Here is a 72,089-nt window from a genome sequence, read left to right as displayed (position 1 = left end):
AGCAAAATAAAAATTAAAAAAACCTTGTAGCCAGAGGCCTCTGGCCACTCACCACCTCTCCTCCTCTTCATCCTACTCTTCCTCCTTTGTTCCCCCCCTCCTCCTCCTCCTCCTCCTCCTCCTCTCCTCTTCCTCCTCCTCCTTCTGTCCCCCTCCTCCTCCCCCCCTCCTCCATGCCCCGGCCGGACTGGGGCGGGACGGAGGAGGGCAGAGGGAGGCGGGGAGGCCTGGGGGGGCAAGCGTTTCTAGCGGCCCAGAGCCTCTCCCGCTCTGGGAAGGCCAAGGCCGCCCACAGGGCCGGGAGGAGAAGAGGCCGCCGGCATCGCGCCGATTGGCTGATTGCGGCGGCCCCCAGGGGGGGGCAATTGGCGGCAGGCTGGGTGGGGCCGTCCCATGGTCTCCACGGGCTGGATCCGGCCCGCAGGCCATACATTGCTGACCCCTAAGCTATTTCATGACTTTGGCTGAGCGACGACAAGAGGAAGAGAAATGTGTTGCTCTGTGTTTTTCTGCAAAATTCAGCCCTCTATTCACCGAAAATAGGCTTGCGCTAGATAGAAACCAGAGTAGGAGAAAACCTGACACTTGTCACTCCCGCAACATTCAGTGGCATCTTAATATGGGAGAAGCAGGGCTTAAAATATGCTATCTACAAGTTTTCACTTTTTAAATTCAGAGGGGTGAAAGAAACACTTTACGCTCTTCTCAAAGATGTTTATTTTTATCCCTTATAGTGAGATGAAGTCTTACTTTTGCTTGTTAATCTGTAGACTCACTTTCCCCCTTCAAGCCACATGCTTGAAACAGGTAAAACTCCCTCACTGCAAACCCTGTATATTATTATTATTAACTTATTATGAAGTGCTGTAATTACACAGCACTGTACATACAATCTTTTAGTTAGACGACTTCCTGCCCTCGGGCTTACAATCTAAAGGACTCGCCCCGAAAACCTCCATTTTCATCTGCAGTCACTCTCAGAAGGGACAGGAGTGGGATTTTGAGAAGGATTTTCGAAGAGAAAGCAGTATTGGATTTGCCAGGGGTGGGGGAGGTTGGACCCTGGACCTTTATTATTATTATTTGTTTGTTTTGTTTATATGCGCTTTCTCCCTGAAGGGACCCAAGGGCTCCGATGTAAAAACATTACAGTCAGCCTCTTTTACACACTGATTTTTTATACATGGATTCAAGCATACATAGTTTGAAATGTTCCAAAAAAGTATAAATTTCAAATATCAACCTTGATTTCCATTTTTATAAGGGACACCATTTTGCTATGTCATTATTAATGGGACCTGAGCAAACGATTTGTTATCCACGGGGATCTGGAACCAACCCCAGCGTATAACAAGGGTCCTGTACTATAATTTAAAACAGTTAATTATCTAAAAATGATTAAATTACATTAAAATTATAACAGTGTTAAAGTATGACAAATATAAATACATGCTCAATATAAAAACCATCATGGCATGCTGTTTTAAACACTTGTTAATTAAAATGTCTTAGCTGTCATCAAAAGGCAAAGAGGGAGGGGCAGTCTAGCATCCCACAGAAGAGATTCCAAAGGGCGGGAGCAGCCACCAAGCGCCTTTCACGTTGTGTCCTCACTAAGCAAGCCTGCGATGGAGGGGGATTGAGAGACAGCCTTCCTGACTATCTTAGGAGATAATGGCATACCAAAAAAAGCATCCATCCCTGATGGGATAAGATCATGCTATGAGTTGCTATCAGATTTTATCGCATGCGAACACCGCTGACGCTGCCGGGTGACTACACCCATCTCCCAGCTGCGTTTAGCTCATCAGTTTTCAGAACAGGAAGCTTCCATACTTGACAAAACCTGAGTTACTTACTGTGGGGAAAGCTAGCAAGGAGACAACCTTCACTTGTTGGACCTACTCTTTCCAAATCAACTTCTTTCAAAAAAGACTTAAAGAAATTCACTTCCCATCATTTTAATTGTATTTGCTTGCCTAATAGAATGCGTTCTTGTGAGTGCCCATTAACTAATATGCCCAGCACATCACCTTATTCATTTGCATCATGACATCATCCTTCATGACTCTATGTATAGCTATACACAGTGGAAGGGCATTGGAAATGATTTAAATGATGGAGAGATTTTACTGAGTAATTTTTGCATAACTCACAGTTACAGCATGCACCAAACTATTCGTCCTGTCATCATGTGGGTATTACAATACTGAATGTTGGCCAGGGGCAATCAGAGAGCTTCCATAAGACACTCAACTAAATGGGACTCAAGGCAGGAGACTCAGGCAATTTCCAAGATCATAGACATAGGCAGAGCTGGAGAAAGTTATTTTTTTGGATACAGCATCACTCAGCCAGCATAGCCAGTGGCTTGGAAGGAGACTCTCCAGTACAACTTCGTACAACTTTTCACATCACCTTCAGTGATCTACTTCTCAGGAAGCTGTGTGCCCCCTACTCTTTCTGCATACTTGACATGACCCACATGATAATACTCCCAAGATTCACAATGAAATGGGAGACTTTGGCCAAGTAACAAGTGATCATGGTAGCAATATTTATATGAGGAAGAGAGAAAGCTGGAGGGGAGGCTGCAACAATTTACTTTCACCAGAGTTTTAGAAGGAGGGCAGATTCTGCCCTCTCTTGGGACAATATCACTTACATTTTATAGTGTATATTCCACTTAATTCTATGGCGCCTCCTGTGTAATCCTGGGATTGTAGTTTAGGAAGGAACATTAGAATTCTAGCCAGATATCTCTTAAGCCTTACAAAACAAATCTACGGAAGGCGCCAAGTTAAAGAGAGCCAGATGTTCTATTTCAGGGGTAGGCAACCTTTTTGAGCTGGGGGCCGGGTTGCTGTCCCTCAGACAACTGGGGGGCCGAAGCCGGGGGGTGGAGCTTCCACCCTCCGGAGGCGGAGCCGCATGCCGGGGCGGAGCTTCCACCGAAGCCCCGTGGGGAGGAGGAGGCGTATGCCCTCCCTCTCTTCCTCGGTCCCTTCCTTTGGCCAAACGGGCTCCAAGGGGCCCTTTCAGCCGAAGGGGAGGGAGGCCGAAGGGAAGGGCTTGGGCACCCATCCCAGGTCCTTCCCTTCAGCTCTTCCCTTCAGCCGAAAGGGCTCCAAGGGCCGTGGAGGAGCCCAGGAGGCGGCAGGCCGCTTCCATGGGCCCCTTCGCAGCCCATGAGGCCCCAGGCCTCCCTCTGGAGGGAGAGGCCTGGGGCCGCAAGGGCCCTAGGGGGAGCCCGCGGCGGTGGCAGGCCACTTCCGCAGGCTCCAATTCGGCTCTTGCGGCCCCAGGCCTTCCTCCCTCCCTCATATCATCATCATCATCATCATCATCATCATCATCATCATCATCATCATCATCATCATCCTCATCATCACCACCACCACCACCACCACCACACTATCATTATCAAAACAAGGGAGACTTGTTAGCATTAAAAGCACCCAAAACACACTTTGGAAGGTGACACTCTCTCGGCTTCTGAAACAGTGCCTGCATGCCTCTGAAGCTGACTCATATTATCATCATCATCATCACCACACTATCATTGTCAAAACAAGGGAGACTTGTTAGCATTAAAAGCACCCAAAACACACTTTGGAAGGTCACACTCTCTCGGCTTCTGAAACAGTGCCTACATGCCTCTGAAGCTGACTCATATCATCTTCATCATCATCACCACCACCACACTATCATTGTCAAAACAAAGGAGAGTTGTTAGCATTAAAAGCAGCAAAAATTAAAATTAAAAAAAAACCCTTGTAGCCAGAGGCCTCTGGCCACTCACCACCTCCTCCTCCTCTTCATCCTACTCTTCCTCCTTCTGTTCCCCCCTCCTCCTCCTCCTCTTCCTCCTCCTCCTCCTCCTCCCCCCTCCTCCATGCCCCGCACCGGACTGGGGACGGGACGGAGGAGGCAGAGGAGGCGGAAGAGGCCTGGGAGGGCAGCGTTTTCTAGCGGCCCCAGAGCCTCTCCCCGCCCTGTGGGAAGGCCGAGGCCGCCTCACAGGGCCGGGAGGAGAAGAGGCCGATTGGCGTGATTGCCGGCAGCCCCCAGGGGGGTGGCAATTGGTGGCAGGGCTGGGCTGGGGCCAGTCCCATGGTCTCCACGGGCTGGATCCGGCCCGCGGGCCATACATTGCTGACCCCTAAGCTATTTCATTGACTTTGGCTGAGCGACTGACAAGAGGAAGAGAAATGTGTTGCTCTGTGTTTTTCTGCAAAAATTCAGCCCCTTCTATCACCATGAAAATAGGCTTGCTGCTAGATAGAAACCAGAAGTAGGAAGAAAACCTGACACTTGTCACTCCCGCAACATTCAGTGGCATCTTAATTATGGGAGAAGCAGGGCTTAAAATATAGCTATTCTACAAATGTTTTCATCTTTTAAATTCAGAGGGGTGAAAGAACACACTTTACGCTCTTCTCAAAGATGTTTATTTTTATCCCTTATAGTGAGATGAAAAGTCTTACTTTTGCTTGTTAAATCTGTAGACTCACTTTCCCCCTTCAAGCCCACATGCTTGAAAACAGGTAAAAACTCCCTCACTGCAAAACCCTGTATTATTATTATTATTAACCTTTATTTATGAAGCGCTGTAAATTTACACAGCACTGTACATACAATCTTTTAGTTAGACGATTCCCTGCCCTCGGGCTTACAATCTAAAAAGACCTCCGCCCCCGAAAACCTCCATTTTCATCTGCAGTCACTCTCAGAATGGTGACAGGAAGTGGGATTTTGAGAAGGATTTCAGAAGAAAGCAGGTATTTGGATTTGCCAGGGGTGGGGGAGGTTGGACCCTGGACCCTTTATTTATTTATTTATTTATTTATTTATTTATTTAATATGCTGCCTTTCTCCCTGAAGGGACCCAAGGCTGCTCACAGATGTAAAAAACATTACAGTCAGCCCTTCTTATACACTGATTTTTTATACATGGATTCAAGCATACATAGTTTGAAAATGTTCCAAAAAAAGTATAAATTTCAAATATCAAACCTTGATTTTCCATTTTTATAAGGGACACCATTTTGCTATGTCATTATATTTAATGGGACCTGAGCATAAACAGATTTTGTTATCCACGGGGGATCTTGGAACCAAACCCCAGCGTATAACAGATGTTAAAAGGTATGACAAATATACAATACATGCTCAATATAAAAACCATCATGGCATGCTTATGTTTTAAGCACTTGCTTAATTAAAAATGTCTTAGCCTGTCATCAAAAGGCAAAGAGGGAGGGGCCAGTCTAGCATCCCACAGAAGAGAGTTCCAAAGGGCGGGAGCAGCCACCAAGAAGCCTTTCACTTGTGTCCTCACTAAGCAAGCCTGCGATGGAGGTGGGATTGAGAGACAGCCTTTCCCTGACTATCTTAGGAGATAATTGCATACCAAAATAAAGCATCCTATCCCTGATGGGATAAGATCATGCTATGAGTTGCTATCAGATTTTATCGCATGCCAGAACACCGCTGATGCTGCCGGGTGACTACAACCCATCTCCCAGCTGCGTTTAGCTCATCAATTTTCAAGAACAGGAAGCTTCCATACTTGAACAAAAACCTGAGTTACTTTACTGTGAGGGAAAGCTAGCAAAGGAGACAACCTTCACTTTGTTGGACCTACTCTTTCCAAATCAAACTTCTTTCAAAAAAAGACATTAAAGAAATTCACTTCCCATCATTATTAATTATATTTTGCCTTGCTAATAGAAATGCAGTTCTTGTGAGTGCCCATTAACTAAATATGCCCAGCACATCACCTTTATCTCATTTTGCATCATGACATCATCCTTTCATAGACTACTTATGTATAGCTATACAAAGTGGAAGGGCATTGGAAATGATTTAAATGCATGAGAGATTTTACTGAGTAATTTTTGCATAACTCACAGATTACAGCATGACTCACAAACTATTCGTCCTGTCATCAATTGCTGGTGTATTACAATATCTGAATTAATTGGCCCAGAGGGCAATCAGAGAGCTTCCATAAGACACTCAACTAAATGGGACTCAAGGCAAGGAGACTCAAGGCAAATTTCCAAAGATCATAGACATAGGCAGAGCTGGAGAAAGTTATTTTTTGGACTACAGCATCACTCAGCCAGCATAGCCAGTGGCTTGTGAAGGAGACTCTCCAGTTACAACCTTCTGTACAACTTTTCACATCACCTTCAGTGATCTACTTCTCCAGGAAGCTGTGTGCCCCCTAATCTTCTCTGCATACTTTGACACTGACCAACCATGATAATACTCCCAAGATTTCACAAATGAAAACTGGGAGACTTGTGGCCAAGTAACAAGTGATCATGGTAGCAATATTTATTAATGAGGAAGAGCATGAAAGCTAGGAGAGGCTGCAACAATTTACTTTCACCAGAGTTTAGAAGGAAGGGCAAGATTCTGCCCCTTCTCTTGGACAATATCACATTACACTTTTATAGTGCTAATATTCCACTTTAATTCCTATGGCTGCCTCCTGTGTAATCCTGGGATTTGTAGTTTAGGAAGGAACATTTAGAATTCTCAGCCAGATATCTCTTAAGCCTTACCAAACTACAAATCTACGGAAGGCAGCCATAACAGTTAAAGAGAGCCAGCATGTTGTAGTAGTTTGAACTCTGGACTATGACTTTGGAGAACAGGGATTGTATCTCTACTTGGCCATAGCAAGTACATCTCCATACCGCTTATCAGTGCACATAAGCACTCCCTAAGTGGTTTACAATGTGTAAGCTAATTGCCCCCAACAAGCTGGGGACTCATTTCAGTGACCTCGGAAGGATGCAAGCCTGAGTCAAGCTTGTGCCCTTGGCTGGTACTGGACTCTCAACATTGCAATTTGTGAGTGAGTAGCTACAGCAGAGGCATTTAGCCACTGCACCACCAGGGCCATGAAGTCCACTCAGTGATCCTAGGCAAGTCACAGTCTCTAAGAAGATTTTCATATCAGTGCTTTACTGCAGGTAAAACGCCAGTAAAACATTTAGGAAGTGTGTGTGCCTGAAAGCCTGACACACTTCTTAAATGTCAGGGAATCATCCCATTGCCTCCAGCATCCCTGAATCATTTGGGGAACAGTCAGTTCCCATGAATGCAAAGTTTCCATTCATGGGAAATGACTGCTCCCTGAATGATTCAGGGATCCTAGAGGTGAGGTGGCGATTTTCTGATGTTTAGGAAGCATGTCAGGCTTTCAGACACACATACTTCCTAAATGTTTTACTAGCGTTTTACCAGCGCTTTACTACACGGTAAGCACTGTTATGAAAAGCTTCTAAGTCTCAGAGGAAGACAATGTTAAAGCACCTCTGAAGAAACTCACAAAGAAAACACTGTGATAGGTTTCCCTTAGGATCACCATAAGTGAGAAACGACATGGAAACACAACAATAAAAACAGTGTAGTGTGATAATGTCCTTCCTGTCTCCTTTGCGGAATTAATTGAGTACGAATTACTTTTGTACCTTCAACTCAGTTTACAGCAACTGAAGCAAACTGAAGACAAAGGGGGAAAGTAGGAGAAAGATGGAGAAACTGGGACATCTTTAATGCAGCTGAAAAAGCGGGATGACAGATGATGATGATGATGATATTTATTTCTACCCCGTCTCTCCAACAAGATCGAGGCAGCTTACATCAGTAAAATCCATACAATAAAACAGAATAAAATCCCACAATCCCCCTCCCTCCTTAACCTCAAATCAACAACAATAAGTACAGCATACCAATAACTATTAATTGGAACACTCAGTAATCACAAACTACACAAATTTCTAGTGCAATTGTAGGGGAACTAAACTGAATAATAAAATACGCTTATGAATGTAATGGAGCACTATTCATTCCTTAAAGTTGCTTATGTTAATCAGAATGTAGTTTTCCATGTTCAAAGAAACTTGCCTCCCTCCACCTTCCACTGGGACTTACACTACTGTGAAATAGAACTGCCTTGGGTAATAACATTATATAGATTAGGGACAGGCACATGGTCAAGCTGGATTTGATTTAGCATAATAATCCTGAGAGATTTGGAGTAGACCAAAAAGGTTTCTGACACACTGCTTTTTTTGAATAATTACAATTGTTTTTAAAACAAATTATTCCTTCTCCCACTTCTCAGTTAGGCCACTGAAACCCTAAAAAACTTGGCATAAAACTAAGTGATATACTTAGCATGTATTTAAAAGAGTTGCTCCTGCAAGTGGTGAAAGATATATGCAGTAGTGGGCAGTTGTCCTCCTCAGCTGCTTTTTTGGCATTTAACATGCTCTGTTTTGTGACAGATCATTGGAAAGTAAACATGGACGTAATTTGCAAGTCTGATTACTGAAGAATGTATCTCTGATGAAGCCTTATTGTGAGAAGGGAAATATGCTAATCACAGATAATATGCATTATCCTTAAGTGTTCTCCTCAATTCTGGGGGGTCTTCATGTTTGCTGGTATCTAGTGATGTACTTCCACTGAATGCAAGTAGAATCAAGGGGGAAGTTTGATCGTCCTCTTCCTGCAAAATTCTAAATGCCTACTCCTTACTATATACATTGATGGATGTGTAGAAGATGAAAATTCTGCAGGCATTGTTATCACAGAAACAGGTAACAAGCCCACCTGCTGATATCTCCTCTTCTAAAAAAATCAGTAGAAGTATAAGAGTCCTCTCCAGGTTTCAATCTGGCAACCCTCCTATTATTTGGACTGACTTGCAAGATGTGGCTAGTTGACCTTGACTGGACTATTGACCCAGAATCCCCCCATCTGGACTATCTATATATGTGTTGCTCCCCTAATATTGACCTGGTGATTGTTTCCTGTTTCTGTGATAACAATGCCTGCAGAATTTCCCTCCTTTACACAACCATTAAAGGTAGATGAGCTATTCATATTTTTCATTCTGGCAACTCAAGTTGATAGCAGGGCAAGGTCATGAATGCCTAAGGCAAAGAAGGAGAAGGCAAAGAAAATAAAAAACAAAGAGTTCCACAATGAAAACAAAACACAGTGCCAGATCTAGCATTTACAAGGTTCAAGGTCAAGTGCTAGATAAGCAATCAAAACAGGAGGCATGATTTGCAAAGACTACAGCTGACATGGTCCAGCTGCAGATATTGTCCTCAACAGTGGTGGCCAATGGCTTTCAGGTCAATGGGGCAGTGAATCCATGGGCCCAGACAGACAGGTCAAAATAAAGCTGTTTTGGGTCACTTTGGAGGTATGTTGTTTAAATGACACATGCATCTTAAGAGGCCAGAAGCTGTGTCAAAGCAGTTATTAAGACTGGAGTATGACTTTGGCGTGGCTTCTGGCCCCTTAGGATGCATGCATCGTTTAAACAGCATACCTCCAAAGTGACCCAAAGCAGCTTTATTTTGGTCTTTCTGTATGGGCCCCATGCTAGGTTTTCGTTTAAACTTTACCAAAGGTGCTGAACCTTCAGCACTTTGGATAGATGAAACATAGAACATATTCACCACCAAACTGACATGATAACCATCAAACATCACTGAACCAGAACTGAAATTTGTATGGTGGAGCAATACCCAGAACTCTGCTGCAAGCCCTCCGGCTTAAAGTTTCCCTGAGGTAGGGATCTTTCACTTGAGGAGACCTTTCTTACTGCAGAAGTTTTGAGAAGACTTCTCCTGGAACCAACCACTCCTCTCCATATCCTGGCTGAGACCATGCCTTCAACCTGGAGCAATGGATGCAAGCTACAGGAAAAGAGATTCCACCGCAACATTAGGAAGAACGTCCTGACAGTAAGGGCTGTTCAACAGTGGAACACACTCCTCGAAGTGTAGTGGAGTCTCCTTCTTTGGAGGTCTTTAACAGAGGCTGGATGGCCATCTGTCAGGGATGCTTTGATTTAGATTTCTTGCATGGCAGGGGGTTGGACTGGATCCCAACTCTATGATTCTATGATTCATCATCAATCTCTCAACATGAGAGGAGGTCCTGTCTCTTTAGCCGATGTTGGGACTATTCAGGGATGTATCCCAAAGGGGCTGGGACTACACAGACAGTGAGCTTCACTCTTTCCTCATGCTTGGCGTGCTTGAGCTTGTCTTTTCTGGAAGAGTCCTCTAACAGGGGCATGACAAAGAACGAAGGTAGGCAATGAAGATGGGAGTTGCACCAGTGGTGGTGGCTGAGATACAAGAAATGTGTGTGTGTTGGGGGGGTTATTTGGGGGGGTGCCACTAATAGTTGTTTTTAGCACCATTCTGAACAAAGACATCATCACTTTTGCCATCTAAGACATCTCTTGCCATTCATGTTTTATAGCCAGATTTTCATCCACACCTCTGTGAGTTCTCTTTGTTGCTCACAGTTGCAGTTCAACATAAGAAACATAATAAGGAGTGTTTCAATTAAATGTTTTGCAAAGAAAGATGCTTTTCCTTCTTTTCTGTATGAGGTGCCTGCATGTAAATGCTGTAGCAGTGAACCGACATTCATAGTTCTCTTTGTGTATCTCAGAGAAGAAAAGAATGTTATGACTTCATAGATTTTAATTAGTTTTCTAAAAAAAATCCAGGGAACACTCATTTAATGTTCTAAGCAACCTTGACAAGACTTCCAAAAAGCTAATCAATCAAAATGCTGTCCTCCTATGAATATGGATAATTTTTTGAGAGCAAAGCAGGTGCTTTGAATGTTAAGGAGAAGGAGGTCCAACTACAGATGTTATCACCATCCGTGCAAGGAGTTTGGAGGATCTAGGTTGGGTAGATGCGATAATTCTTAGGGGAGACCTGCATTGGAGAAGGAGAACTAGGACCTAAATCCAATGTCATGTCTGCAGTCAAGAATTTTGGTCCCATCAACCTGAAGAGCCTATCAGGCATTTGACAATGGAAAGACTCCCCGAAGCTAGGAGAAGGAGGGGTTGGACACTTCTTCTTTGGAGTTTGAATGGACATCTTTCAGGAATGCTTTAGTTATATATTCCTACAGTGCAGGGATTGGACTACATGGCCCTTATGGTTCCTTTCAACTATAAGATTCCTAAGAAGAAGAGCCCTCCCTCCAGTCCATCTGCCTTGGTCCAGACCTCAGAGAGAGAGAAGAACTGCTGGACCTGATCCCCTTCCTCACCACCATTCCCTTCTCCTTTTGTGTCGTGTCTTTTTAGATTGTAAGCTTGAGGGCAGGGAACCGTCTAATTAAAAATAATAATTGTAAGCCGCTCTGATAGCTTTTAGGGCTGAAGGGCAGGGTATAAGTACTCTAATAAATAAATAAATAAATAAATAAGATTCCATGATTCTATGAATCTACAAATAAGAAAGGCCTCTTGCATACAAGTAAGCAGGCTGCTGAAACAGAATGTTTTGTTTTATTGTGCTTTACTGTGATCATAATGGTGACCATAAGCATGATGATGATGTAACACAAAAAAGATTATGAACATTTTCATGTGTTTCATTTCTTTCAACCAGGTAAAAATGGGACGTGTGACAACTTTGCAAGAAATTCATAAAAAAGCAATTTACAAGAACTTTCCATAGATCAGCCTTCCTGAACAGAAAGGGAATAAAGAGCCTCAGACTCTTCAAAGAAAAAGCTAATGTCTTTTATGACTGTTCCTAAGCAAAACACATTCAAGGCCTCTGGCAAAATCTGATTTCATGCATCATTGGCTAGAAGAACCTGTTGATTTTAGCCATCAAGTTGCATCCAAAGAGGAATTATTTTGACACTTGATTATGAGATTGCTATTTTTTGCCTAAGGGAGTATGAATAACCTTAGGCAAAAGATATCTTTGATCTATAGCTGACAATTTTCTTCTAAAATTATCTTATATTGAAAAATCTCTTCTTTAAGAGTAGAGGTAGTTCTTCTGTTTTTCTGTGTAGAACTCCTGGTTGTTATGACGTCACCTGCTTTTCATTTCTCTCCAACTCCTATTACACTGAAGGATATATGCCAAGTTCACCTAAAAACTGGAGCTGCTATGCCTAGCTATTCTTTCAAATTTGTGAAGTATTTGAAGATTTATCCTTGCCAGTCAATACTAGTTTTGGATGGTGCCACCTTACTGGCCAATCATACCAACAGATCTAGGGTGGGTGGGTGGTGGAAACTTTGGTGCTCTGAGTGTATTTGTATGGCTACTCAAGTCTATCCTATGTTTCCCATGGCAAGTGTAGAACTGAAGGAGGGAAGAGTGGGGGAGAAAGAAGAAGATTAACAGATTGCAGAATAAGGGGGGAAATGATGTAAAGAGCAGAATAAGGAGAATAAGGAGGGAAAGGATGTAAAGAGCACCTCAGGAGACATAGCTGCTCTTAAAACAGATGAGGTGCAGAGAACATTCAGCTATAGTAGATGAGTGGATTAACTGTTAGGTCAGAGAAAATTCACAGAGCCCAGCTAGCCAATGCTAAAGCTCTCTGGCCCATTCTGATGATATACAGAACTTAACCTTTTAGTAGGAAGTTGCAGAATGTGCCACAAAAGTCTCACACCACACATCAGGGAATCTGAGCTCCCAACCTTTATGACTGGGGCTCCCAGACCTTATGACTGATATTCTATGCAGATGATACCTGCCTGATGAAAGCTCAGATGCCAGCAGAATGAGTAAATGATTTCATCAGGTAAGAGTTCCTTCCCCTACAATGCTCCTTACAAGGCCCTTTGCCCTGCCCCATGAGAAGCAGAAAAGAAATAAACTTTGTAAAAGCATGAGCTATGCAAAAGATAATAACGGTGGAATCCTATGCATGTAGAGTCAAACTAGATATTTTCATTCCAATATTGTCATTTCCTCAAAGATTTGTGACTCACTAATCAGATGTGCCAATTAAGTCCATGGAATTTATCACATAAGCCCTGTTTTCACCTCAGTCACGTTGGAGAAAGAAACTGGATACATACTGGTTTGGGAGCATTCCTTATCACACCATCTTTCCATTAACACTACCAAGGCTGTGGCATAAATTCTCTTTTCCAGACTCCTCCTGAACCCTGCCTCCTTCCCAGCATGCCTTTAATCAGCATGCCTTTCAGGTTTTGTTGTTGTTCGGGGTTTTTTAAAACTAAATTTAGCCATTATGGCACAGCATGGTGTAGTGGTTTGAGTGTTGGACTGTGACTTTGGAGGCCAGGGTTTGATTCCCAACTTGGCACTGAGCCCCCATAACTGCCCAATGCTGGGTCTGCAGCTGGAGACTTTGGGCCCGAACAGACAGGCCAAAATATAGCTGCTTCAGGTCACTTTGGAGATATGCTGTGTAAATGACACACACATCTTAAGAGGCCAGAAGCTGTACTCTAGTCCTTAGGACTGGAGCGTGACTTTGGTGTGGCTTCTGGCCTCTTAGGATGCATGCAGTATTTAAACAGCATACCTCCAAAGTGACCCGATGCAGCTTTATTTTGGCCTGTATGTTCAAGCCCATTGGTCCAAAACACACTGCAGAAATAATCCTTATCACACAGCAGGGCTAATGGAATGCATGAGCAACTGAGAGTCTATTCCCAGGACTTCCCCATGAATGAAGAAGGACACCTGAACTATGCTTCAGAGAAGCAGCCGCACACTTTGAGGTGATATCATGTGATAAGTATTGACAAAGATGTTTCTTTTCCCTGCTTTAATCATGGTTTAAAAGTTGTGTGTGATAAAGTCCCATGTTTACTTTCTAATAACCAATCACAAAATAATATCCTAAAAATAAAGTATATAGATGAGGAATATCACATATAATAATATAATAATAATAACATTTTATTTGTATCCCACCCCTGAGAACAATCGGGGCAGCTAACAAAGTTAAAAAAACAGCACATATAAAATCCCTGGTGCTCTCCCCTCCTTAAAAAAGTATTAAATCCAATGCAGAATTTAAAAACAAACAAAAACAAAAAAAAAGTACAAGTTAAAAACTGACCAGAAGGTCAACAACATCACTCAGCAAACAATCAATGGGAGCGGCAGTATCTTATTCCCAGACGTTTTTCTAAGGTCGGGTTCTCTATTCTGGGAAGGCCTGCCGGAAGAGATTCGTCTTAACAGCATTTTTAAAGCTGTCTAAGGATGTAAGTAGACGGATCTCATCCGGCAGGCCATTCCACAGTCTGGGCGCAACGATGGAAAATGCCCTTTTGGAGATAGCCGAGAGCCTAGATTTTTGTGGCTGAAGTAGGCCTCTCCCAGAGAAGCGGAGTGTGCGGGGAAGGATTGTAGGGGAGAAGGTGGTCCTGAAGATAGTTTGGACCCAAGCCATACAGTAGGCGCTTGATATAGGAGTATATCACACAGAGCTTTTGGGTGGCTTTTGTCCGGGATTGCTGCCAGCAATCTCTGACTTATGCTGATAACCAAGCCTGCAGCCAACACGTGTAGGCAAAACAAACCTTGTGGAGAAGCAGTCTAAGAGCAAGCCGAGGAAACAAGCCGATGTCGTGGTTGCAGAAAGTCAAGCGTGCCGAAAGACGAGCCGAAGTCAGGAAGCCAGAAAGCAGTGTGGTCAAAACAGTCCGAGGTCACAATAGCCAAGAGATAACAAAGGTCCAGTCCGAGGTCAAGATAACAAAGTAGCAAGGTAACAAGATGTCAGGAGCTAGAGCAACAGCAATCACACCAAGGGCTCATGCAATAAACTCTAGCAACAAACTCAAGCCTCTCTCCCACTTAAATCAGGGAAACTCTCCCTCTAGCCTTTCTGCAATCCTCCTGGATCTGTGCCTGCAAGCACTCTCGGCCCTTCTCTCTAGATAAGAAGGCACCTGCAGGCACGCCTCGTCTCCAGAGTCACCACTAGGCTGTGGCACCATAGGAGGCTTTTCCTCAGCACTAGGACCTGGTTGGACCTCCTGCTCTGGGGCTGGGGAAGCACAGCTGGGACCTGGCAGAGCAGAACTAACACCTGGCGTAGCCTCAATCAGCCCTTGCTCTGGAGGAGACTCATCCTCCTCCTCATCCTCCGAGAGCTCATCTTGGCTGGCCATGACAGTTTTCTGGGTCAGTTCAGGGTCATTTCCGACGTGAGTGCACTTCCAACGATACGGTTTCAGGTCATAAAATGACTGTTTTATCAGACGCCATTGATTTCTATGGGAGCCCCTTGAGCCCCTTGAGAAGTGCTTCAGCAGTGTTTCTAAAGTCACCCCTGATTTTGGTAAAAACGGGAAAAAAGTGACTTCAGAAAATTCGCTTCCAGGCTCCCTTCGATTGCACTGCAGATTGGTCTGGTCTGGAATGCAACTTTCCTACTGCTCTGGTACTCCACCGCAAGCGCCCCGGGAAGAGGAGGAGGAGGAGGCAGCCCCCGTCCCTTCCTTCCCGCGGGTGTCTGGCACCCATGAGAAGGGAGGAGGAGGAGGAGGAGGCAGCCCCCATTCCCTTCCTTCCTGGGGATGATGCCCATCATCCCCAGGAAGGGAGGGAGGGGGAGGGGGCAGCCCCCCCACTCCCTTCCTTCCAGGGATCCCTGTCACCTGCGGGAAAGGAGGATGGAGGAGGGAGCCCCACCCCATCCTCTTTTCCCCACAGGGTGACAATTCGAATAGTTGAGCCAAGGACATAGCCAAGGGGGGGGGTTCTTGGGGTCCGGACCCCCCTTCCATTAGAAAAATAAATGGTGTGTGCTGCTGCGCCACCGCACCCAAGCCCCATTATAATGGTGGCACTTAGTCTGGACTCCCCCCCCCTTCCTAAACTCCTGGCTACGTCCCTGGTTGAGCCCTCCGGTGTGGTAATACAATGTGCTCTCACTCCCCTTTGTTTGAGTCCACATCATGTGACTTGCTTGGAATCGAACTGACTTCGCTTGCCCCTCACTTCAGAAGGACAACAGAAAGGCAGCCAGGTATGGTAAAACATCATGTTTTTACCTCAGTTCGCATTGCTAGACAGGAGTGACTCTGGATCTGGTGTGAAAAAACATCACTCTTTGCATTACTAGAACAGGAGTGACTGCGGATCTCAGCCGCGAACCCCCTCACGTGTGATAAGGTCCATACACTGTGGTTTGGTTCCAGGAGCCACAGTGGATGTCAGAATTCATGGATGCTCAAGTCCCATTAATCCATGGTATAGTAAAATTGCATCCTTATATAAAATGGCAAAAATCAAGGTTTGTTTTTTGGAATTTATATATTTTAAAAATATTTTTCAAGCTGTGGATGGTTGAATCTATGGATAAGGATGCTGTGGATAAAAAGAGATCTAACTGTACTATTACAAACAAAAATATTTCACATTTGAGGGAACACCTCTCCAGGAAATATGCTAAATATATTGTCTTGTTTTATCCTTACTTGCAGGTAAGTGCACAGAATTCCAGACTATATGCTTAGGTTATATAATGAGTATAATCTTCTGAATTTGGCATTTCTTTTTGCATAATTACAATAGCTTTGCCTGTGAGTCATTATGTTAGGAAGGATCGAATTAGGGGAATTATACGAGAGACATGTCCTAACAATGCTCACAGCGGGATCGTGTCCCTATGTGCATACCAGAGGTCGTCTAGTCCAACCCCAAAGAGAAAGAGACTCGGATGCCAAGGAGGTGCAATTAAAATGTGAACATTTATTAAAGCTACACAACAAAAGGGATCACACACACACACACATTCAATGCTAAAGCAAGGGAGGGGTGAGTTCGGGAGTAAAGGAAAAGGATAGAGGCACTGTTGGGAATATTTACCTTAGACGTGTTCTCCAAGGAACTGGATGAGAGGTAGGATGGATAGTGAGACACAGCCGCAGGAACGGGAAAGAATTGCGGCGGCCGCGGTGGCTTAGGAGCCGAGTTCTGGTGGGCAAAGCTAACTAGAGGCCCGAAAAGACAGTGAGCTTGGCTTTGCTCAAGTGATTTCAGCAGAGCACAAGGCTCCAGGAATGCAAGCTCGGAGCGAAGTGTTCTACAAGCAAGGAACTCAGGCTCAGAACTTCTGCTCTATAAGCCCAAGGAAGGGCTGAAAACGAGGTCCTTATATACCCCTAAACATAAACTCAGGCTATGGCAGCCTGGCGGACAAAAGGCTTGATGACTTATCTTTGTCTAAGCTGAAACTTACACAATGGATACACAAAGCATAGGTCTGGCACCTTTTCAGGGGGAGCAAATACCTTGATGGTCGAGCCGTTAATTTAATCACTGGCTCATTAACGAGGAAGCTATAGCTATTGTCTTCCTGCTTCAGGTAACTTGCGAATCTGGTCTAGCAACTCCCAAACTGCTGCTGAAAGGTTTAAATCTACCTTTTTTCCTGTGACCATGCCTAGCAAGAGCTGCTGGCTACGTGGTCTGCTTGCTTTGGGGATAATGGCGGCTAGCGATGGGGTCAGTCAGGGGTCATGGCTTCAGACTGCATGGCACCCAAAATTTATATAAAACCATACTTGATAATACTTATTTCATATAATTATTTGATTCTTATAGATACAGGACCAGAATTACACACATCTTCAAAATTCAGCGCCACATATAACAGAAATCTGCTTCATCTTTAAAAAAGGTGTGTGTGTGGGGGGGGGAATAGAAGTATCTTTGTGTACATTTGTTAATTCATCATTTTAGTGAACAAAACTGTATCCAGTAAAATCTATTTTCATACTGTAAGCAATGGTATTATAAAGATTTTTTAAGATATGATGAAAGCCAAGATTAACACACATAAAGGAAAACATATTTTCCCTATCAACAGGATTTTCAGATTAATGTATGGCTATAAACTGGCAATAAACTAGCATTGTCTATGTTCCATGCCCTTTAAATTGGTACTCCTTTTGAGATGCAGATAAAATGTATTGGTTGCTGTACGTATGTAATGGTTGCCATGCCTTTCAGAGCTGAATTGCACTTGATGTGTCCTCCTACAGGATACTACAAATGACATACATAATTAATAAAGCATAAGAATAGTTCTTCACATTTTATTGCTTCCGCTGGGCACAGGTAATCTGCAGGAGGCTGGTGCTCTGAAAATAAATATTGTTCATTACCTCAGTTCTTTTCATAGTAAATTTGCCTTCATTAAAATCAAGAAATTGGTTATTGATGGGTTTCAAGGGCCTCTTCTGATGAAGACAAGCAGCCACTATAAGGAAGCCTACCTAAAAAACAGAAAGAATCTTTTCCAGCTTCAAAAGAAGAAGTTATTAAACAGCAGCTCACTACATTGCTGGTTGTAGTCTTCCAAAAAGTAATGCTTCCATGCTCTCAGCTAGTTTCTCTACACTAGATCAGACAGACTGGAAGGCACACCCAGAGAGATGCTAAAACCTGGGAATTTTACAGTGTAAACTAACAAAGAAGGGAGGGAAATAATAAGGTAAACTATAAATCCTCAATGCTAAATGAAATAATTACACTAAAGACATAATGTTTTCTTGCAAAAAATACATGTGTGTATGTATAGCAAATAATAAATCTCAACAGTGAAAACAAGTCCTAAATAAACTATAAACATTAAGCCAGCTGTAGGAAGTGACTCCTTTTACTGACAATTAATAGTTCCAATGATAAGAGTGAAGTCTTCAAAATATCAGCAGTGGTAATATCCTGCGGTTGTAGAAACAATCAAATCCAGAACATGTAAGAATAATTGTTTGTAGCATAGCAAAGATAGTATTTCATAGATGGCAATATCCTTCAATAGTTGAATACTTTCAACAATAGAACCATGGTAGGAATCTTTCAGACGGCTACCTTCAGAGTAATGTGTGGCCGTTTCGATTCATAATAGTCTTCATCAGCATTGCATAAATATCAATTCCGGATAAGAATATCTCTCTGCCATTCCATGCTTCCAAATCATAGGACAGCTTGAATTAACAATAGTAGAATCCCTGGTGCAATCATCTTATCATCTTTCAAAGACATTGTTGACAGGGCCCAGAGAATGTGGTCCCTCTAAACCTAAGCAGGTGCATATCTAATGAGCAGTCAAGATGAGAGACAACTAGAATCTCCAGGTAAGAATAGAATCAACATATAATAATAATAATAATAATAATAATAATAATAGGTTTTATTTATATACCGCCCAATCACTGGGAATCCGAGCGGTTTACAATAGAGGGGATAACAGACAGTTCCCTGCCCACAGGCTTACAATCTAAAAGACATGACACAAAAGGAGAAGGGAATGGTGAGGGGGGGAGGGAATCAGGTCCAGCATTCTTCTCTCCCTCTGAGGCCTGGACCAAGGCAGATGGACCGGAGGGAGGGCTCTTCTTCTTCAGGCTAGCCCCTGATGGAACTGGGCCAGCCTACTCTCTCCCTATATATATATAGCCCAGAAGACCAAGGACCACTAGAAGTTTGCTTTCCATAAGTTGTTCCTATCCTCTGACAGGGAGCTTACTTTACCTGGTTTCTGATGGACATGTTATTTAAATAAAACTACTAACACTGACTTGAATCTTGCAGTCTGGTAGATCTGGCAGGGGCTGGCACTCCAAGCCTTAGAAACAAGTGGGGAAAATATTGTAGGGTTTTCTATCACAGATTTAATAATTCCAATAAGCCAGGCTCCTGGTTTGAAAATCTTCTTCAGAATTCTCTTACACCTTCCAGATGCTGCACTGCAATGCCCATTAGCCCCAGTCAGAATAGCCAATGATTATTATTATTATTATTAACCTTTATTTATGAAGCGCTGTAAATTTACACAGCGCTGTACATGCAATCTTTTTAGTTAGACGGTTCCCTGCCCTCAGGCTTACAATCTAAAAAGACATGACAGAGAAGGAGAAGGGAGTGGTGATGGGAAAGGGTAAGAGGTCCAGCAGTTCCTCTCAACCTCCGAGGCCTGGACCAAGGCAGATGGACTGAAGGGAGGGCTTGGCTTCAAAATGGAAGGTTAATCATTATCCAGGGAAAATACATACTCACAAGTAGGATAATACATATACAGTACATAGCAATACAGGAAATGGATCGATAAACAGCCAACAACAGAACATCAGATAGTAAGCGACAATTATGCGATGCCTGGGAAGGCTTCTCTGAATAGGATGGTTTTCAACTCCGTTTTGAAGCTGGTTAAAGAAGTGATGGCTCTTGCTTGTGGAGGAAGAAGGTTCCAGGAGTGAGGGGCAGCAAGTGAAAAGGGGCGAATCCGGGATGGGGCAGAGGAAATCCTGGGCTGGGACAGAAACCCTTGACTACCAGAACGGAGGGCCCTGGTGGGAAGGTGAGGAGAAAGAAGGTCTGATAAGTAAGGAGGGGCCAGTCCATGGAGGGCTTTCAATGTTGACAGCAGGAGCTTATACTGAATGCGGAAAGGGAGAGGGAGCCAGTGAAGGGATGCCAACACAGGAGAGATGTGGTCAGAGCGGTGGGTGGAAGTGATAACGCGTGCAGCTGAATGCTGGACAGAGAATAAAGGACGGAGGTGAGAAAGAGGAAGCCCAGCCAGGAGGACATTACAGTAATCAAGTCGTGAGATCACTAGGGCATGGACCAGGATCTTGGCAGTAGAGGCGGAGAGATATGGTCGGATTTTGGCAATATTGTACAAAAAGAATCTACAAGCCTTGGCTGTGGTCTGGATCTGAGGGATACACGACAGAGAAGAGTCAAAGATAAAGCCAAGACTGCGGGCTTGCTGGACTGGTTGAATGGAAATGTTGTCCACAGAGACAGAAAAGGAGTGTTGAAGGTTGGGCTTAGGAGACAGATAATGGGAGCTGCAGTCCAGAAATATAGTATCATAGATTAATAGCACATGTTTTTCTCTGATACAAAAGAAGCTTTCATTTAGGGCAGTGGCTCTCAGTCTTTCCTCCTCCAGATGGTTTGGGCATGTGCTCCTAGATACTCTGACCACTAGCCAAGCTGATTGTATTTTATGGGAGCAGGAACGTAGCCAGGATTTTGGGAAGGGGGGGTTCAGACTAAGTGCCACCATTATAATGGGACTTGGGTGTGGCGGCGTGGCAGCACACACCATTCATTTTATCTAACGGAAAGGGGGGGGGTCCGGACCCCAAGATCCCCCCCCCTTGGCTACGTCCCTGATGGGAGGTGAAGTAAAAGCCAACTGGAGGACCCAGGTTTGAGAACCACTGAATTATGGACCTGTCCTGTGTAAAACTGGACACACAGCTCCCCTCGCCTAATTCAAGATAATTGCTGATAGTGTTGCAGTCTAAGAGTACAATCCTTGCTAGGTTTACCCCTGCCAAGACTGAAATAATAACTGGAGAGTTATCAAGCATGTGGTAGGTCATAATACAGTGAGTCACATGGGTCTGGCAGACATCCATTCATTTCTATAATCAGCCAATTGACCCCTTTGGCCTTTTGAAACTCTTATTCTTATTGTTATTATTCTTGTCCCTCTGTATCAGTTTGCAATATCTGAGACAATTGAAACAATAAAAGTGGAAAACCACAATAAAGCTTCAATAAATCAGAACAGCATGTGAAATCTGCCGCTTAAGCAATTTCATCAGATGTTAAGAGGCCTAAGAAAATATAAAAGGCTTTTGTATGGCATCAAAATAAGATGCTAAGTAACCCTCACTGGTTGGAATATTATATTTTATGACCTAAATTTGAATGTGGGCAAACCATTGCTTATGTAAATTCTATTGATTCAACACACCTACTCTAGTGCTGTTCAAAAGCTGGATTTAGTATGATGTCAACTGGTTTGATCAGTCCCCAAAAGGAATAAAAAAACAAATATATTCTTTATGATTGTGCTGCCTCAGTTTTTGCAGGGAAGTCATATGCTAGCAGGTGGAAAATTAGCCTCTGTATGTTGTGTCTAAATTCAAATTGCCTGTCGACTTACAACAACCCCCTAAATTCTATCAAGTTATTTTAGGCAAGGAATACTCCGAGGTGGTTTTACTAGGTCCTTCCTCTGAAATATAGCCTACACCACTTGGTATTCATTGATGGTCTCCAATCCAAGTACTAACTAAAACTGACCCTGCTTAGCTTTCAAGATCAGAGAGGATCCGGTTCCTTTAGGTACCGTACTCAAGTACAAATAATTAACTATGGCCTGCCCTCAGCCTTCAGAATTATCTCACCTTGGCCTGGGAGAAGACCAACTGCAGGCCTGTGTTAATATTCCTAGCAGGAACTATAGAATAACCTGCAATATTAAAATAACCAAGATATGATTGATGCTTGAAATCTGTAGTCAAAGTTCAACTGACAACTCCCACATCAGATCTTGCCACTTTATTGACAGTGGATTAAGCTTATCCCTAAAACTAATAATGAAAAGAGATAATACTCTAGGATTACATGCAAGATGTTGGTTGTGGATGGCAGAATTCACTGAGACCAGAGGAGAAAAATGTTGGAATGAAACATGGTTTATGGAACTGCTTGTGTTAAACAAAGCAATAAATCTCCAGGTGATATATATCAGAGGTTTTCTATAGTGCAACCTTGCTATAGATCCATCTAATGCATAACTAAATTTAGAATCAGCAATAGTTAAGATTCTGCTTAGGAAACTACTTAGCTAATGATTCTTCTTTTGAGGCTGGCTAGCCATGGAGCACAGAAGCAATTTTGTAATAAGCTTAATGGCAAGACTAAGAGCTCTTTGTTTGATTCATCTCTGACATGTTTTCTACAAAGAGAGTCCTGATAGAAGTATAGATATTATACTTAACAGAATTATGCACATCTATTACTTACAAGCATCACTCTCTTAGTTCTTGGCACTGGAAGAATTAGTGACATGCAGCTTACTTTTGTCCCTTGCTCATTCACCCATCATCCACTTGCTACCCACCACCTACCAATCATCCACTGCTTTGCCCTCTGGAAGAATAGGATGCCTTTTTTCTTTTCACCACACCAGTAATCCATATTGTTTGCCTGAAGGTTGCAAGTGGCTTGCACACATTAAGAGAACTGGGGCTTTGTGGAAACATTAAGCTGTGTCCAAAACAACAGTGCATAGAAACTGCATGTGAAAACTCAAAGACAGTGTTGGAACAGAAGCATGTGTGCGTAACTCTAGTCTGTGAGGCCAATAGCTTAGAAAAAGCAAAATCTGAAACAAGATATTGCAGTGATCTCACATGCTAGCAGCAGTAGCCTGGTTCTGGATTCCTACTAACCAGTCAAGCACTCCTCCAAGATACTATAAACCAGCCTTCCCCAAGCCAGCACCGTCCATATGTATTGGATTACATCTCCCATCATCCCTAATCAGCACAAGCTTCATTCAGGATGGCCTTGTGTGTGCCAGCTGAGGGTGATGAGAGTTGTAGTCTAATTCAGAGGATGCCCCAGTCTGGGAACTAGAGAATCTTCATAGCTCAGCAATCCTGATTGTGGAATGCCCTCCCCTTGAAGACCCAACTGGCATCTATGTTGGATTTTTAAATGGTTTCATGGTTTTAATCTATGTAGTTGTTGTTTCCATGCCAAGTTAAAACATCTATCTGTCTATCTATCTATCTATCTATCTATCTATCTATCTATCTATCCAAGTTAAAACATGAATTAAAAGCAATTTTAAAAATACATTTAAACCATAATAAATTAGAAACACAACACAACACCTCTGTTAAATGCTTGACCTGTAGTTACTTTTCTGGATTACAGTTCCTAGAATTGTAATCCCTGCATGGCCAGCAGTCATGTTGTTTGGAGGATTATGGCAGTTCTGTTTGTTTGTTTGTTTTTCTTATCTTGTATTTGCTCAGACAAGCTCAAGGTGGCAGAGGAGTGTTCTCATTTCCTCCCTTACAAGGAACTGATAGAGTAGAGTTGGGCAATTTGTAGCCTTCTGAATATTGTAGGACCACAGATCCCATCAGCCATAATTAGCATAGCCAGTGTCGTGGAATGCTCAACCATACTTGGAAGGCTGCACTTTGCTCATTAATTCCGTGGAGCCTTCAAATGTTGTAGGACTGCAACTCCTAGCATCCCCTAGATGGCATAGTCAATGGTGAGGAATACTGAGAGAGTCAAATGTTTCAATGTGACCTCTGCACAAAGGTTAGCTTGAGATGGAGTCACTGGTTGAAATTCCTGGAGCTGCAATCCTAGCTATGCACAATCACTTTGGCATAAGCACCACTGAAGTCAAATGAACTTACTTTTGAGTAAACACATATTGTCAGGTGTTTGCACAGTCAAAGATTTATAAGTGAGTGGGCATTTGAACTGAAATATCCTAGAACCAGGGCTATCCTCAGTTTTAACTAAAATGAAATTTAGTCCTTCAGATATCATGGTAAATCATGGTTTAGAAATAACCACAGTGGAAGCAAAAAAACAAATAAATATACAAGAGGCTTAAGTGTCCAGCATCAGTTATCTCAAAGAGTCAAAAACAAAGGTAATTCTCCTGAGTACTTTGAAAATACTGAAGCTCTTATCTAGTAATTCCCATTAAGTCATATAAAACCCCATTCTGTCACCTGCAATATATATTTTACAGAAGGCTCTGTATTGTTAGCGTGTCAAGAACAGCAATCTTCACTTTCTTCTCTCATCCATAGTTTTATGTGTGCAGAGTTTTAGAAATACAGAAGCATCCATAACTAGTTTTTTGTTGTTGTTGTTGTTGAAAATTAACTGATAAAATATCATTAGCTTTTAAAGGTATAACTTGATATTAAACTTTAGCCATATTCAGGATAAGATAATGAATGTTTGAAGAGGGAGATAACCTGCCAAGAACAACAAGAAGAGAACCTTGAACAGACATGGAACAGACATTTGATCGGAAATCTGGATTAATGAAGGCTCCTACTTTCATAGAGAGGTTTAACATAATGAGATGGACCTCCAACTTTTAAATCGTTCATATCCATACAAGGAAAATAACAACAGAGGAGATAGGGCTCACAGATTTCTTTTTTTTCACTCAGTCATTGCAAACACCTAAATAGAGTGCCTTTGTTTTTAAAATGTTACTGCCTAATTTATGAGCACAGGTACATAGTCTGTTAGAAGCCATATAATAATTTATTTGTACCATGGATATTCCACTCAGTAGCTGGAAAAGTTCTCACAATAGCTTACATATTAGTCCCAGTTTTGTTGGTGTCACACGCATGTCAGTGGTTGTGCAAAAAAAGCCCATTGTGCAAAGGATGTATTGAGTTCAGCCTGCATCATCAGTTACACAAAGTTAACCATTTCATACTCTAATGTTCATCCCAACTAAAGGACAGCCCTCAAATCCATTGGACTTACCTCTGTGTTGACACACCATTCAACAACTAATTGAATGAATCAATTCAGAGCTACTCTAGCCATTTCCCACTCTCCAAGACCAGTTCACCATTAATTCCTTTCTTTCTTTACAGCAAATGGATACGATTATAGGAGTAGTGAGGACCAGGCAGTTAGTATGATGCCAACTGGTACAATGCAATTGACAGTAGTGGCTTGGTAGCATCCATGTCATATACTCTGAATATACTCTGGGTTTTTGTCTGAACTTTAAAAAAAAGTATTGGCTTTTTAAATGTGTAAATTCAAAGAAAGAAAGAAAAATACTAAAGTTAAAAGAAGGGGGAAGGGGGAATATAGGATACAAGCATGAGCTGGGCATATGTATTTTTATCAGATGAACATGTGTCCAAGAATGCATCCTCTTGACATCTAGAGGAAACTCCTTTATGTGTAGCTAAAACAGAAGGGATCATAGAATGATGGATGAAGACTATGGTATTTCCTTTTCCAGTCTAAAAGCACTAGCCTAGCCTAAACTTCAAAGGAGCCATGCTAGGTGATGAACCCCAACCCAAATTAGGTTCTTAGCACCTTAGATAGTTTAAAGCACTATCAGCCTAAAACCCTGAGTGGATAATCCAAACTGACATGGAAACCACTAGCCACCACTGGCAATTGGTACAATGCATGCACAGACTTTCCCCATCCTGAAGCAAGTTTTGTGATTCTGTTATACCTGTTTCTTAGTTCTGAGGCATTGTGTCCTTTACTCCACACAGAGGTTGGTGGTAAAGAATGCTTTGAAAATGTTGCATCCTCTCATAAGAAAGTGAAAATCTTTAAAACAATACCACAGTGATCAGAATTTGCTTTCACCCAGATTTTGATTCTAAAAGTCTTCATCAGCTTGTTTATGAGGAATTATGTCAAGTTTGGAAATTTCTGATCAAAAACAAGCCAAACAAAATTCTCAGCCATCAGTACTGGCGAAATGCAATTATTTTTTCTGTTGTATTTATGAAATATTAAATATTTATCCCCTGTCTCATACCCAAGAATGACTTTGCCCACTCCTGGTTTAAATGGATTTTGTTCTATACCATCTTGAAAGTGAGGCCCACAGGCCATATGTAACCTCCAATGCCATTTTTGTGATACCTGCCAGGTCTTCCCAAGGGTAAAGAAAGAGGGTGGAAATTATTTTTTTCAAGCTGTTCAAATGTTCTCTAAGGACTTCTGGGGGAGGGGGTAGTATTTATGCCTTATTCTCCACCACCAACACCACAGCTATCTTAGGTGCAGGGGATGCCTTTTCATAGAAAAGAAAGTGAATAAGAAGTGACTTCAAGTTCCATTCTGTTGTTTAAAAAAGACCTCTCTGTGACTAATATGGCCCAGGCTCCCTACCAAAAAATGTTAAGAATGCTGCCATGCCCTCTAGAGGGTGTTTGGGAACATTGGGATGGGAGAGATTTTTGCAGGATGTGTGTGTGCATGTGCATGTGTGTCCTTCCAAAGTCTTCTGGGGGGGCCTAATGTGGCCCCCTAGCCTCCCACAGTTGCCAACCCCTGAAGTAAACAGTTTAAAACAGTTCAAAACCCTGCAAATACAGTTTGCCCTTCTTATACACGGATTTTTTATACATGGATTCAAGCATCCACAGTTTGAAAATGTTCCAAAAAAGTATAAATTTCAAATATCAAACCTTGATTTTTCATTGTTTATAAGGGACATCATTTTGCCATGCCATTATATTTAATGGGACGAGCATGCATGAATGCTATGGAATTCTGGGAATTGTACTTTGTTGCAGCTCCAGAGCTTTGACTGATGCACAACAGGACCAATGTACAACTAGGGAATGCCAATGCACATTGGCTCTGCTCTGGGGCCACAACAAACTACAGTTCCAAAAATTATTTTGGATTATTCCTGTAGTGTGGATGCTGCCCCTGAGAGCAGAAATCCTTAAGAAATATTCTGCAGAGACAAGAGCGTTGGTTCTCCTAAAGGCAACAATGGTAGGAAGTTAGGAATCTGGTAGTGTAAAATAATCACACTGTACCCATTGCGAAAGCAGCCAATTCCATCCAGCACCCCTTCATGGCAGGAGGTTGGACTGGATGGCCCTTGTGGTCTCTTCCCACAGTATGATTCTATGATTCTATTATCATTCTCCACAATCAAGATGATAACTTTTTGTTAATGTCCAGTCCTAGTGCCCCATTGCCACATCTTGGTTATAATGTTAGGCTTCCTAACATCAATGGTATTGCTACCCAAGAGAAGGCCAACACTCAGACAAGAAATGGTTGTACCATGTATCCATGCAGTTGCTAGGCTCTGTTTTCTGCTCTCTCTTCCATCCATATTTTGCAAAACAGCAAACTGAGGTTGCTATGAATACGCAATAGGAGTTCAAGGAAAGAGTGTCAGCCCTTAGAAACACAAAAGAACCAGCTCAAAGCTGTCTATTTTGAAGCTAATGATGAGAGGTAAGTTTCTCTTATGTGTCCATTTAAAGTTTAGACTAATACTTTATTTTTACTTGGAGGAAATCTTTTGAAACTATTTCTGGACCAACAGTTCTACACAGTTCCACAATTATGGAACTGGTACTATGGACAGCTACTTGACTACATTACAAATGACAAATCCCAGCTCTTACTGAAGCCATGATGGATAAAATAGTATGAAACTGATGTAAAAGTGCAGTTCAGATTCAGTGTTCTTCCTATTTGACTAGAAAACCCAGAGCTCTTTCACATTCACTATTATAACACTTTAAATCCACTTTTACTACCATGCTTGCGACCTATAGATGTCTGGGATTTAGATTTTGGAGAAGCACCAGAACTCTCCAGCAGAGAATTCTAAATACCTCATAAAAGTACAAAACCCATTTCTCAGCCAATTTAACCCCGGGTGAGTATTTATTTTTTAAAAAAGAAAATGAACTACCATAGATGTCACTTCCAGCTCATTTTCTGTTGTAGAAAAAGGACTCTTTTGGCCCTAAAATTTCCTAGGACGCCAAGAGCATGGGAAGAATGCACATGTGGCCCCTAGAGAATATTGAGGGGCATTTGTGAGCAAAATAAATGAAAAATAAATATACTGTTATCCCTACCAGCTGGGAAGGGTGCAACCTACCAATGGTTCTTGGATGGCCAATATGGTCCCAAACTGATAGTTGCCCACTTGTGTTACAGAATATCCCCCAATCCTAAAAAGGATTTCACAGAACACAGAGGTACTCAGGGATGAGTAACAATTGCAACATGAGTAAAGCTCTGGTGGTCTCCAGTATGGATCCCACCTTTATCACTTCCTTGTGGGCTTCCAAAGGCTACTAGGAGAAACAATAACACTGTTTGGACCATATTAGGAGTGAGCAACTGGGGACCTCCAGATACTGACTTCAGTTCCTATCAGCCTCAGCTAGTAGAAACAACCGTGAAGGATGCTAGGAGCTGTAGTCTAAAAGATATCCACAGTTATTCACACATATATACACACTGGATGGATTGTTGCTCTGGTCCAGTTGAACTTGCCTTGTGTGATTATGCAACATCCTGATAGCAAAATGTATTTTCCCATTGCTGAGGAAAGAGAAACTGAAGCATTTTTGCCGTGAATGTGTTGACAGTTCCAGTGAATGATGAGGCACACATTATTCCTAGGGTAAGGGGAAAAGATAAAATATCTACATAGTGTCGGTTTTCTTGAAGCATGACAAACAAGGGGAAAGTATGAACTCACTGGGGCATCCAGAGATAGAGCTGAGCTGTTTTCCTCTTTATTCTCTTTTGATTTGTAAATCAATAGAACTGTCACTGTAAAATACTCTGAAAACCACACAAATGAGACCTGATTTTAGAGGGAAAAGTTATCCCAATATTTGTGTCGGGTTATGCATACCAACATATGAGAGCTAATATGGTGTAGTGGTTTCAGCATTGCACTATGACTCTGGAGAAGAAGGTTTGCATCCCGACTTGGTCCTATAAACCCCTTGGTGACCTTGGGCACTCTCAGCCTGAACAGGAGTCAAACCCTGGTCTCCAGAGTCATAGTCGAACACTCAGACCACTGCACCACACTGGCCTTACAAGAAAGGACAGGGTATGAATTGAATAAATAATAGTAAATGAGTGACAGGGATTGAAACAGGGATTACAGCACATAAAGCACATGTATTTATTGCTAAGTTATTTAGAAGCCACATATGACACCTACTTTTCTATCACTTGATGACTACAAGCTGAACTTGTGACTTGCCTCCACTGAGAAACTTTGCCGTTTGAGGTACTGTGCACCAACTCTGCCTGCCTTGCTTGTGTGGCCATGGCTGTTTCACACATCCATGTCTGCATATATCCACAGCCACAAAGTGATGAAGGTGCATGTGAACATGTTCATGAACTCACCCGAAAAAGAAAAGACAAACACAGGGAGTCTTTTTACTCAACCAATGCTCCTTTTCATGTTGCCTGATTCATCTTTCACGCAGTTTTATTTGGGTTTGCAGGAGGCTCCGTGTTGCTATGCTTTTTTCCCCCTCACCACCTCCACAGCTGACAACTTTAGAAGAACAAATTATGTCATTATAAAAGGACACAAAATGGTCTGCAAACACTTTATTATTGATGATTTGAAAACAAAAGATTGGAAAGACCTTCACACTCTGGCCCTGTCTTAAAGCCTGATAGCTGAGTCACCGTTCATAATAATAATAATAATAATAATAATAATAATAATTGCCATTTTAGCTACTGCTTTGCTGTTATTTTCTGCCCACTTGGTCTCTCATTACCCTGTCTCAGCCTCCATTCTCCCATTTCCAATTCTCAGGTTTCCCTTACTATGAGGAGTTCTTTAATTCAATAGCATGCTGAGAATTTATTTATTTATATGTTGGATTTCTGACTCACCTTTCTGCCAAAAATGAGAATCAAACTGGTTGGCTACTATCCACCATGGATGCTTCCTTTTAAGCTCTTTCCTCATTGTTTTTATTATTGGTGTACTATAATTTTATATCCTATTTTCTCACTCAAAGAGCTTATGTCTAGAGCTGTTTCTTCTCTACCCATACTTCATTGTCACAAACCTGGTAAGATAGGTTGAACCAGAGTGAATGACCCAAAGTGGCTGCAACTATTAAGGCTGCAATCTTACATATGCTTACCTGAAAGTAGATCCCCCTGAAGTCAATGCAGCTTACTTCTATGTAAACAAAGTCCACAGGCTGAACAATCAACTATGTATTCAGTGGATATTCCAGTGACAGAAGTTTGAGATTATACTTTTTAGATTGCAGCTCCCAGAAGTCCCAACAATTATGAGAGTTGTAGCCCCAAGTTCTGTCCTAAAGGAGGGCCAGTCTGCTTGCATATATATGCCTTTGTGTCTTGATGGCAAAATTACTGGAGTTCTGTACAGTATGGAGAGAGATCTTGTAGCACCTTTGAGAGTAACTAAAGAAAGAAGTTGGCAGCAGGATCTTTCATAGACTTAAGTCTACTTCTTCAGTTGCATTCGGAATTCACCAAATGCGTCTGAGAAAGTAGACTGGAAGCTCATGCTTCCAGCTTCATTCTTTAGTTAGTCTCAAAGGTGCTACAAGATCTCTCTACATACTGATTCCACAGACTAACATATCTTTGGAGTTCTGCATAGTTCTTAAAAGATAGAAAGTTGCTGAATACAATTCAAACCCTTCTTTTTATTTTATTATTTTATTTTTTTGGCCATTGAACCTTCAACTTTTCCTGCAGAGAAATCCTATCCTATGTTTGTGTGTTGTGTATGTACCTTCAAGTAACCTCTCAACATAGGGGGAGCCCTTGAGTTCTCCTAGGCAAGGAATACTCAGAAGTGGTTTTGCCAGTTCCTTCCTCTGAAATATAGCCCATAGCACCTGTATTCATTAGGAGTCTCCCATCCATGTGCTAACCAGGGCTGACCCTGTTTAGCTTCCAAGATCAAACAGGATCTGGTGTCTTTAGGATATTTACGTTCACTCAGAAGCAAAACCAGCTATGTCAATGGGGTTCACTCCCTAGGGTGTTCAAACCCACAAAGGTGTGGCTCTGGCTGAGCTTCAACCCCAGAAGCCTCCTACTGCTGCTGCTGCTGCTGCTTCTTCTTCTTATTCTTATTCTTATTCTTATTCTTATTATACTTTATTTATATAGCACTGTAGATTTGCACAGTGCTATACATACAAACAATAAAATAGATACGAGTAAACCTACTCATAGTGTACAATCTAAGAAATAGTAGCATAATACATATAAATAATACATAACAATACAGGAAAGGGTTCAATAAAACAGGCAACAAATTAAAAATGTCAAATAGCAAATAATAGTCACACAGTGCCTGGGAATGCTTCTCTGAACAGGATGGTCTTCAACTCAGTTTTGAAACTGGTTAAAGAAGTGATGAGCTGTGTTCGTGGGGGAAGGAGATTCCAGGAGTGAGGGGTAGCAAGTGAAAAGGGATGGATCCAGGATGGGGCAGTGAAAATCCTAGGCTGGGACAGCAGAACGGAGGGCACGAGCAGGAAGGCGAGAAGAAAGGAGGTTAGATAAATAAGGAGGGGCCAGCGCATAGAGGGCTTTAAAAGTCAACATCAGGAGCTTATACTGAATACAGAAAAGGAGGGGAAGCCAGTGAAGGGATGACAACAAAGGAGAGATATGGTTGGAGCAATGGGCAGATGTAATAATGCGTGCAGCTGAATGCTGGACAGAAATTAAAGGACAGAGGTGAGAAAGAGGCAGCCCAGCCAGGAGGATGTTACAGAAATCAAGTCGTGAGACCACTAAGGCATGGACCAGAATCTTGGCAATAGAGGCAGAGAGATATGGTCGGATTTTGGCAATATTGTATAAAAAGAATCTACATGCCATAGCTGTGGTCTGGATCTGGAGGTACGCAACAGAGAAGAATAAAAAATAAAACCAAGACTACGGGCTTCCTGGACTGGTTGAATAGAAATGTCATCAATAGAAACAGAAAAGGAGTGTTGAAGAGTAGACTTAGGTGGAAAAATGAGCAGCTCTGTTTTGGACATATTGAGCTTCAAGCGTCGATGCCCCATCCACTGAGAGACAGTTGTAAGACAAGGTGAAATTTGCTGTTCAAGACTTGGAGAAAGGTCAGGGGTGGAAAGATACAGCTGAGTGTCATTGGCGTACAAATGATAGGAAAAGCCAAAAGAACTAATGAATTTTCCTAGGGACAGTAGAGAGAAAACAGAAGGGGACCCAGAACAGAGCCCTGGGGAACTCCAACAGATAGGGGAACATCTGACCACCTGTGACCACTGCAAATAAGATCTAAACCAGTCAAGAACAGAGTCTGAGAACCCGAGGTCAGAAAGTATATCAGCTAGTTTACATTGAAAACTTCCTCTCTCCCCCATGGAAGTGAGGGACTGTATCTCTCCATACGAACCTGCAAGGGCCCTAAGACTCACAGAGAAAGCCTTTTGCTCAGTCCTGCCACTTTGGCAGGCTTGGTGGCACAGTGGTTAAATGCCGGCACCGCAGCCACTCACTCCCAGTCACAAGGTTGTGAGTTTGATCCCAGGCAGGGGCTCCAGGGTTGACTCAGCATTGCATCCTTCCATAGGTTGCTACAATGAGTACCCATATTGTTGGGGTCCATTAGTTAACACCTTGTAAACTGCTTAAGGAGTGCTTAGTTCAGCATAAATGGTATAGAAATGTAGCTGCTGTTGCTATTGCTATTGCTTGGCAAGGGCACAAGAGAGAGAGAGAGAGAGAGAGAGAGCCTTCTTGGTGGCTGCTCCCACTTTCTGGAACTCCCTCCCACCAGGGGCTAGCCTGGCCCCATCCCTGCTTTCAATCCACTAGCAGACAATGAAGTTTTTATTCAAGCAGGCTTTTTATTACATCGCCATGTCAGAGAGGTTTTGATACCGAGTGTCTGCTCTAGTTATATTTTTAAACTTAAGGTCGCCATCAGTTGGAAACAAGGTGCATCACACACACACACACACACACACACACAATAAATATTGTAACCTGCCTTGAGTCCCATTGTGGAGAAAGGTGGGATATAAATCCTGGAAATAAATAAATATTGTGTCTATGTAACAGAGCTGTAAAGAAATCAGAGAAATTGATTTTCTCTTTCTATGTGTGTTTTTAGCATTGATTGTGTCCTACATTTTGTCCTCCTTTCAACACAAAGGAAGACAAGGAGCCAGAAAAGGGAGGGCCATCCGGGGGAAAATGTAGGACATGGCCAAATAAAAGCAAAAAAAAACAAAAAACAAACCAAACCCACTCACAGAAATGTTAAAATAATAATAATAATAATATGCCCAGATGAGAGGACCTTTGGGGATTCCCTCCTGGAGGGAAGGTGGAAATGGAGGATATGTCCTGGAAAAGGAGGACACCCTGATCAGCCTCGTTTGGCAGGGAAAACAACCCTCCAGGGCAAAACAAAACATACACACAAAAACCCAAATCCCCCTTGCTGGCTTGCAGCTCTCCTGGGGACTAAAAGACCCATTGGGAGCTAGGGGACTACAGCTCCCAGAATGCACCGATAGGGCTCCTCCCAGCAGGCACCTCCCAGTCCACAATCTCTCTCTCTCTCTCTTTCTTTCTTTCTCTTTTTCTTTCAATCTCTCTCTGGCCAGAAGAGGAGGAGGAGGCGTGGAGGCTACAAGTGCTTCTGGAGCGAAGGACCAGCCCAGGAGGATGGGGCAGGTAAGGGAAGGAGGGAAAGCCTGGGGCAAAGCAGGGGAGGAGAGCTCTAGGGCTTGATCCCTGGCTATCAGGGGAGGAGGACGGAGGGATGCCTTCGGCTGGGAAGAGGAGAAGGAGGAGGCATCCCTCCTGGATGAGCATTCCTCAGTCCTCCTCCCCTGATGGCTAGGGATCAAACTATCTCCCCCCAGACAAGCTTTCTAAGGACATGGAGTCGTTCCAGAGTTGGGAGGGTCCCCCAAAGGCCATCCAGTCCAACCCCATTCTGCCATGCAGCGACTCACAATCGAAGCACCCCTGACAGATGACCATCCAGCCTCTGTTTCAAAGCCTTCAAAGAAGGAGACTCCAATCTGTTTGACAGCTGAGGGTGCAAGTATGTAAGATAAAGGTACGATTAGGTAGGGAAGTTAAGGAGAAGGTACGGAAGGAGAGAAGGTCAGGATAAGGAAGAAGAGAGTGATGGGATTAAAGAAGGGAGGAGGGAATAAGGAAGGCATGAAGATAGGAGAAGGAAGAAGGAAGAAGATGGAGAAGAGAGGATCAGAGAAGGAGGAGAAGAGATTAAGAAGACCACAAAGTAAAGAAGAGAATGTAAATGCATGGAAGTGTGTGTTGTGAAACCATGTGCTTTTTTATGTTTATATGTTAAATACATTTATTTTAAAATAAAATAAAAAACAAAGAAGGAAACTCCACTATTCTCAGCATATTCCACTGTCGAACAGCTCTTAACTGTCAGGAAGTTCTTCCTAATGTTGAGCTAGAATCTCTTTTCCTGGAGCTTGTATCCATTGCTCTCTGGAGCAGCAGAAAACAAGCTAGCTCCCTCCTCAGCGTGACACCCTTTCAAATACTTACACAGGGCTGTCATATCACCTCTTAACCCTCTCTCCTTCATTTCTGGAAATTATCATGAGCCATCTTCTCCTCCTCATGGAGAAAGAGCTGCCTGTTGCAGAAACAATCCAGTTCGATCCCACTTGAAGTGCGAAGGCTGAGAAGTCACACTCTCTCAGCCTCAGAGGATAGCACTGGCAAAACCTCCTCTACCAAGGAAATGCCTCCCCACCCCCGTCTCTGACAGAGGAGGCAAAATATTTCACAAAACCACCAATCCCAGAATTCCATAGCCTGGGGCTAGGTCAGTTCAAGCACTGTCAAACCGGTTATCCCTACAGTGTGGATGCCACCTTTATCATAACTGCCAGCCCCAGTAACTTTGTTGTCAGGGCTCCAGGGTGTTTGCAGAAATTCAGACAGTTAGGGCTAAAAAAGCTTGCACCACCAAGTTCTAATCCTAGCTGCCTCCGATTAATTGTATTGAGCATTGAACTGCATGGTAACTTTCCTTTAAAGAAAGAAAGAAAGAAAGAAAGTTACCATACAGTTCAAAGATCAATAGAATTAACTGGAGGCAGCTAGAATTAGATCCCTCTTTGTAAAAGATTTAGACATCCCTTTGACTCTTGTCTCTCATGGGGAATTTTGACGACTTGTATCTCTTGATTGTATGTGTAAAGGTTGGGTTCATGGACTAAATTATGGTTGACTGGATGGAGTTAAAAGTTATTTTAACATCTCTAGCTGTTTAAAAGCAATAGGACAGATAGACAAAATGACACACTCTTAGTTAAGAAAATATAAATAATTCCTAAAGGAAATGGACACACACAAACGCACATACATTTACATGTGGCTGTGCTCGAACATCTAATATACATCCAAACAAGATGAATGACAATTAAATTGATGACAAGTGAATTCTTGATGCAGGTTGACAACCATGTATGAACATGAACATATACATCAAGGACACTAAAGCAACTGACTCGTGTGCGCATACAGGCACAGATCCACACATATACCTTTTTAGATGTTGCAATCCCATATAAAAATATATTTCTAAAAGTCTGCAAAGGATTGCTGCCATCCCTCTTTTTAAGGAACATATCTTTTTGCATCCCAAGTTTACCACAGCTCTTTCTCCCTGTTTCTTCTAATTGCATGAGGAGACCTAGCATCCGTTTCTTGGAATCATCCATCTTCTAGGCATAATTTCATTGCAATTTTTTTTTTTTAATCAGGGCTAGAGTTCTGCTTTCAGAAAGTGCTGCTTTCCCTTCTCCTGGGATTATCAGATTTCCATGGGGAGTATAGAGATCCTGGATTACTGAGCTACAAGGGATTTGCATCAAGCTTCTTCCTAATTAGACTCTATATTTGAATGAATGATTGGGCAGGTGCTCACTTTTTTAGTCTGTCATTCCTGTGGGCTTTGCACTCTCAGATCAGTGACTGTTTTGCCCTTGAGCCCTGGAGAGACAGTTTTTGCAAATATTGTTCCTTTCTTCTCCCCCCCCCCCCCCCACTGCCAGTGAATTTTTCTTCCCCATAATTGGATAGCAGTGTCAAAGGTTGATTAGAATTCCTAATAGATTTTTAGATCAGCAAGCGGATTTCAGCTCTAAGTGCTTGATTAAAATGATCGCATTTGTCATCTCCCCCTTTGCTACCATCGTCACCACCATGCACATACTCTCATGCACACTGGACAAAATCAGAATAATGACTCAAGTCTGTATTACATTTATGCTACACTTCTCTTTGTCTAATAATGTCTTGGGACGATGAAGCTATTTCTCCTCCCACCCTTCCCCTTCCCCTTTTGCATTTACAGATTGAAAAGAAATGCATGTCCAAAGGAATTTGCTTAATTAAGTAGCGGCTGGAACAGAATCATGGAAGGAACAGTGGCTATAGAAAGTGGAGAAGAGTGCTTGAGAAGTTCCTCCATGTGCCTTGCTACTGCTGAGGGATGGTGAAGTTCTGATCAACCACTTCTGCTTCTCAATGGCCAGTAGGGGTTTCCTGGAGTGGTGCTCCCATGGCATGTGTGGAACTTCTGTACCTTACCAGGGAGAACAGTCAGATGAAAAGGTGCCACAGCACAGACTGGCATTTGTACAGTCCCCCATGTCAGGGGCAACCCAATGAAAGGGACAGACAGACTAAAACACTAACCATGGAGGCTGAATACTATGAAACGCACAGCAAGACCATACAGAGGGTGCCCCAAGAAGACATGCTTTCCTTTGCTGCTGCATCATCGCTAACCTTGGAGGTTACTGGTGAACTTGCCTGTCATCCCAGCCCCCCAAGAGAAGAAAAAGAGAGGATCCAGAAGAGAGCCTGTTGCTGTGAATCAGAGACCTCCTTCACATGTGTTGATGAGAATGTCAACAATCTAGACTACATGGGAAGCCCAACCCACCAGAGCTGCTGCCAAGACCCGGATCTCCTTATCCATCCTGATCCTTGTGAAGAGATGGCCCATGACTGGCCATCTCTTGATCCAGCCTCATTGGTTTCTGAGGAAGATGACGAGGTTGGCTCAGAAACTTCTGGTGGCAAGTCCATTGATTATGGCTTTGTCAGCGCCATCTTCTTCCTGGTGACTGGAATTTTGTTGGTGATCATTTCCTACATAGTTCCCCGAGATGTGACTGTGGACCCCAGCACAGTGGCAGCGAGGGAGATGGAGCGACTGGAGAATGAGAGTGCCAAGGTTGGGGCTCACCTGGACAGGTGTGTGATTGCAGGGCTCTGCCTCTTGACCCTGGGGGGCGTTGTGCTCTCCAGTTTGCTCATGATGTCAATGTGGAAAGGCGAACTCTACAGGAGTCACCGGTTCATGGCCTCCAAAGAATCAGCCAAACTGTATGGCTCTTTCAATTTCCGAGTCAAATCCTCTCCAAACGATAACATGGAGCTATCACTGGTGGAGGAGGAAGCTCTTGCCATAGATAGCTGATACTCCGAGGCTGTGAAATAATGGGAGTGGAGGGGTTAATTGAAACCAATTATATTTAAAGCAGCTGGCAATGACTATAAGAAGCATCTTTTCCTAGAAGATTAAAATGGGAAGTGTGCATTATATAGACATGTATTCTTGGGCAGCAAACCAAATAATAATAATAATAATAATAATAATAATAATAATAATAATAATAATATTCAAACTAATCTATAATATCTAGTTTGAATTAACACCTGACCGAGAGTGACTCCCACAGAGCTTTTGAAAAATGTTCAGCAGCTGAAATCCTAAGAACATGACCTTGGAAATAAGTGCCACTGAAATTGGCATTATTCAGGACTAGTTAATGTATTTGAGGGGCTCCTTCTTCACCAATGGGAGCTTTCATGTGGGTGGGCTTACCTCAGAGCCTGGAAAGTAACATTTGAGAAGAATGAATATAATGGCATGCTGGATCCCAGAACATTATCCTGTCACAGTTGAGTCATGGATAGGTAGCTTCACCATGTCGCTATAGTCATTCTTCTTAAAAGTCACCTTCCAAGTTGGTGGTAATAGGACCAGAGTAGCAATACTAGGGTTACTGTCACCATCAGGCAACACTCAAATGGGGAGTTCGGAGCAGCCATTTTATTTTTCCACTGTACAGATTTCATAGTGTTATGGTTTTTTTATAGCACTATGGGATGTTTAAATGCTGGCTCCCCAGTGGGAGTGACCATTTTAATTTTTCACAACCCCTCATAATGCTATTATATTGGGGGCATTGTAGGAAATTGAAATAGCCTTATAGTCAGAGATGGGGTGAGATGGGGCTGTTGTTTAGTGAGAGTCACACCATGCTGAAGTTGCCCTGGATGCTGAAGGACACTGGAGGACACTGGAAGGTGCTGACAAAAGCCCTGCTAGGAGATTGTTTGGAGACTGCAGGATTGATTGGTTACTTGCACGTGAGAATCAGTAATGCCAGACTGACATCTCATCACTTCAGTGCAATGTTTTTCTATGAAAGTCAGTTGGCATATTCAGCTGCAGGTTGTCTTGTGTTTAATAACCAAGGGCAAAGGTTTCCAGTGATGTTTATTTCTTATTTCTTATTTATTCTATTAAACTATTTATATCCTGTCCTATATCCTTAGATTTCAGGGTGGTGTACAAGTAAAATCATATAACTTAAAATAATTCAACATTTTAAAAAAATAAAATCATTTAAACAGAATGAGAGCCAGTGTGGTGTAGTAGTTTGGGCACTGGACTACAATTCTCTAGACCAAGGTTTGAATCCCCCCCACCCCAGCATTCCTTAGCCAGTGGCCTTTCCAAGCCATGGTTAGTGGCTGAAGGATGATGAGGTTTGTAGTCCACAAAAGGAACTCTTCCAAGTTGCATGCACATTGATGAAGGAACCAGCCCCGGAGAAGTCTTTGCAAAGTAGTTTCCTGGAGAAGCAGAACACTGGAGGTGAAGTGCGAAGTTGTACAGGTTCCTTCCAGGGGGTTGTAACTGGAGGATCCCCTTCACAAATCACTGGCCATGCTGGTTGAGTGATTCTGGGAGCAGTAGTCCAAAAAAAAAAAAAAAACTTTCCCTAGCTTTGCCCATGCCTACAATCTTTGGAAAGAATCCAACAGAATCAAAGTTTGGCTGGTTACCTCTTTGCCTTGAGTCCGATGTAGCTGAGGTTCTCTCTTTGCCCTCAGGGTATTATAATGTGCCAGCACTTGAGGAAATATTCAAGAGGCCCAATTCATATATAACAAATGATGAACCTGCCCTTCTGCCTGAGACAATGAGCTTAGCAGCACATCCTGTATCTCAAGACAACTTTGTTGTTGTTGTTATTGTTGGATCCCTTCCAGTCATTTCCAACTTTTGGTGATCTTAAGATGAACCATGGAATTTTGGGGGCAAAATTGTTCAGAGGGCTTGTCTTTGCCTTTCTTTGAGGCTGAGAGAGTGTGAATTGCCCAAGGTCACCCAATGGGTTTCCATGCCCAAGCATGGATTTGACCCCTGGTCTTCAGGGTCCGAGACCAGTGCTCAAATCACACCGCCACACTCGCTCTGTCTCAAGATAACTGCTAGGATCTGAAACAGACCATATCTGGGCAGAGTTGTGTTAGCATTCCTGTTGTGTGGTAAATATTCCCTGAAGCATTTTGTGGTGGTCTAGTTGAGCTTTTATTATTTGTCATTCTTTCAACTCCTCATATAAAGAGTAATACCCTGTCACCCTAAAAAAAAAACCCAAAAACCAAAGAAAAAACCAAAAAAAACCCCACCATAAACTGTTAGCAACTTACATGGAAGGTTATTAAGGAGACCATGTGGCAGTTTCTTAAGGGATACCAACAATCAAACACCAGGATAGCCATCAAAGAGCTGTAGTTAAAGGCAGGAGTGTTTATCTTAAATGTGAGTAGATTTTTTCTCTCTCCCCATGTTTCCCAGATGTAATTTATCTTTCTCTATTTCCTCATTAATCTATTCTGAATTTAGATTTATAAACTACACTGTCCTTAAAGACTTTGGTAGGTCAACAACATGATAAAAAGGTTTTAAAACAGATGACTGGGGAAATGATCCAGGTGCCTATCCTTACTTTGCTGATCTGAACTGTTATTATTTCTTAGTTAAAACTGAGAGGCACAAATTTTTTGACCACAAGGGCTACATATGTCAGCTGGCTGGGGGGAAGGGGATGGGCATCCATGCACCTCCCCACACCCACACTATACAAACTCAAACCATAGGGATTGCACATCGACCCTTGGAGGAGGAGAAGTTGCATACTCATGATTTAAGCATCTTTTCTCCACTCTTTCATGCACGCACGCACGCACACACACACACACACACACATACACAGTTCCTAGGAGAACATACAAATATGAACAGGACCACTTCTGTCTACAGGCTTAGTGTAAAAGTCATGATACAAAAGGGAAAAAGATTGCAAGGAAGGAGGAAAACAAGCAAAAGCCACTCACTAGAGTTTTTAAAAGTATGTCTTTGGGGTGAATGGAGGGAAGCAAGTTCCGGGCAGCTATTCCTTCTTTGTTCACTGGATGAGGGCCAGATTGACCTTCCCCTTGTCATGCTTTTCCCTCTCAAAGGTAGGTGACGAACCTATTAATGTTCATAGCACACCTGGTAGACAGCAGATGCCAAAGTGTGCTGCCTTTCAGCTCTGCAGTGCGAACCAAATGTTCTTTCTGAAACAAGCTCCTGCAACATCTCTGGTCCGTGAATGGGTTGCCATTTCCTCTGGCTATTCTTCCTAGTACAGTATGTGTGAAAAGCAGCCTTCTTTGGTCCTCTGGTTTCAGTGGACTCCTGTCCAAACTGCTCATCAGAGGTGCATTTCCTTAGCTTCAGAAGTGCCAAGCTGTGCCTACAATCCTCCATCATCACAAACAGCATAAATTGCCAGATTGGAAACTGGAGGGAGCTCCTGTGACTTTAGAAAATAAAGATAAAAGAATTTCATGTGGTGTTGCCTATTACATGGTTGTATGACAAGCAACTCCTGCTGAAATTCCCTCTTTTACATAACCATTAAAGGCACAGGAGCCCTCTCCAATTTTCAGTTTGGCAACCCTAACTGGCAGGACGGATTTACAAAATGTCAAGTAACAACATTGTGAATAGCAACATTGTCCAACACATATTCAGGAATTGACATGCCTGGATACCTATCACAACTGCATGATCTATCCTTATGTGCATATATATGCTCAGTGATTCCATGTGTGCAGCTCTACTTCTGCCCCTGTCATCTGAATACAGGTATTGTAGAATGTTAGAATAATTGTGCCACATGTGTAGCACTACATGTGCCTGCATAAGTCAGTAACAGGATGACAGCTTATCTGTCTCTTTCCAGATCGTTCCCTGTCCCTTGTCAACAGCACCTCTTCAAGATGCTGAACAATGGGTTTTGCAGGGTGTAAATTCTAGTTGCCCTGGGCATAGGAGTATATATTTTCAGCCCAGAGCCTGAAAATATTATTTTCTCTTAGACTGCAATCCTCCACAACCCTTGGATGAAATGGCCACTGGGAAACTTGGAGAAGTAGTAGCCTCAAAAGGTAACTTTTTGAAATTCTGTCACTTATAAACTGTGATTTGAAATGGCTTCTGAACATTGAAACCTCAGGCAAAGAAGGAAGATGTGCAGTTTTATGGGGAAGTTACATTCTGTCAAACATGCATTGCTGTGAAACAGCCATTGCACTGTGGCTGTCAAATGAGATGCTACATTAAATATACAACATGCAGCCAAATTTCATTTTTAGTCACCCTGCAGGGAGAGAGGAGGACACTTCCATTGGTACATACAGAGGTAGTTCTTCATTTCCCATGTGCAGGAAAGAAAGAGGAATTTAAAAGGAAATAAACTGATTGGAGATGGTTAAGTTTTCCTTACCCATTCATGGGAGCAGAGTAGGACCCCACTTGCTCACTTGAAAGGGAAAAAAAGTGACATTTAGCTTCATATGTAATGGAGCATTTAGTGCAATCTTAATTGTTCCTCGAAATATGCTCAGCAAATGTTTTCAGTTCCATAGGCCTTGTCCAAAAGCACTTGTTTCTAATTGCTCCTGTGTTTTCTGATGATTGTGCCCATTGTACATGGGAAGCTAGTCTCTGTATGCTTTCCCAATTTTTGTTGTTGTTGTTGTTGTTGCTGTGAGCCTTCAAGTTGTTTCCAACTTATGGTGACCCTAGGCAAACTTATCACATGGTTTTCTTGGCAAGTTTCTTCACAGGGGATTTGCCATTGCTTCTTCTGAGACCAAAAGTGTGTGACTTGCCCAAAGTCACCCAGTGGGTTTCCATTGCAGAGGGGAGTTCAAACCCTTGGTCTCCAGAACCATAGGTTTGAAGCACCTCACCCTAAACATTTGGTAGCACATCTTGCCAATGTACAAGTACATTCTGTATAAGTTCCCACATTCTCTCCTTAATTTTTATGTTGCAGTATTCCTGCTTCCCAGTATGCATTACTGATAAATCAAGAACCAAGGTAAAACAGTAGTTACAAATGTTATCCTGCAAATACAGAGGCCTGGTTCCAAATCTCTTATCTGCCATAGGACTTTTATGACATCGATCATTTTCTCTCTGCCTAACCTACCTCACACAGTTATTGTGAGGTTAAAGAGAGGAGCATATATGCAGCAGTCTCTTGAGAAAAATCAGGTTGCTTCTTGTTGTTGTTCTATGTCATCAAGTCATTTCTGACTTATGGCAACTCCGTCATGGGTTTTTCTTGATTTAGTCTGAAAGGGGTTACTTATACAGTACCTTCCTGTGAGGCTGAGAGTGTCTGACTTGCCCAGTGGTTTTCCAAGGCTAAGCAGGGATTTGAACCCTGGTCTCCTAAGTTGGAGCTCAAATTTATTTATGCATTAGATATGTTTCTATCCTACCGTTCCACCAATAAGCATATGTGGTTATCTTCCTCCTTATTTGATCTTCACCACAATTCAGTGAGGTAGGGCAAGCTAAGAGAAAGAGTGACTGGCCCAAGGCTATCCACTGAGTTTCATAGTTCAGGTGTGGCACAGGACATTTCCCAAAACATTCCTCTCATAGTGGATTGACTTCATGGACCCCTTGAAACTAGGTATTCAAGGAACTCTGAGCCAGCCTCTGGAGGGTGGCACATGGCCAGCCATCATCACTGTGACCACCACCACTGATGCTCTTCCACTTGTAGAAGGCCTTGGATATGTCCTTGCACAAGCATTGAGGCTTTGGATATGTCCTTACACAAGCACAGAGGTTGTCAAACAGCTTGTGTTACACATCATTGTAATGTGGTCTAGAGTTCCCTAACCACAGTAACTATTATATCAGTTTGGTTCTGTGTACAACAGTCTTTGCCAGTGTTTGGAGGGGTGGGATGGGGAATTAGAGCAGCATTTTGAACCTGATTTCCTCTAACCATCCAGCCACAGCCCACCCAAAGCACAAGATCCCTGGAAACACATTTTGTCCTCATAGATTTTATACCAGTGCACTTCAGCTCATTTTAATAAATTTTTTTAGGGCTGCTAATTAGGAGAATATGCCTTGACATGACAAACAAGCCTCTCACAGGAACACTGACTTAGCAGTGTTTCTGAAAGCAGTAATAATAATTAGTCCTGAAATCTTACTTCACATCTGAATAAATAGCCATGCTAATGGATTTTTCCCAATCCCAACTGACTAACTTCTGGGAAACCATTTGTCTTCTAACAGTTCCCACCGCCCAGGGAAACTGGAGAATGCTTAGCTATACAAACTTTGCACTGGACTGGTGCACACAAGAGATGCTAGTCATGCTGACAGAGGGAGCAGGCCTGTGATATGAATCAGCCTTTGTCTCCCACTTGATCTGCTACCAGAGACAAAAAGAGAACAAGAGGCTGACACCACTGTCTTCCCCTTTGCGTGTTCTTTGGCTGCTCTCGGGAACATACAGTGGTGCCATGGGGCAGAACCTTGGAATAGAAGTCCAGGGACCCACTTTGCAGAAGGACTGAAAGGCAGGGCTAGTTCAACACATCTTGAAATTTCTAAACTGTTACACAGTGCTATCCAAAAGAGGCGTGGGGAAACTCAGAGCCTAGCGGTCTAATCTATCCCTTCTGGAATCTCAGCCCAAATTGCTACTGTTCCCTAAATGCCCATGTCCCTTTCTCCTTGTGTGATGATTTTCTAGCTTGAATACATTGGGATGATGCACTTTGGCTCGTTGAAATAGCTTAATGTGGCAGCTGTTACCACTCAGTGAGCTAATGTTTATGTGAGATGTCACTCACTGTATGGATGGATATATTTGCAACAGGTGATAACAGCAAAGAACTTTAAAAAAGGTTCTCATTCTAGCCTGGTTTGAAGTTTGAGAAAGAACATTTGTGGTCTACGATTCCCAGAAATCCCTTGGCAACAAGCTTTTCCCAAGTGCTGGACAAAATATGAGGTGCCCTCTCATTTCATGGAGTAAAGCTGGACTGTTGTTTCAATTTGTCTTCAATACTGGCAATAGCTTCCTCCACCTAGCCCCTGGCCCCTGAATGAAGCAGACTAGGTTAGGAGACACAGGGCAGGCCATGCCATCCACCACTAAGGTTACCAGTCTAGAATCAGCCCAAGCCCTGAGATTTCTGGGTTGAAACCTGAGACTGAGGGATGGCTCCAGTTATGTCACTGAGAGTTACATACACGGTTGCTCACAGCTTGTCTTTCAAACACACACACAGAAACAGGACACACTTTCCATTTTGGAAGTTAAAACTGAAATCTTAGCTAAAAGGGGCTGCTCCCAAATCAAATAAATTATTCCTTCTTACTTACTTAGGGAAATGAGATAAGGAACATTGAATCTAGCCTGGTGAGCCCAGGTGATACAATGACTAGGAAGGAAGGAGGAAGCTAACTAGGTAAATAAATAAACTGTCTGGAAATTCTTTACAAGTTGCAGTAACAAATCAATGAAGCTTTGCAAATTGTAGCATGCTGCTGTTAGCTAAACTGGAGACATGGACACAACCTGTTCCACTTGCTTGGAGGTGCATCCTTCAAAACTGGAGAATTTGCAACCTTGTCTCTGACTTGGAGATGATCCATGAAAATCTCAGGCCCTGGGATCTGACAATGCTTTATTCACCACTCTTCTCCCCCTCAGTGCCATATACCAGCATCAATTTCCAAAGGTGTCCACCTCGTTACTGTTTACTGGTAGGGCCAAGCCCTAACCCATAAACACACCAGTCACTTTGGACACAGTTATCATAATCATAGAGTTGGAAAAGACTAGAAGGGCCGTCCCGTGCAACCCCGTACCATGCAGAAATACACCAAAATCAAATGGAAGACACCAAACATCAAATGAAGGAGTCTTAATCTCTGTGGGATCATGAAATTAGAAGAAGCAATATAATATTTGAAATATGTTTCTGCACATAGAGAAACACCCATATTCTGGAAAAGTTAGGAAAAGAAATAAACCAAATGTCATTTATTTATTTATTTATTTGTTTGTTTATTACCTTACCTTTCTCCAGGGCAAGACCCAAGACAGCTTCCAGCATGCATTAGAACAAAATCTGCATCTAGACTGTTCAAATCCATTGTTAATGAGCTCTGATCATAAGGATTGCTCAGAGGGCTGTGGTGAGCAAGATGCTGATCCAACTGAATCATAGGAGTGCTTATATTTCTTGAATAACTCATTCTCTCTCATGTGAAGAAATTTGTAAGATGGGTTCTAGGTCGGACAATCTGAAACAGGAAGGAACAGAGAGCTTTAGGCTGCCCTGTGTGGTTTGTGACAGATTGTGCAAAAGTGATCTGCTACAGTAATAATAGCCTTTCCAAGGAAACAGTTAAACTATCTGGTAAAAAATAATAATGAAATTATTATTGCTGACCTCCTTTTGTATAAATTTGTACATATTTACCAACTGCCTTTGTTTCGTACATATATATATATATATATGTGTGTGTGTGTGTGTGTGTGTGTGATCAGATGCAGTACTCACTAGAAGTGGCATAGAATAAACTTTTGATGATTTCAATGGTCTCGTCCCTTCTTAAGAACCAACAAGTTTTATTTTGCATAAGGTTTAATAGCCCGCAGCCCCCTTCATCAGATGCATGAAATGCTGCCAGAGATGGCAGATTATTATACGAATGCTTGAGTAAGTCTGTGATGTAATCAGTGGGTTGAGAGTCAACTGAATTGTAAAAATTTCAACCTCCTGAAATTTCTAGCTTGGTAAGATATGTTGAATTCTCTGTAGAATAGCACTAAAGCTAGAAGAGAATTCTAAAAGCCCTAAACTACAAATCCTAAGATGCCATGAGATGTACAGTCAACTCTCCATTCTCGTGGACTTGAGATCTCCGTTTTTGTGGGGTGGTCCAGAACAGTTCCCCCACAAAAACAGAGGGCCAACTGTAGTTAAACTGTGTAGCACAGATACTTCTGTGTAGCTGAAATAGCACAGATAATCATTACCTTGTTCTTATGTACCTTAAGGTTGACACCAACTTGTGGTGACAATCTCATAAGTATTTCTTGGCAAGATTCTTCAGATGAGGTTTGTCATTGCCTTTCTCTTAGGCAATGTGAGAGTGAGAGTAACTTGGTCAAGGTCACCCAGTGAATTTTCAAAGCTAAGATTTGAACCTAGCCCTAGTTCAGAAACCAGTATACCATTTTTGTTCCATTCATTAATTGTGATCTTTTGCAAACAGTAGTTGGGTGCTAACACAGGCATCCAAATGTTTCTCTGATGAAGTGGGCTTTAATCCCTAAAGGTTATGTTGAATAAAACTTGTTAGTCATTTAGTTGCCACATGGGTCTTTATTGTTTTCAATGCCTCTGACTACCATGGCTCCCTCCTCACCCATGTCCCAGAAATTTTAACAACTTGTGAGTGCAAAATTGGACAGCAACTACACAACCTGGTGACCCACAAAGGTAATTATAGAGCATTTTGTTCTTGAAATCCCGCCCTCCCCAGACAGCCAAACTAGGAGGTTCATGATGTCCCTGAGACTTTGGTGACTATTGTGTTCAGCTTTATGGATCACAAGCTGTGCAGTCTATTCTAAATCTTGTTTTCTTCCTGTTTCCTTTACAATACACAGTCAATGATACAATAGAGGGAAACATTTTCTAAGAGGAGAAGTGCATCAAATAAAATGAAGCTCACAATAAATGGGTGAATCACAGCATGCCTTAAAACTGAATTCTTTTCAAACATGAAGAAAGAGCATTGCCTTCAGAAAGGCAATATTTATGCTACTTACTTTCTTTCGCTTTGTGTAGAAGTATTTGACCAATCATTAAATCATTTTGCTTCATTCCTTGAGATACAGACCTGAAACCATATAATCAGCAGTTATTACATATATGGAGGATGAGGCTTCAGGCACCAAAGCCTGGGGAAAGCAGTGGATCAAAGGAAGGGGTCTGGAGTTCCATTTGGTAGGATATGCAAAAGAAACCCAGAAGAAGAAAAAAACAGTGGGCAGGGAAGAAATAAGATATATCCATCTCTGTGGTTTTAGAGAAGTAACAAAGAATGCATGGTAAACATATGGTTTAGCCACACTCACAATATAAGTTTCTAGTCCTTACTGTTTCTTTTTAAATCTTGAAAGCTGACTGAATCACTCCCATTTTCCCAGGTGTCATTTCAAACATTTCTGCCTCAGGACAAATTGTTAATTTCAAAACCTATTAACTGAGCCCATGGTAATGTAACAGTGAACAGTGACCAAATTATCAATGGGGAATTTAATTAGCTCAAGGTCACGAGAGGAGGCCTGTTACCACACCTCAGGGATCGCCCCTTCGATCTGTATACCAGGAACTAGAAATCCAGAAATGAGGCAGAGGCTCTAAGTACAATCATGTCTCTTTTATTGGAAACAAGGATTCAAACATACAGGCACATACGCTCACACATTCATACAAGACTCAGGAAATAACGTGGTAAATGTGGAATAGATATTAGGCTTTTCTAACGGAAATGCTCACCTTATGTAGAAGTTCTGTCTTCCAATTTGTGTGTGTGGGTCTGCAATTCTGGTTAAGCAGGCCAGTCAGAGAGAGACTGACTTTAAAACTGACTTAGCTCTTGGCTACCAGCAATGAATGACTGGCTTGGCTGCAGTGGATGGCTGACCGCAGCTGAGAGTGACTGGTAGCAGCCCAGAGTGGCTGGTAGCAGCAGCTAGTGGCTGGCCGCAGCGCCTCTCTAAATTTAGGAGACCTTTTTAAGGGTTTAACAGGGTCTCTAGACAAAGGGTAATCAAAGGAAACTGTTTGAAGTGTATTTCACATCCTAACCAAATGTTTTGATCTAACCCAAATTTTTCTGCCAGAGTAGGGACCTGAATGGCTACAAATGCCATTCCTTTGATTCAAATGGTTACACTTCCTTAAGACATTTGATAGTATCTTTCCTGATAGCACTTAGCAGCTCCTTGCATAATCTCATCCAAGCTGGGAAAGGAAATTCGTTTACATATCAAAAACTCATGGCTTCCCTTGTTTCACTGGGAGATCACATGCTAGGGCCATTTGGCTACTCAGGTCAAGATGCACTTTTGATATCAAATTGCAGGTCAGAGATTATCATTTAGATATATTAAAAAGGTGTAGATCAATGCCTATCATTTCGTAGATCGATGCCTATCAGTAATAATAATTTTCTAATCATTTTTCATCATTCTGTTTCTCTTTTTTTTAGCACATAAATCTGTAGTAATCAGTGTGAGCTGCCCATTTTATTTTGTAGAGCCTGCATTCTGAATTAACTCAAGGGCAAAGTCTGAGATTTTGTGAGCTTCTTGGCTGTATGTGTGCTGCCTTAATATAGAAAGATTAATAGTATTCTGTGGAAGTGTCAAATAAACCTTTTTAAAAATCAGTGTGTTACCACATTATTATTACTTTTCCTTCCACTATAGCAGGGGTGGGAAGCACATGCCCAACCCCAATTTTATTGGAGTACATCTGCCAACGTGTCTCACTATTGCTGTGTTGGCTAGAGATGATGGGTATTAAAGTCGAACAGCACGCATCCCCCCCACTTTTGCAATATAATAATAATAATAATATTTTTTATTTATATTTCCCACCTCTCCCTGTGGATAGGGATGCCATATCCCGCCTGTAGGCGGAACAATCCCTGTTTGGGCGGTGCCATCCCGGTCCCGGTCTGGCATCAAAACCAGGACGGCACCACCCGTGGCCACCTCCGCCCCCGTGCGCACCGCGGGGTCCTCCAAGGCCTTGCTGAGGCCTGGGAGGGCTCTCCGCGGTTGGAGCTCCGGCTGCGGAGACGCTCCCTCCCAGGCCACAGCGAGGCCTTGGTGGCGACTCCGCAATCGCGGAGTCCTCCAAGGCTTCGCCGAGGCTGGGGAGGAGGAGGAGGCTGCTTGCCACTGCAGCGATGGCTGCGATGACGGGCGGCCCCCACGCCCCTTCCTGGCCTGAGAGGAGGCCGAGGCTTCCTCCCAAGCCAGGGAGGAGGAGGAGGACAAGGTTTTAAAATGTGGGACCTTTTTTTTTTAATTTCCTGGACAGGAAATTTTTTTTAAAAGGTCCTATATTTTTAAACCTTGTCCTACATTTGTCCCGGTTTGGAGGTCCTCAGGTATGGCAACCCTACCTGCGGATCAAGGTGGGATTACAGCAATAAAACAATTCCATATAAAATACAATTGTTAAAACAATTACTATTAATTACTATTAATTACTATTAATTCACTAAAATAGTGGATCATCAACTAACATTCACACTAACATTCATACAATCAGATCAGAAGCAGAGTATTTAAGATCTCTTATAAAAGATCAGGTGGGTAGTAGTGTAGCAATAAGGGCAGTAAGCCGTATTTCATAGGAGGAACTGGCAAAAATCACCTCTGCATATACCTTGCCAAGAAAGAAACCTCTGGAATTCATGGGATCACCCATAAGTCACAACAGGCAACTTGAAGGCACATACCACACACAACACCACACACACTGTGGCAGGAATCCTAATAATTCTAGGAGGGTGTTGGGCGGAGCCAATGAAGCCACGAGGGTGAGCCAATGGGGGGGGGGGGAGATGGGGCAGGGTCCACCACTGCACTGGCTGTCCCTGAATCTGATGACACCACTGGAAACCAGCATCTGATGAACTCACACACAGCTTTTAAACTGCCATAAAACTTGGATATTAGCAACTTTGGTCATATATATCACACAACACCATCTCCCTGTCATTGCTGCCTTGTCTTTCAAGTATGGTTAACTCACACCTTGCCATTGACAGAAAAACCCATCAATAAGCTCCCAATGGTGCTGGCATAGCACTTGTCCTCAGGTGTGGTAAGTCACTCCTGTGGCAGTTCTGAGATTGCACAGTCATGTGGTGTTAGTGTCTCCTCCGCTCCTCTGTCCCTCTTCCCCATTGCTATTCCCGAACGGCTTTTTTTATATTGGGGTGTTTTTTTTTTACTTTCTTTTTTTTTGTTCAAATGGATTCTGGAATTGCATTTGAAAACAACAGCAAAACCACACACAAATGGGGGGCATGCTGGGTAGGGCACAGGACAGGGAAGCAGAGTTAGGGACAAAGGTGGAAGACATCACAAAGGGCCAGCAATGGCCAAGTCATGCTAATGGAGGGAAGTGCCATGAGGACTGTTCCCAAAGCGGCATATATGCACATTCCTTTATTAATGTATTGCAACAAGAATGGGATGGTGTGATAAAGTCCTCAGAATCCCCCTTTTCTCTGCCGTTCCGTGTTCCTTGTGCTCCTGACTCATTTGGACTGTGAGCCTTAGGATAGAAAACTGTCAAATTAACTATGCATAAGCCACTCTGGAAGCTTATCCTATCATGGGATTTTTTGGCAAGATTTGTTCAGCATGGATTTGCCATCGCCTTCCTTTGAGAATGACCAGAAGGTTTCCACAGCTGAGCTGAGATGTGAACACTGGCTTCTGGAGGGACTTGTCCAACACTCAGACCCCTATATCACACAACAACACACCAAATCTCCACACACCCCCCCAAGAAAAAGGGCACAAATTCACTAACAAATTTAAAGCAGAATCCTAATTAAGTAATGAAGAAAACAAATAAATAGGAACCCAACCAGACACATAGTATAGACACTCCCGGTTTGATAGCAAAGACCTCTCTGAATGAAGATGTCTTTGCCTGCCAGCTAGTAGGAACTAGTGGCTTCCATATCAATGGAGCAGGGAATCCATACCATATTTTAAGTCCAAGCTTTAAAGAAACTATCCAATGTGCTGATCCATTTTTATTTTTATTTTGTTTTGTTTTATAGGGTTCACTAACCTCCTTTCAAAGTTTGGACTAAACCTGAGATGTGAAGAACAGCTTTCTTCAAAGACACTGAAACCCAGCAAGCTCATATGGGAGAAAGCAGTGTTTCAGATAGCCTGTTGAGAGTAGCCCTTTTGCACAGATAAGATCTGGTCCAAAAGTGAAGGGGGAAATGTCTTTATTAGACTATCTGCTCACACTCTGACAAATGTCTCAACAGGTAAACTCAGCAATTGCTGAATAAAACATTTCCAGCCACAAAATGAAAATTCTCCGTTGTCGAGAAGACAATCAATTCATCCCATTTAAAAGTCTCTGAAAAATGTATTGTTCAGCTACAATGTAAATAAAGCCTTTTTATTCACAATTCCCCCACTGCAGTTTATCCATTTAACAAAAGAGATTGAGTGTTCCTTCTTTTTATACGTCTAAATAGGCTTTATAAAAAAATCAAACTGCAGCCAAAACAAAAAATCAAAATGAAACAAAAACTCTCTACCCAATGAAAGTAAATGCATCAGAATATAAATAAAAGAGCTTGCTTAGGATTTAGGTATTGGTTTCTTTCAGCTTAGCTCTGCACTTTGGAGAAACTGCTAAAGTCGATAAGGAAATTAAATATCCAAGAATAAGGAATCTGCAGGGAAATAGTGACAGAGGAGATACCAGTGCACACAAGTTCAAGAATGCTGTTCTCTGATAACATTTCTAAAATAGTAACCTTTCTTCATTGTTTTGAGTGTCTGAGTGGGAACTCAGTTGGAAGTAACATGGAAGTCAACTTTGTCATCAATTCCCTTTTGGGGAAAAAAGAGTTCTCTCCTGGGCCTAAAATGCATTGGATGCCTTGACCCTTACAAACCTAGAGATCATCATCATCATCAGGGCCGGCTCTAGATATTTTGCCACCCTAGGCGAGAAATATTTTGGCGCCCCCTGAAAACAAGAAGCAGGAGACCCAGAGGAGAGTGAAGGGTGCTTGGCGCATGCACGCACACCCAGGCACCCTTCACTCTCCTCTGGGACTCCTGCTTCTTGCTCTCCGCAGAGAGCAAAAGGCAGGAGACCCAGGGAAGAGCAAAGGGCACCCTTCCCTTACTGGGCCTCCTGCTTTTCGCTCTCTGTGGAGAGCAAAAGGCAGGAGACCCAGGGGAGAGTGAACGGGACCCTTCCCTCCCTTGCTGGGTCTCCTGCTTTTTGCTCTCCGTGGAGAGCAAAAGGCAGGAGGCCCAGGGGTGGGCGAAGGGTGCCCTTTGGGCACCACTCGCCCTCCTGCTGGCCCAGCTCCTTTTTGCTCTTTGCAAAGAGCAAAAGAGGCAGGGCCAGCGGGAGCACAAGTAGCGCACTGGGGATTGGCGTGCACTCTCTCCGTGTCGCACCAGTGCCACCCCTAAACTTTTGGCACCCTAGGCAGCTGCCTAGGTCGCCTATATGGACGGGCTGGCCCTGATCATCATCATCATCATCATCATCATCATCATCATCATCATCATCATCATCTTTCTGGGCACTGTGTTGCCATAGCCAAATCTCCCCTGCCTCACAAGATTACCATGGGGAAAGGGGGAAGAAGAAAGAATATTGAAAAGATTATACCCAAATTTCTGTTTCTACCTATGCAGTGGTCAGAAACCTTTCCATCTTGTGATATTGACAAATGAAGACAAAACATGATTCCTTGATTTACCTTTTTCTGGAGAAAATAGAGCAGAATGAGACATTTGTCAGCATATTGTCAGGTGTGTGCAGGTATTACACTGTATAAATAGCTACCATGAATAATTTACTAGGGAGCAGGAGCGTACATTTTGTGCTGAACTGAACTGAATTTGGTCCCTTTGTTTTTGTTCAGGGCAGCAGCTGAGATGCTGAGAACGACTTTGTTACTTAGGTATCAAAAAAAAAATACAGAGAGAGAGAAAGAGAAGAACAAGGAAGCCTACAGCAGTCTATGAACAGTACTGGGAATTTTGCAGCTATCTGACCTGTTTTGAAATGTAATAGGAAAGAAATTGACTGAAGCCATGGAGGAGCCTTTAGATACCAAACCATATAGCTTCTTCAAAACTGAGGAGGTTGTTTTCAATGCTGGATTGCTCAGGACTAGACTAGAGATCATGCATACCTTCCAACTGTCTTGATTTGGCTGCAACATTCCTGCTTAATCCTCTGTCAACCTATGTTTTCAACTGCTTCTAAAATGCCCCACTTTCTCTCTCCTCCTCCCATTTCCTCAGCTTACTTCAGTTGCTGCAAACTGAGTTCAAAGTGCAAATGTCCATTCAACTCAGCATTGGGAAGTGGAGAGAAGGGAAGCAGAATTCCAGTAGACTCTTTCCAGTAGGTTTATGCAAAAGCAAACTACTGTGCCCTCTCTTACCTTGTCTGTTCTTCCTTCTTAATAACTTCTTGCTATATTGACCATATGGTTTTCAGTGGTATGAACATGTGCTGTATAGTGAGTGGACAAAATCATGGGAGAAGCTTGCATTGTGTGCCTTCAAGTAATTTCCGAGTTACAGCGACCCTAAGATGAACCTATCAGAGTTTTCTTGGCAAGATTTGTTCAGAGGTGGTTTACCATTGCTTTCCACTGAGGCTTAAGGTCATACATTTTCCCCCATTTATGTCCCAAGCCTCCTTTTCAGTGAGTCAATTTCAGGTGTACTAGAAGTGTTACATTACTCCAACTGCCATTTCCCACTATTTTTGCCCAATTTGTCCAAATGAAAGGGTTTCTAGGATTTAAGGCTTCTGGAGAAGTGGGTAAAACCACAATGTTTTGAGTCGGTTAGAACATGTCTTGGGCTATTTACGAGCAATTATCATCATCATCATTATCCTCCTCCTCCTCTAAAATCAATCCTGGTGGGTTGGAGTGGAGAACCTTGGGATTCTCGGGGGGGGGGGAGGATTAGAGACACCATTTCTCAACCCTTGGACTGTACTCTATTGAGGAACGGACCATGTGCCCTACTGTACAGACAACAATTACCAATTTTGAGTTCTCTGTTTGCCCAGTTTAAACCTGATTTAAAGATAAAGAACTTTACCATGAGCTGTGGAGTTGCCCATCCATGAGAAAGCATGTGGATAGCAAACAGAGGCTGCAAACAGGTCATAAAGTGACAATACAGTGAGATTTAAATTGTATTATTTCTAGATTTACACCAAGTAAAGTTTTAGCTTATGTGCATTTTTTGCAAATGTGTCCTCTTTTGTCTTCCTTGTTTGCAATGCATCAGAGGTCACCCAATCTTCCTTTAATCCATCAGTCAATTTTATTACACAGTTCCAGACTCCCTCATTTTAACTGCTGCTAGTGCATCAGAGATTAGTAGATTTATTCCTTCATGTACCACACTTATTCTTTCCCACCAAAGCCCAGAGCAGTTTGGCTATGATCCATGCATTCCCCGCCCCTCCACCAAATGGCTTTGTAGATGAGATCTGCTTGTTTGCATCTGTGAGTATACTGTATATTGCAAGGAAATGTTTAACAGCAATAATCAACCCAGACTACCAGCAGGCTGCATTCATTATGGTGGGCCACAAGCTGTGTAGGCCAGTCACATAGGTCTATAAAAATATCTGGCAGAGTCCAATGATTTCTACATATACATACTTCACTGATCCAAATGGTGTGCCACCTCCTCATCTCTCATTGTATAATTCAGGATGTTGTACAGACAGAGAAAACACGTGTTTAAACTTTTAAAATGACCTCCCCCCCCCCCTCAATCTGCAGAATTTTAGGTTTGAATGGCTTATTATGGCCAGTTCTACCATTCGGTTGAGTGAGGAAACTACCACATTGAGCAGATGTTGAGGATGTGCAAGAAGAAGTAATGGTATCTCCTCTCCACACCATGCCAAAACCATTCCTCCTGAGTTTCTTTTCCATTTCTCTCTACCAGAGGACAGAGTATTGCTTGCCTTTAATCCTGGCCTATATCTCCTTAGCAGCCCTACTGCCCCATTGTAAATGGTAAGGGCCCTGCGACTAGGCAGATGAGTTTCACAACCCTTTGCTCTATAATGGCTTAACATAAACAGCTGTCCAGGGTTAAAGCAGACCCTACTAGACTATTACTACACACAGCTTTAAACTGTATTTACAGTCGGAAAATAGCTCCTTTGGTGACAATTATCAGCCAGTGTTGCCTCTGACCTGTAGTTGCTGTGTCTCTGAGACATGGTTAGGGTGTCCTTGTTCAACAATGGGGAAAACCTGTCAATAAGCTCCCAATCATGCGTCTTTTCATGCTTCCATTCCTCTATAGGTGCGAAACATTACTGCTGCAGTTCAGATATTGGCAGTCACATGGTATCAGTCTCTCTTCCTCTCCCCCTGTCCTCCCTTCCCTTTGTCATTCCCAAAAAGTCTGATTTCATTTATAAAAAAAACTATTTCTTTTCTTTTTAAAAACTTAAATCTCATTAGTATAACCCAGAAATTGTGTTAAAAATGAAAAATAAAAATTTTAAAAATCCAAAGAGCATACTGAATAGAGCATAGGACAGGGAGATGAGGTTAAAGAGAAGTGCATAAGAGAATGCAATGGCAGAAACAGCCCCAGTCATTCTGTTGCTGCTGCTGCTGCTGCTGTTATTATTATCCTGCTTTTCCCCTTTAATTGGGATACAAAGTGCCATACAAATTAAAAGAACAATAAAATTAAAACATATAAAAATCAGCATTAAAATAGAATTAAACTAGTACAGTATTAAAACACTACACACTTTAAAGAACAAAATACAATTAAAAAGACAAAAACACTTAAAATTAGTATTTTCCCCTATTGCAGAGTGGTGCAATAATGGCTGTTCTGAAACCAGCATGTTTCCATTTTTATTAACTGACATGAATGTAATGAGAACTAGGCTTGTGTGGTAATGTTTTATTTCTCTTTAGCCTTGCAGTTCAAGGCTGTGAACAAACCACAGACTGTGAATGAACTGGGGCCTTGTTACCACTATGGCTTAAACCGGATTGTGATTCCAAATGATGGTTCCCACTTAATTTGAATCACTGAAGCAATTCGGGAAGGGGGGGCATGGTTTCTACCCATTTAACCCAAGTTTTATCCATTTAACGCATGTCAAAAAGACACTGGTAAAACGGGGTGTATTTTGGGCTGAATTGATTTATTTGGAAATAAATTGATTCAGCGCAAGTGGGAACCAGGTGGATTCGAATCAAATTCGAATTTGACCTGGTTCCCACTGACAGCGGCTTTCCCAGTCTCCATGCCTGCTCTGTCCTCAGTCCTCCATCCTCCTGCCTGCCTCTCTCCTTCCTCCCTGGCATCTCTTCCGCCCCTGGTATGACCAGGAGGATGGAGGGAGGTATGGAGGGGAAGCTGCAGCTGTTGCTTCCTGCACCAATTCTTGAAACTGATGCAAACATAGTGGGAACCACACTGTTTGCTGAACTGGTTTCAGGAATCAGTGCAGGAAGCGAATCAAGAGATAAGTGGGAATTAGGCCTGGGGGAGTAATATTTCTTTTTAGCAACTTGTTTGTGCTGTCCTCATTATCCACCTACAAAGATGGGGAGTGCTTGCCCTAGGACAGTCTGAGTAGTGTTCATTTTTAGGGACCCAACTCATTGTTTATAGTATACATTTAACTATAAATATGGTTTAGGAGTCCAGTTTTCCTACATGCTGCAAGGTGATGCTGACCTACCCTCCAACTCAATTGGGCAGGGACTGCCAAATTTTCAACTGCTTTTAAAATTTTCCCAGTTTCTTTTTCCTCCTCCCACTTCCCCCCTTTGTCTTTAGTTTACTTTAGTTGCTGGAAATGAATTCAATGAACAAATGTAATTTGCACTCAATTAATTTAGGAGGGAAAGGAGCAAGTGGATTCTTTTCCTTCCCAGTAGGCTCAGGAAAATGCAACTACTCCAGCCTCTCCTAGTTTACAGTATGTGTTCTTCTTCTCCTAGTTTATGTGTTCTTGCCATCTTGATCACACTCTGATGTTGCTTGGCCACACATGTCCAAATTTTCATCTTTGAAATGTTGGAGGGTATATGGATCTCATCAGCAAAAGGACTGAAAAGATTTCCTCTGCTGTAGACACCTACAGCATTATTTACCACCAATGAAGCTTACCTTGCAGCAGTAACAGATGTTGGGTTTTGCTACCGAACAAAGATGAGGCGGCCTTGAATTGCAGCCAGTTCCATCCATCACCACTTTTGACAAGATTCAACAAGATTCGATTTCATGAAATGGAAGGTGTTTCAGAATGGTGGACAAGGACTATTTTCCACTTTGTATCAGGCAACAAAATGTCTTGAAAACCCCTGTGGTATATAAAGTTATAAGCTTGTATTCGCTATTACTGTACCAAAGACAAAGGAACAGTGTTATGGAAGAATGCATGATAAGAGGCACTTTAAGATCTATTTTTGACTAGTTTAATTAAGCTAATAAACCAAAGAGTGGGGGAAATGCTCTCATTCAATCAAGGCAAGATATGCATATTATCATTCTAGGCCAATGAATCTAGAATCGGTATGCAACTCAGGACTTATCGCAGTAACCAGATAAGATTCCTCCCACTATATTTTAGGCTTAGTAGGATCCTCTGGCTCACTTTGGCACTATCTTTCTGTGACAGTGAGATTACTTTCTCCTGTGAGGCAAGAATATATGCTGATGGCAGTAGTGCTGTTGGTAGGGTCTCCCATGTCAGAGAGGCCTTTGTTGAGAAGCTAGACTAAATGTACTAGGTGGTACTGGGCAGCAACAGTAGTGGGGACACTGGTGGAGGATGTCTCAGAGATTATGTCAGTGGCACCTGCCAACATTTGTTAGTACTTTGAGCAGAAAGAGGCATGGTATGTGTCCCTTTTAAATACCCTTTTCCATGGAAATCCTACAATAAGGCAATCCAAAATGAAATGAGATGGTACCAGAAGCTAACACTCCCAGATGGTATAGCACTCAACAAGCTTCAGGGGTACAGCAAAGTACAAATAAGAGCAGTGCTGTGGCTAATGAAACAAGTGGACTCAAGCCAAAAAGATGTTCAACTGTGGACATGCTCAGAGGTGAAAGGAAAGTCCAAAGCTGCACAACACATATTATAGGAAGATAGATTGTAATAAAGGTACTGCTATGTTATTTTTTTTCTATTCCTAAACCCTTCTCCCTTTTTATGCTACATGAGATTAAACATGGCTACTTCTCTGAAAAGGGCATCTGGTGACAGTTTCAGAAGACAACAGGTCTCTGTGACACACTGCATGACTAAACATAAGACAGAAGAGGATGGAGAAAGTGAGACATTGGAGATAGCAATGATAATATGTACATTGCTGACAATATGGAAGAAGATGATGACTTGGGAAGCAATGAGATGAGAAGACAAGATAGGCACCAAGCAACCAGTCTGAAAGGAGTGTGAGAGGAGCTCAAAGGTGAACAAGAAGTAATCAGAGGATCATTTTGTAGTTGATATGACTGATTTTCAAAATTTTAGTCAGTGGTTAGCATTTAGTAAGTGTTTAATGAGGATGGGGAAGATTTTAAAAACGAGAATATTATATTACTCATCATATTATATGCCCATCTGGGAAGATTTAAAAAGAAATGCAGTTTTAATCCAAGGAATAAAACCGCCTTGATTATTGTTCAATTAAATTGTATTTTTGTAGCGGTTAAGGAGAATTTCAGTGCAGTATTTCTTATTCCAAATATACCCACTCTATTCCCAATGGGAGTTTAAAATTATTACTTTGAACATGAGAGGTCTTAACTATACAAATGGATGCATGAAGATATGTTTATTTTAGTACATTATTTTATAATGGTTATTTATTATCTTTAGAAACAAATTGATTATAATGAAGTTAAAATAAACCGGGATGCTGGAATACTGGCAGAAGTATCCTGGGTTAAAAATCCAGTAATCCCATCATCATCCCAGGATTTTCTTTGTCTCCCCTCTCCCTCCCTCTCTTTGTTTGTTTGTTTGTTTGTTTGTTTTGAGCTGATATTTCTTCATTGTCATTCTCATCTGCCCAGCACTTGCCTTGCCTGGCTTACAAACTTCTTTGTCTCCCTTACCTAATTTCTCTTTCTTTTCTCTCCTTTTACATTTATCTTCTCACTCACTGGTCCTTCCATCTTGCTCCTGCCTCTATGTTCATTTAGCCTGACTTTCCTTTACCAAGCACAGGGAATCTATGTCTGTCAAAGTGGTTAGATTCTAGTTCCTACCTTCCAGACTGTCAGATTTCCATATTATGTAAATTATATGCTTATTATAGAATTCACATGATAAATAATACTGAGAGAGAGAGAGAGAGAGAGAAAGGAGTCTAAATATTTGCAAAAATACATTTTTTCCACCAAATCTAATGTTGCACCAGCTACCATCCATAAAGAAGTACCCATCCTCATAGTTTCTAGGCATCTCCAGCAACTTCAGTCTTTGTAGGAAAAAAACAAAGACAGCAATCATAATGAAAGCCTATTTCTGTAATGTTAAGGAAATACTGGATGAAAGCTCATTGTCAGAAATGCTCAAAGAGAAGAATATTGATGATGCATGGGAGTTTTGTAAGGGTGAAATACTGAAGGCACAGTTCCAAACAATTTCAATAGGAAGAAATTCTGAAGAAATCAGGGACAATGTATAAAGAACTTCCAGATGAGTGAGATTTAAGAGACAAATATAAGAATTGGAACCAAAGAGAAATCACTAAAGGGGAATACAAAAGAATAGCCAGTACTTGTAGAGAAGAAGTCAGAAGAACAAAAGGTCACAGTGATCTCAGGCTTGTTAGAGAGATTAAAAATTAATAACAAGGTATTGTTGTTTTGGTTGGTTTTGGGGAGTATGTTCAGAGCAAGAGGAAGAATGCTGAAATGGTAGAGCCATTGAATGGTGCAGAAGATGGTAAAATGCTAATGAGGGATAGAAGGAAGGTAGAACCACTCAGTACTTTCTTTGCTGCGACCATCTCCCAAAAACAAATCAGTGTTCTGCCTGGTGAAAATAGAACAAATCATGCAGTAAAGGGACTTCAGCTCAGATTAGGTAATGAGGTAGTACAATGATGCATAGCTACTCTAAATGAATTCAAGTCTCCAGGGCCTAGTGGGCTATATCCAAGGGTATTAAAGGAACTTGCAGATGTAATATCAGAGCTGCTATGAATAATGCTTGAGAATTCTTGGAGAACAGGAGAGGTTCCAGCAGACTGGAGGAGGGAGAATGTTATCCTCATATTCAAAAGTGTAGGGGAGAGAAGAAACTATTGATCAGTCAGCTTGATGTTTTAGAACAGATCAAAAAACAGGCAGAATGTGAGCACCTCAAAAGAAATGCTGTACAGTAGTTACTAACAAAAACATGTTATGCCCCGAAACCAAGAATTGGGTTGCAACCTCCAGTCCTGGATGGGGTCACACTCTCCTCCAGCAACTGTGTTCGCAGTCTGGGGGTGCTCCTTGACTCGTCGCTCCTGATGACAAATCAGGTAAATGCGACGGTCAGGAGTGCCTGTTATCAGCTTCGGCTGATACGCCAGCTGCGCCCTTTTCTGGAAGTAAGGGATCTCGAGACGGTTGTGCACGCGCTGGTAACCTCACGCCTTGACTTCTGTAATGCACTCTACATGGGGCTACCCCTGTGCTTGACTCGGAAATTACAGCTGGTTCAAAACATGGCAGCCAGGCTTGTCTCAGGAACATCTAGGAGGGACCACATTACTCCGGTTTTGAGGTCCCTCCACTGGCTGCCTATCAGCTTCCGGGCCCAGTACAAGGTGTTGGTTATCACCTTTAAAGCCCTAAATGGCTTGGGTCCAAGCTATCTTAGGGACCGCCTCCTCGCATACAATCCTCCCCGCGCTCTCCAGTCCTCTGGGAGGAACTTACTACAGCCTTTAAAATCTAGGCTTGCGGCGACCTCCCAGAGGGCGTTCTCTGCTGTCGCCCCCAAACTCTGGAACGACCTGCCGGATGAGATCCGTCAGATAACATCATTAGACAGCTTTAAAAAAGCGGTCAAGATGGACCTCTTCCGGCAGGCCTTTCCAGATTAACCATCCCGGCCCAGGTTCCTGATTCCCTCATTCCTCCCATAGCCCCATCTTAGTGATGGTTGAGGATCAACAGAGGGATATCAGGGTTTTTTAGTTTTTAATTGTTGTTTTTATGCATTGACATTGTGTTTTAATATGTTATACTGTTTAATACTGTCTTAAGGGGGGGGAGGGATAAAATGTTTTTAATTGTCATATTTTATATTTTACTGTTGTTAACCGCCCGGATTGGTTTGCCAGAGGGCGGTATACAAATTATTATTATTATTATTATTATTATTATATAAACTAATCTTTTTTTCTGACAGAGTAACTTGCTTGATAGATCAGAAGAATGCTGTGGATGTAGTATACAGTATCTTGATAAGGTGCTCCCTGATATTCTTGGAGGCAAGCTGGTAAAATGTGGGCTATACAGTGCTATTGCTAGATGGATTTGCAACTATTTGATGGACAATACCCAAAGAATACTTGTGAATGGAACCATAACAGATTGAAGACCTGGGACAAAACTTACAAAATGAATTTCAACAGGCATAAATGTGGGGTGCCACATTTGGGCAAGAAAAGATTAAATTCACAAATACGGGATGAGTGACACGAGGTTTGGTAACAGTACATATGAAAAAAGATTCAGGAGTTTTAGTACACTACAAGCTGAACATAAGTCAATAGTGTGGTGTGGGGGCCAAGAAAGCCAATGGGATATAGAATGTATCAACAGAAATACTGAGAGAAAGAATAGTACATTCATTTTTGCTTTGAAATGTACTTGCTATGGCTATTGGTCAGACCTCACATGGAAAACTATGTCTACAAGAAGGATATTGACAAAATGGAATGTGTTTAGATGAAGGCAACCAAAATAGTAAAACTTGTAGAAACCAAGCGAAATGAGGAATGATTTAGGGAGCTGGGTGTATTTAGCATGGAGAAGGCAGAGTGATGATATGGTAAATACCTGAAGGGATGTCGTATAGAAGATGAAGTGAGCTTGTTTTCTGTTGCTCCAGAGATTAGAACATGAATCAATGAATTCAAATTACAAGAAAAGAGATTCCACCTATACAGTAGGAAGAATTTCTTGACTGTAAGAGCTGTTGCACAGTAGATTAGACTGCTTCAGAGGATGTGGACTCATCATTTCTGGAGATCTTTTAATAGAGCTTGGATTGTCTTCTTCCAGAAGTGCTTTAGCTGTGAATTCCTGCATGGCAGGGGGTTGAAAACGATCATACTGTGGTCCCTTTCATCTCTTTGACGCTATTATTTCACTATTCTATACTGACCTGATTCAGAAAGCTGCTCTTTCAGAACACAATATCATTGTATTCAATGGAGTTTTCCCCTGGATGAGTGAAGTTTTATCCATCCTGGATGAAATGTTTTTTCCCTGCATTCCTTGACTGATATATCTTGGTGTACTGATCTGAGTGCTGGACTAGGGTTGAAATCCCTCTACAGCTATGGCAACCCATTGGGTGACCTTGGACAAGTTCCAGTCTCTCAGCTTAAGAGGAATACAATAGCAATCTTCCCTGAATAAATCTTGCCAAGAATATCACATGTTGTGTGTGAATGTGCCTTCAAGTCACATGTTGATTTATAACAAACCCATAGGGTTTTCTTAGGCAAGGAATGCTCAGAGGTGGTTTTGCCTTCCTCTGAAATATAGCTTACAAAACCTGGTATTCATTAGTGATCTTCCATCCAAATACTAACCAGAGCTGACTAGCTTCAAAGATCAGATGGGATCTGGTGCCTTTAGGATATTTAGACCTCCATCATAGTATAGGCCCATATCAACAACAACAACAACATACATTATTGTATGGGACAACTGCAGGTGGATGGTGTAATAACAGCAATATCTTTGCCTTTGGATATTACTCTGAATATGCACAGTTCATACGTTAGCTCTTAAATTCCTGTGTTCAATCGAAGGGGAAGGTTGCTGATCTTTTGTTTCATTTCTCCTCTCCAGTTTTCTTATTAACAGAATCACTTTGCACTTTCTAATATTTCATTGAGTCCCCACTTGTCTAGCTCATAAATGATGTCATGCAATTCCTCGCTCTTCCAAATGAGCTCATGAATCAAACCTAATTTCATTTACTAGGTACAGAAAAGGTTTATTGCATGATGAATTTCCGGTATGACTATCTGATCATTCACTATATAATTCTAGAGTCTGTGAAGTGGGGTAAACCCCATTTTAATAGATAAATAGATGAGTACAAAACTCACAGATCAGAAAAAAAATCATTGATAATATTAATTAAATTAATATGTTTAATTGATTTATAATTTTAAATTAACTAATCATAAATTAGATAAGTAATTCCTTTTACAGACTGGTGGGAAAAGCTGTTATGGGAGCAGTCTTCACGATGCATGTCTGACTCCAACCCCCCAGGGTGCCCTGATGCCATGCGCTGCTCCAAATGGTACACGGCATCATGGTGTGCCTCCAGTTCTGTGTCCAGATGACACAATGCTGAAGGAGTGCCATATAGCCACACCGCCATGGCTATGTGCATCAGGGTGCTCCTCAATGTGCATCAGGACATGAACTAAGAATTGTCAAAGCCTGAGTGGAGTGCCAAATGTGCATCAGAAATGTACAATACACATCGAAGGACTCTTGCCTGGCTATAAATCTTTGCAATTCAATGAGAGGCTTTTGTTGTATTTCTGCAATATAGCTTTGAATTCATAAAGTTGAAAACCACAGAGTGAAATGCAGGATTTCAGTCCCAAGTATTATCTGTTTCATTGACTATAGTCTAATTTGGTTTTTTTTTAATCATTGCGTTACCCAAATTACAAGTGTCCTGGGAGGGCATCTACATCAATATTCAAATAGGAGAACTTTAGTAGTTCAATTAAAGCAGCTGAGGGCTTGGGCAACTCAAAGCTGGGTTCAAGCCTGTGTATATCAGTTCTGAGAAGCAGAATTCCAGAGTGCAAATCCAAAATAGTTTTATTTGCAAATCAAGGGGAATCACCATTTACACAGAGACACTCACTCTTGCACACACCCAAGAACTAACATAAAAGATGGTAGCAGATGACAGCTCAGGGGATCATAGAATCATAGAATCATAGAATCATAGAGTTGGAAGAGACCGCAAGGGCCATCCAGTCCAACCCCCTGCCATGCAGGAAATCCAGATCAAAGCATCCCCAACAGATGGCCATCCAGCCTCCGTTTGAAGACCTCCAAGGAGGGAGACTCCACTACACTCCTAGGAAGTGTGTTCCACTGTTGAACAGCCCTTACTGTCAGGAAATTCCTCCTAATGTTGAGGTGGAATCTCTTTTCCTGGAGCTTGCATCCATTGCTCCGGGTCCTAGTCTCTGGAGCAGCAGAAAACAAGTTTGCTCCCTCCTCAATATGACATCCCTTCAAGTATTTAAATAGGGCTATCATATCACCTCTTAACCTTCTCTTCTCCAGGCTAAACATCCCCAGCTCCCTGAGTCGTTCCTCATAGGGCAAGGTTTCCAGACCTTTCACCATTTTAGTCGCCCTCCTTTGGACACGCTCCAGTTTCTCAATGTCCTTTTTGAATTGTGGCGCCCAGAACTGGACACAATATTCCAGGTGGGGCCTGACCAGAGCAGAATATAGTGGCACTATTACTTCCCTGGATCTAGATACGATACTTCTATTGATGCAGCCTAAAATCGCATTGGCCTTGTTAGCTGCCGCATCACACTGTTGACTCATGTTCAACTTGTGGTCTACTTGGACTCCTAGATCCCTTTCACATGTTGTCTCCTTAAGCCAAGTGTCTCCCATCCTATATCTGTGCATTTCATTTTTTCGCCCTAAGTGCAGTACCTTACATTTCTCCCTGTTGAAGTTCATTCTGTTAGCTCTGGCCCAGCTTTCTAGTCTATTCAGGTCATTTTGAATTTTGATCCTGTCCTCTGGAGTATTAGCTATTCCTCCTACTTTAGTGTCATCTGCAAATTTGATAAGTATTCCCCCAATTTTTTCCTCTAAGTCATTGATAAAGATGTTGAACAGTACTGGGCCAAGGACAGAGCCCTGTGGGACTACACTGGTTACTTCTCTCCAGGATGAAAAGGTGCCATTGTTGAGCACCCTTTGGGTTCGGCCGGTCAACCAATTACAAATCCACTTAACAGTTGCCTTGTCCAGCCCACATTTTACAAGCTTGTTTGTGAGAATGTCATGGGGGACCCTGTCAAAGGATTGCAGAGGGAGATTCTGTATCAATTCCAGAAGCGAGGCTTCAATCAGGGGACACTGTGAAGTGAAATGGCTCACCAGCTGCCTGCAAATCATGGAGTGGCCAGTAATTTTTAAGATTCAAGCAAGATACTGATAAAGAGTCTGTCTGAACTCAAGCAATGCTGAACTGGCAGTGTCTGAGCAGCCATATCTATAGGGCGAAGAATATCCCAGGGCAGATTTTCAAATTAGAGTGAAGTTTCCAGGGGAGAAGAATGAGAAGAGAACTTGTGAATGGCCAGGCAATCAGTGCAAATGTCTCTGGACAATGAGGTATCACTTACAGAGGGAAATATTCTTGGATTTTTGTTAACTTATCAATATCAGGTCTATCATCCACCATCACTCCTATCAGTGAAGGGGTTATGCTGAATCCAGTCTTGATGGATCTATCGTTGGCTTGTGCTCCTGAGCTTCCCCCATGCTGAGCCTTCTGGATCTCCAAATATGGTCACAGATCTCCTTAAATGGTATAGCTGGTTTTCTGCAATGGGGGCACCTTCTTGACTTTTGGTATCAATTTTTTGACCTTTTGGTATCAATTTTATATTGAAAAAGAGGAGGGGTGTAGAGAGCCAGACCTTGAGGTAACAATTCACTATCGTTCTTCCTCACTGACTTTCAGTGGCAAATTGTGATGTCACTGTCTTTTCTAAAAATAAATAAATAAAATTCCAGGGAACACTGCAGAGGACCCATGAAAAAGAACTGAGGCCACATCTGGCTTACAAGCTGAATTTTTCCCATCCCTACCTTATTCCTTGTGTGCTATGTCTTATATTTTAATTATAAGTCTGGAAACAGGGACTGTCATGCTAGTTGTCTTGTCAGCCATCCTGGGAGCCTTTTAGGCTAAAGGGCAGGGTATAAATGCAATGCAATCAATCAATCCAGCATTCAACTAATGGCACTTGGCCTTTCCTAAATGTTGTTACACATGGCTTCAATGTTATTGGTGGACAGCATATGCAGTTTGTTCCTCTGACTTAAATAAAAACTTTCTACATTTTGTACATTCCTTGCAAGCTTGTGACTTGAAAGACATTTTCTGCATGCATTTCACCCTGGTTATGCAATGACAGGGGGATACACATACGCATGTGTCATTTGCACATTCAAGCTATTCCCACCTCTGGCAGGTTACTTGACTTGTTAATTAATCATGCACGGGAACGAGGGCGTACATCGCCTACAGTAATCATCCAATAAAGTGCACATCCTTGCTGACAAGAAGAAAAGTACAAATTAGAAGAAAATGAAACAAGTTCCAACCCAGAGGTAAATTTGATCAAATGTATTTTTTTAAAAAGCAGTGGAACTGAAGCAGCCACCTCTAAGTTCTTGCTCTTGTGCTTGGTGTGCAAAAATAAAGTTTAAAAAAATCAGAGAAAATAACAGAGTCTGGCAAGAAGAATTGGGAAGATATTTCTACTTTTGGGGGCTTCTAAACTAGAGCGTATTGCAATGGAGCAGTCTAAACCAGGGGATAAAAGGTATTTGGACTACATTGTGCTTTATGTAAAAGACAGGCAGAGCATGAGAAAGTTAGTTTTATGGACTAGAACACTCAAGATTCCCAAGCCAGTATGGCCTTATGAATGTCTCAGTCATGAAGCAATTTCAGCATTCCTCCACTCCTATGTTAGCTGGTAACTGCCATGTCAAAGGGGTAGTGATTCAACTCCTGGTCTGATTTTGAATTTTGGGGGAGCTATTCAAGGTGCTGAATCTTACCCCCCAAAGCAACTTCTTAGATAGCGCTTTTAGTTTTTTTGATATTTCACTAGGTCCAAAATACTTCAGCTGCAATGCTAACCAGGGATGGTTACAGGGAACATACGACTATCTTGTTGAAATAGCTTCACTGAGTATCAGTTGATTTCCAGGCACAATTCAAAAGTGCTGACTATGATGTATAAAACTCTATTTGGCTTAGGTCCAAGGTATCTGAAAGACCACAACTGCTGCCACCCTGCAGAAATAAAGCAGTTCTATGGCTCAGTGCATAATAATTATGGGATTTGCAGTTTATTGGGGCCCCAGAGCTCTGTGAAAGGACATGCTAAATATCTCACAAAACTACACACCCCAGGATGCCATAGCACTGAGCTATGGCAGTTAAAGCAATGCCAAATTTCATTATTTTTTCAGTGCAGATGCAGACTGTATTCAGTCTCTGATATCCATAGTTGTTTTTTTTGAGGAATCAGGTAGCATGTAACTGGAGAAACCTTTGCTTGGGACCACCCAGGACCAAACTCAATCCAAAAAGATGAAGTTCAATTTTATATTCTAGTGCCATAGAAGGGAAGGGGGGAAGCAAAAAGCAGTTTTAGGAAGGTAGAATATAACATCACATTTTGACACTAAGGGCTGAAGCAGATGGGTGTGAAGGGGAGGCTTCAGGCTGCCCCTTTGAGCACCAGATCGGGGCAATAGCAACTGCACACTGTGACCCTGATTTAGCTATTTGTCAGCTCAAAAAGAGGTGGCAAAATGCCACTCCTTTTTGAGCCAGCAAAAGGGCACCCTTTCTGCCACCACCACAGCTTTTCAGACTCCTGTGGTGTGCAGCATATAAACACCACACTGCCGGGGCACTGCAATGCTGCCCACTGTTTGGTTGGGTTGGTGGTGTGACACCAGCTTGGGGGTGGCATTAGGGCATGTGTCATCTAAATGCCATGCCCCTGCACCAGGGGCTGGTCTGTTTTGGACCCAAGTAATTTATCTTATTATGAGCTTTTGTGAGTTGTACTTCTTCAGATGCATCCGCAATGAAAAGGAAATGGGTTTCACAGTGATAGCCTATAAGAATTCAGGCTGCCGGAATCCGTCCTCCAGGGACCAGAATTTGCAAATATTACTTTAAAAAAAACACTTTTTGATCAGTAGTTATTATTCTTGAAAGTGAGCCTAGACTTAGGAGAGACAGAAGAGAAGTAAAGAAAGAAATATAAGCTTTCTCCTAATCTATTTGGATGAGCAAGAATTATTGTATATAAAGGCCAAAACACACTGCAGAAATAATGCAGTTTTAGTCTGGTTCAGTGCTATGGAATCCTGGGAACTGTAGTTTATTGTGGCACCAGAGCTCTCTGACAGAGCACCTCATTGCACTTGCAAAATGAGATCTAGTACCTTTTCCATTCTCTCTTAAAACTAAACAATTGCACAACATTTTTGGAAGGATTGTAACCATGGGTTACTCAGCACTCAACTCTCTGAGACTGATAAGACTCAGGAGGGAAATGTAGCAAATCTCTTTCCCAGTGGAGTAGTTTTCCTAATTTGCCACACTAGAGCTCCTACTGCTAATTGGCTGCATCTACAATTTGCTAAATTAATTCTTGCTCTTGTGATGATTGTCATATGAATGGCATCAGATGATGTCTAGTCTTGGTCCGAATTGCATTTATTTGAGGTTCTTGACAGCCATGTTGGCTGGTAGCATTCCAGGGAGCAGTAGCATAGGAACAGATGCAAGATGCAGTTCAGTTACAATGCTTTGCATACAACTGGTGTCTATCCAACTCACATATTGAATAAATAAATTATCTTGCATCCCAAATGTTAAGGCCTAGGATAACCAGACACTTTTCACATGCTGGCTGCTCCCATGAGACATAGAATGACCATGTATATGTGTTGGGGAGGACCTTCAGAGACTATAAGGTAAGTCTGGGGTGGGGGTGGTATATGGCTCAGCCCAGCATAGTTCTGCATGTGGAACTACTGCACTACACTGTGTTAGAGAATATAGATTTATATAAAATGTTGGAGTGTGTATGGAATTCACTTTGACCCCAAGCTGACCTCCTTAGGGCACCGCCATTTCTCCAAAGCAGAGATGTCATGTAGGCAGCTTGCAAAGGAGGGGGTAGGAGCCCTAGAGAAAAGGCCTGGAAATTCCTCTAAAAACCAGTACAATACTTGCTGTTTGTTTTCAGCCTCACACCTGATGGCCCAGTGATTAAGTCAATGGCCAACTATTCATCCGTTTGCCTTCCCCGATTGTGTTCAGATCTGAGTGGCTTGGCTAAGACTATTCTTCACCTTGGTTTAACAAAAGCCCAGGTCTTTATACCCTTTGTCTTAGCTGCAGTTAATCGCTAGAGGCGAGAAATTGTCTATGTAAGCCTCAGTCTAGCACACACCGGTGTGCTACATTCAGAATACAGCCTGGCTTCACGTCAGACTGAACTCTGATTTTAGCTCCCTCAGCCATTCCCCCCCACACACACACACATTTTGACGGCCATGTCCTTTCATCATCTACTTCCACATGTTCCCGGAGAAGCCTTTGGAAGTAAGTATCTCCCGTAGATTTACCTCTCTCAACTCTTTCCTGAATTTCCCTCTTCATTGAGAATTGCGTGTATGCATGTATGTGTGTCCCTTTGCTGTGTGTTTATTTTCCCTTTTTAATAAATATTTGGACTTAATTGGAGCAGTCTGTCTCAGTATCATCTCTCAAGGGATTCTTGTGGACCTCTCATAGACATCTTGGGACCCGGTCTCGAAAGGGTATTGTTAGGACCCTCCCTCTCAGCAATCTGAGCTAAATTCAAAAAATCCCGTAATTAAATCCTTCCTAACAACTGAGGCATGTCCCCATTCCTAAACATATGAAGAAAGTAAATCTGTTAAAGGGGAATCATTTCCCCTTATCTATAGTGATGATATTTTAAAAAGAAGATCCAGTATTCGATATCATTTCTCCTTTCTTTTATCTGGCCACCCTCAATGAAATTTACAAATGCATTATTTTAAAAAAACACCCCTCAATTTAAATAGTCGCATACTGTAAATTGCAACGCAAACTTCAATGATGTCTATATTTTAACAGAAAAACACATAGTGGCTTGTCCTTTGTTCATCCAACCAGTTGGAAATAATAAAAATGTGCCTGTCTGTGGCTATATTGATATTTACATAGTTACTTTCAGACAACTATATGGTGCAATTATCTGCAAGGAAGAAGCTCTATAACTGTCAATAAAGCCACAGACAAACATGCTTAATCTTCTCTCATGATGAGCAAAATCAGTGATAAGATACTTGACAGTCTGTCTGAATATTTATGGGCATTTCAGTGCCAATAGTTTTGTGGTCTTAGTCACAGCCCTTCAGATTCCACAGATGCAATGGGGCATTTCAAGGAATGAAATATTCACAAGCTTATCTGATTTCCTCTGAAAACTAGATTTCCTGAAAACCATTGTCCAGGCAGATCCACAAAACATCATCTGAGTAAGGAGATGATTTCATGAAAGAATAGCAAATTATATGATATATTAAATTAAAATAATGATGGACCTCTTTTCCTGAAGCAGCTCTCACCATCATGGCTAATCTTTTAGATTGCAGAAATTTTAGAACGAAGCATCTGGAGGGTCAAAGGTTCCCTACTTCTACTTTATTGGCACAAATGAAGGCCAGTGATATAGTAGCAAATTCTGAAGTGATGAACCCATAGCCACCCCACTCCCAAGGAGAATCCACTGTAATGTCGACAGCACACACACACACACACACACACACACACACACACTGACATCTAGGGAAAAGAGAGAGAGAAACTCCTGTTTTTCTGTCATTTCTCATCTGATTAACATGGAGAACAATCATAAATGCACACAAACTGAAGCACTACAAGTTCATGCCTCTACTTTTAGAAACCTATGAGACAGCAGCGCATTTTTGCTAGTAATAAGGCTGTGATGCTCCTTTTATGTTCAACCTGTATGTATGTAAATGTCTGAAAGTGTCAGAAGCTAAGGAATGTATCACACAAGGAAAGAAAGCAGAAGTTCATCAGGACAGTAGAACTTTTCTACATTCCTTACTGCATGACATCATAGTTCTTCAGCTCTTCCTGTGTGAGATGATCATAAAAGCAAGTCTTTTTTTCTAGCTGAGAATAATCTGTTCAACAAAAGACTTGCTTTTATGACCATCTCCCACAGGAAGAGCTGAAGAACTATGGCATCATGTTGTAAGCTACATAGAAAGGCACTACTATCCAGTTCACTTTCTTTCTTCATGATAAGTTCATGAGTATTTCAGCTTACCTGCCATGGCTTGGAATGTTGGGCTAAACGGGTTTCATCTGCTTGCTATTTGCTGGTATTTAGACAACACTGTTGTT

At 42.2% G+C, this 72,089-nt stretch overlaps 1 protein-coding gene across 2 annotated transcripts; it reads left to right on the top strand.

Moving 5' to 3' along the window:
* Positions 1–33,835: 33,835 nt before the first annotated feature.
* On the top strand, positions 33,836–51,681 carry TMEM74 (transmembrane protein 74). Of its 2 annotated transcripts, XM_042461226.1 has the most exons (3): positions 33,836–33,920; positions 36,601–37,508; positions 51,607–51,681. In XM_042461226.1, exons 2-3 carry the CDS (start codon positions 36,808–36,810, stop codon positions 51,614–51,616), a joined length of 711 nt encoding a protein of 236 aa, XP_042317160.1. In that variant the 5' UTR covers positions 33,836–33,920; positions 36,601–36,807; the 3' UTR covers positions 51,617–51,681. The 2 variants fall into 2 exon arrangements, with proteins under 2 accessions (XP_042317160.1, XP_042317159.1); XM_042461225.1 differs by lacking the exon at positions 51,607–51,681 and having other exon boundaries at positions 36,601–38,979.
* The last annotated feature ends 20,408 nt before the right edge of the window (positions 51,682–72,089 follow it).

The sequence above is a fragment of the Sceloporus undulatus genome, chromosome 4, assembly GCF_019175285.1.
Source record: "Sceloporus undulatus isolate JIND9_A2432 ecotype Alabama chromosome 4, SceUnd_v1.1, whole genome shotgun sequence".
NCBI lineage: Eukaryota > Metazoa > Chordata > Lepidosauria > Squamata > Phrynosomatidae > Sceloporus > Sceloporus undulatus.
The sequence above is the reverse complement of the archived record's forward strand: the minus strand, read 5'-3'. Positions and strand labels throughout refer to the sequence as shown.

What these genes read in the sequence shown, in the direction of transcription:
- TMEM74 (XM_042461225.1), top strand. Translation starts at nt 36,808, where the DNA reads ATGGCATGTGTGGAACTTCTGTACCTTACCAGGGAGAACAGTCAGATG.